General features: G+C 35.8%; 4 protein-coding genes and 1 long non-coding RNA gene across 5 annotated transcripts; 4 read left to right on the forward strand and 1 right to left on the reverse strand.

The window, feature by feature from the left end:
* Positions 1-9,040: 9,040 nt before the first annotated feature.
* On the reverse strand, positions 9,041-9,976 carry LOC145243767 (uncharacterized). The gene has a single exon (XM_080106809.1). It carries the CDS (start codon positions 9,974-9,976, stop codon positions 9,041-9,043), a length of 936 nt encoding a protein of 311 aa, XP_079962935.1.
* Positions 9,977-15,338: 5,362 nt separating this feature from the next.
* On the forward strand, positions 15,339-16,265 carry LOC145243768 (male abnormal protein mab-31-like). Its single transcript, XM_080106810.1, has one exon. It carries the CDS (start codon positions 15,339-15,341, stop codon positions 16,263-16,265), a length of 927 nt encoding a protein of 308 aa, XP_079962936.1.
* A 556-nt stretch (positions 16,266-16,821) lies between these two features.
* Positions 16,822-26,345, forward strand: LOC145243662 (uncharacterized). The gene is made up of 2 exons (XR_013862928.1): positions 16,822-23,472; positions 25,302-26,345. It is a non-coding gene; the product is annotated as an uncharacterized LOC145243662 (long non-coding RNA).
* A 5,750-nt stretch (positions 26,346-32,095) lies between these two features.
* On the forward strand, positions 32,096-33,010 carry LOC145243769 (uncharacterized). Its single transcript, XM_080106811.1, has one exon. It carries the CDS (start codon positions 32,096-32,098, stop codon positions 33,008-33,010), a length of 915 nt encoding a protein of 304 aa, XP_079962937.1.
* A 2,946-nt stretch (positions 33,011-35,956) lies between these two features.
* On the forward strand, positions 35,957-37,309 carry LOC145243770 (uncharacterized). Its single transcript, XM_080106812.1, has one exon. It carries the CDS (start codon positions 35,957-35,959, stop codon positions 37,307-37,309), a length of 1,353 nt encoding a protein of 450 aa, XP_079962938.1.
* Positions 37,310-60,948: the final 23,639 nt, after the last annotated feature.

Consider the following 60,948-nt stretch of genomic DNA (forward strand, 5'->3'; position numbering starts at 1 on the left):
TGAGTTCCATGGCGACTAGCATAAAAAACATGCGTCGCTCCCTTCCTGACGCAAGCGCACATAATATTTTTTATTTACTGACGTTGTCATAGTAACTAAACGATTATTTGTCACATTATTTATTTTGAAAAAAGTTTTACTCTTTATGAATATTAAAAGAAAAAAGTTACTAAACATTTATTAATGTCTCACTTTTACAGACATTTGTTTTTAAATTTCTTTTTAAATGACGACTTTTATCAACGTTTTCTTTTTAAATAGCATTCGCCGATGGATATGCTGACATTTGTTTTTTTTTAATTTCTTTTTAAATGACGACTTTTTATCGACTTTTTTTTAATAGCATTTGCGGATGAGTAAAAAACGAAAAAATAACTAAACCATTTACTGACAATTTCTCGGTATCTTGACTTTGATAACATTTATTTGTTAAAAATATTTGTAAAAGTGAGAAATTATCAGTAAATGGTTTAGTTATTTTTCGTTTTTTACCAATCCGCAAATGCTATTAAGAAAAAGAAAGTTGATAAAAAGTCGTCATTTAAAAAGAAATTAAAACAAATGTCATGTGCAAGCCTTTTCTAGTCTCACACAAAAACATGCGTTCACATTTCAAGCTATATTACTTGTCATATACATACGCGCACACGTCCACACGCGTACATATATTCACGTTCGCGTACATACACTCACATTTATGTGTATACACAGACATGCTAACACACACAGATGGACGACGTCACTTCCCCTTTCAAAGGAAATCCACACATGCGCAAAAGACACACCGGAAATACCTATAAAAGGAAGAGACAAGCTGTTTCCAGCCCTTTTCAGACCAGCCTCCTAGCTGGACGGTCTACGGACCGACATTGTGCCTTTCGGCATGCGCGCGCACATGCGTGCCTCACACCACTTGCTACTATGTGGGACAAAAAGCTAACAGACCGTACGTACACTTCATACGCTTTCTATCTCCATAACCTGGATTGACTTTCTCACTCTATCTCCCCTTCGTCTTGGTCCATCAACACAGACATGTGCGCGACTCTCTACTGAGCTTAACCCTCTCTTTCTACAGGCCGGCTTGCCACTTCGCGTTTCTCTATTGCATTCCCCTTTCCTTCCACATGCATCCACATTCAGTCAACGGCTGAATGAACACGTGTACACCCAAGACTTTCATTTCTCAACAGAAAATAAACGACATGTTTATTTTATTCCAGCATTTGAGTTCTTTGTTTCCTTCATTCAATTCGTTTCATTATTTTTTCTTGTAGCGAGTTAGGATATTTCTATCCTAGTCTTCTACAGTCAGCATACCCATCCGCAAATGCTATTAAAAAAAAAAAAAAATTCGATAAAAGTCGTCATTTAAAAAGAAATTTAAAAACAAATGTCTGTAAAAGTGAGACATTATTAATAAATGTTTAATAATTTTTCTTTTAATATTCATAAAGAATCAAACTTTTTTTCAAAATAAATAAATAATGTGACAGATAATCGTTTAGTTTCTACAACAAAATCAGTAAATAAAAAAGTGTTACATGCGCTTGCGTCAAGAAGGGAGCGACGCATATTTTTTATGCTGCCAGCCATGGAACTCAACACCCAAGGAATACCAAATATTATTTTAAATATATATTAATTGTCGCTGAAGTTAATGTTTTAAAGAATAATTAAATAAATATTGAATTGTCTTAAAAACGCACACAGAAAAAAAAAACCCAAAAAACACAGTACATAAAAAATCAATCTTCGTTGAAAAAATCCGAAACAGAAAGACACCCATTTATTTAAATATCTTTTATTTAAATACGTTCGTTTTGTTACTTACTTAAAAAAAAAAATTTTTGTATATATATATATATATATTTTTTAAATCTTCAAAAGTTTTGTAAATATATTTTAAAAAAAAAATTGTTGGCGAATATTCGAGCATGTTTGCTATTTGACGTGTTTACAAACAACCGACGCCATGTGCTTGTGCCAATGTCAAGGTCGAATCACCGGTGTTAGTTGAAATGTGCGCTTGTCACCGCCAGGCGGCGGCGTCTGCTACAGGATATCTATTCTTTACTTGGTCCAAATTACCACACATTCCCATAGAAAAAAAAAAACAGAAAAAGTCTTTTACAGGATGTGAGATAGGAGAAAAGAGAAGGGAATTCATAATTTTTTAGTCACAGTTTTTAAGGTTTTGTCTGAGAACTTCACGAGAAATTTTTGGTTCCTTTTAGACCCCTAGTAAACTGGGTCTACCTGGACGCCTTGACCTGCAAATTCATCTTCAGGATCTACTAGATACACACAATCAAAGTTGAACCAGTCATTACACTGATCACAGGCCACCATTGGTCTTAAATCCTCAGACTTATTACATGCAGGGCAAATCCAGATTCTGACACTCATCAGGTTGGGAAGATCGAGTTTGGTCCGGTACATCCTCTGGTTCATCAAGAAGATGCACCTTCCGAAAGTGAATTAATCTTGAGAGGAAGCAAATGATTGATTGAATAGATCAATATAGATCCATTTCCTTTTCTCACCCCCGCACCAATTCATCTTTTCCTTTAATTAATTCAAGGAGTTCGCATATAGACCAAAAAGGTCTAGTTTAACTATATCACCCCTTTTGATGGTGTTATGAAATCAAGGGTCCGATAAGTTCTTTCTCTAAGGCTCAACAGGTAATCTTCATGCCACATCTTTTTAAACTTTTCTAAATTTTCTTTATGAAGATGTAGTGTCCTCTTTAAATCGATCCGTTAGTCTCAGATCTTCATTTTCCAACCTTATTATTATACCTTGATCCAGATTTGGATTCATTAAAGAGATGAGAGTAAGACAATGTATATCATTAGAGCTTCTATAAGTCACGGGCGACTATTAATGGCATGCTGGATATCAGATATTGTGGTTAATAGACCAAAATAGTCAACCTTTCCCTTTCCTATAGTCTTATCTAGACAGAATTTAATTGTCTTAATTGTTCTTTCCCAAGTACCTTCATATTAAGCTGAATAAAGCGGAATGGTACAATGTTTATGGTGATAAGAACCAAACTTCTTGAACTCATCAGTGATCAGCCTCTTATCCATTATTTTGGCTGCAGAAACGAAGGTCCAGAGTAAAGGTGAAAGGAGATTCCATTCACATTTGTAAAACGAATAAAAGTCTGTATGAACGAAGACACACTCATATCAGGGATTAGTTCTATGTGAACAGCTCTGATAGCCATGCAGGTAAAGATGAGGATATACATTTTATAGTCCTTCATTTCTCCCTTAACCCATATGTGACTGGTGTATTCCACACAGGTATGAAGATACCGCCTCACCAAATTCACCCAAGGGCTAGGAAGATCTGGCTTGTAGTATCCAATATCCTGCTAGCTGTATTTCATTTCAGGTTGTGGCCAAGTTTAAATGTTGGTTTCTTTGATAGTTATCTTTTATGATTAAATTTGTTCTATGGTGATTTTACCCAAAAGAATCAGATTCTGAACCTCATATGGCATTTTGATCCACCTATTCTTCCTCCCGAATGAATAATATTGGAAGGATCTAAGAAAAGGTTTAAGTTTTTCACCAGGTTTGGTTGACTCGTCTTCAGGATCCAACAAGAAATCTAATTCCAATACAAAGGATTCCATTTACATTAATTTTATCAAATAAATTTTTACCAGAATTGTCCTCATTCCTCTTCAACATTTTGTTGGCAAACTTAAAAACCAAAGTCGTAACTTTAATTAATCTGCCGAAGGTGGAGAATCTTACCACAGAGACAACAGGGGGACTTCCATCTTCATTTCTCATAAATTTACTAAGGGATGAATGCATTCTTTCTGTTCTTTTGAGAGGCAACCCAATTCGACCCTGTTCCACTGAATCTCTTCTCACTTTATCCGTGTAGGGTCTTCATATCAATAAGACAGGTTATCATTAAATTTTTTAAAGGTTAGTCCTCTTGTGATGTAGTCGACTGGGTTCTCCTTAGTTGGCACATATTGGAAACTGAACTCCAACCTCAACTCCAACCTGCTCATTACAGACATTTGAGTTATATCTCACAGCTTGTTGCATGCAAAGATGTTTTTTGTACTTATCAATTTGGCCAGTATCCAAGCCAGTTCCCCTTGAGCGTCTGTAAGTACATATACTTTTTCTATCGGGAAGTTCCTTAAGGTTTTCCTTATAGAGGGAAAACATTTCAACGCCAGGAATACGTATAAAAGCTCCAAAGTGGGGAGGGATTTACCCTGTAAAAGCACTACTTTGGCTTTAGCAAACACAAGCGCAGACTACCTATCTTGCATGCCATATGAAAAGCCGTATGCAATTTTGGAGCAACTTTCAGTATAGGTCCATGAAAAATCCAGATGTAATTTTTAAAGTTTTATGGAGTTACTGTTATTTCCTCTATAATTCCTTTATCTTTTTGTTGTCTAAAGATGTCCAAGTATTGATCATAGAGACCTTTCTTTTCCAGATCCTTAACTCTTTCTAGGATTCTATGAGTGGCATTGTGGTTAGAAGGCACAGACTCCACTTTGTCTTCATACCATGGCAGTTGTACATGGTATCGGCCATTTCTGAACTTCTTTATTTTTTTCCATACTAAACATTCTTTCTAATCCTCTCTGGACATTTCCTTCCTCAAACCAAGCTTTCAAGAGGTCTGGGTATCTCTCTTCCGGATACAGTACAATACTAATTTTGTACTCTGAAAGTGGAGGCGTTTTCGTCAACAAGAAAGTATAATTAATCTTCGCACTTCCCTTTCCTTTGTGTATTGTTTTCAGCTGATTTTCATACATGAAATTTTTGTGAAATATTAAACAGCTCTTCTGTTTGGTTAATGTCGGCATGTTACTTACCTTAAAACGGTTAATTAAACTGCAGAAACACCTGTTAAAAAACTATACAAGTTCTATAATTGAATATCCCCCTCAAATAAAAGAACGAAAAACATAAACCGGCAGCCCCCCCTCCCCACATCCTAAAAAAAAAAAGGTAGCTATAAAGTGGGTGCATTTCTTCATATCTTAGAAACTGTTTCCTGGAATTTTAAACGTTAATGGTAATTTTAAAGGATTTTCTCCCTCCAAAATGGTGGCCACAAAGTGGGTGCCCATTTGACGTTAAGTTATTATAGAAAATTGATCACCCACTTTGATGAAACTAACATTTCTTCACATCTTGGAAACTACTCGTTTGCCGTAATTTTAAATGTTATTTCTGTTTTCACCGCCCCCAAAAACCTTAAAGTGGTAATTTTAAAGGAATTTTCCAGGGTGGAGTGATTCTTCATATTTACCATGACTTTAGGAAAACTCGTTCATTTTTGCTAGGTAGGAAAACAGGTCCATTATTGAATAAATATCGATTAGAAATACATTTTATGACCGTTATTGAAGGAGATATGGTTTTTAAAAGAGAATACACATCCCATAATACAAAAAAAGAAAATTTTTTTACTTGTTTACTTGTTTTAAAGAAATAAAATTGATTTTTCTAAGTGTCTGTTTTCTACCTAGCTTTGTAAGTTTTTAGTCGTTCAACTTATTTTAAAGAGTTTATTTAGTTAAAAAAAAAAAAAAATAATGCCAAAAAAATGTCTTAAACAAAAAAATGTCTGACATGAGTGGATCACGTTTTAGGAGTCTCGATAATCACTCAAAAATAGAAAATTAAAGAAAATACTCAGATAGATATGGTTTTAAAACACCCCCTTCTCTAAAAGAAAATAAATTTGTATATTTTTAGGTAATGTCCAAAATCACTGCTTGAAAAAAAAAACTCAAGCTACCGGAAGTGGATACGGTTGATTATGTAACAAAACTGAACAGAAGACATGAAAAATGAAGCCATATATTTACTTTTAAAAATTAGTTTAGTTTTTAACATTTCTTGTGTTATTACGAAACAAACAAACAAAAAAGAAAACACTTCTAATATTTTATTTAGAAAAATTTATTTTGTTTTAACACTTTCTGTGTTTATGAAACAACAAAAGGCACCTCTGCAGTATGCGAACGGCGACCATCTTTTCTTGGTGCGTTGCCGTTTCATTAAACTGTCATCAGGTGGCGCTTCTCGGTCAAAAAACATTTAAATTATTAATTTGTTGTCAACCCTTTAAAGTTGCTGTAATTAAAAAAAATGTTTCGTTTAAATTATTTATTTGTTCGAAAAAAAAAAAGAAAAAAAAAAGGAAGCTATAAAAATTCAATGTTGCTTTCATCACAAAATTGTTTTATTAAAATTATATTTTCTTACGCAGACTTTTAAATTATTATTAAATAAATGTTTTTACAATTATATATTGATACATTTTTATACAATAAATGCTTTGCTTTTCAAATATTTTTCTGTTCGGAAAAAAATCGTTTGTTACTTATTTGCTGCGTTATTTGACCAAGAAGAAATTGGAGTTATCGCCCTCTGACAATAGTCGCCGTCTGCATATTGCAGAAGTGCCCCCAAATGACTTTTAAACAAACAACAAAAAAAAATCTTATATTATCAAATAATACAAGAAGTGTTTTCAGTGGTTATGTACCGCGCTATTTTTTAATAGTTTTTTTCAGGTTAAATTAAAGTTTCACGATATCTTTTTTTTTTTTTTTTAATTATAAGGTGGAAGCTACAAGATACCCTCTCCTCCCAATACTAAGAATGGCTTTCGAAATAATATTATTTTAGCGCAGTACAAAAAATTCATACTGTTTTCTTTTTTGTTTCCTAATAACACAAGAATTGTTTAAACTAAATTCTGACTAAAATATTTGCTTTCTTTGATAATACATAAGTGTTTTCTTTCTTTTTTTTTGGTTCCGTAATAAGACAAAAAGTGTTAAAACTAAAAAGTATATTTTTAAATAAATGGGTTTGTTTTACTGCACACATAGATTAAAAAAAGTTGTCACAAACGGTACTAGTGCAGAGTCAGAGAGTGATCCGGACGTAAATAATAACGTTATTATTTAAAAAGCCATTCTTAACATGGGGAGGAGATGGTGTTTTGTACCTATTCTATACTTCAACCTTACAATTGAATAAAAAAACATATCATGAAACTTTAATTAAACTTGGAAATACGATTTAAAAAATAGCGCGGATCACTCTCTGCACTAGCACCCACAAAACAAATATAGAACAAATAAATGTTATCAAAGGTAAGATAAGTTACTTTTCTACCCAACTGGATATGTTTTTAGTATTTATATTTAATGTAACATGTTTATTCAGCTCGAAAAACATGCAGTGTTTACCGATGTATTGGAAAATTCAAAATGGTAGCCGACTCTTTCCCTCGGAGATGGTAAGTTTGGGAAAAGGAGTTAGAAATAAAAAAGAAACAGTCAAAATACTGTTAAAAACCCATCGAATATATGTCAGCCTATGTCACGGTAACATATATTGAGCGAGTTTCTAACAGTATTTTGTCTGTTTTTTTTATATTCATAACTCATTTTCCCAAACTTACCGCCCCAAAGAGAGAGTCGGTAGGTGTGTCAGAAATTTTGTGAAAAATAGTGAATAATTCCACTCCGTCTTTCCAAGCTTACAACTCCTCGAAAAATGTAATTCAAGCCCTAATTATTTTTTCAATTAAAGGAGCAAGGACCAAGGTTTCATTTAAAAAAAAAACAAAAAAACAAACAACGTGGATCTTTTTTAAAAAAGGTTTTAAACTTCGGACTTTACAGGTAAATTTCTAAAAAAACACTACTTTTTTTTGTTTTAAATTTGAATATATTATTTATTGATCTTTTCTCTTCAATTTGCGATACATAACACTTTGGTGAGTAAATTAATTATTTACTTTTTAATAGACATTTCAAAATGGGAGGCGTGAATTATTCGACCCCCTGTCTTTCCAAGCTTATAACTACTCGAAAAATGTAATTCAAGCCCTAATTTTTTTTCAATTAAAGGAGCAAGGACCAAGGTTTCATTAAAAACAAAAAAAGAAACAAAAGAAAAAACAAACAACGTGGTTTAAAAAAAAAAAAAGTTTTAAACTTCGAACTTTACAGGTAAATTTCTAAAAAACACTACTTTTTTTTGTTTTAAATTTGAATATATTATTTATTGACCTTTTCTCTTCAATTTGTGATATATAAAACTTTGGTGAGTAAATTAATTATTTACTTTTTAATAGACACTTGAAAATGGGGGGGGGCGTGAATTAAAAAAAAAACGCTTGTCTAAAATATTATATTCGGTTTACTGGAAAGAGCATAAAATTTCACATTGACCCTGAAAATATTGTAAAAATAGAATCAATAGAAAATTTTGATAGATTTTTAAAGTTTAAAAATTGAAAAATATTGAGTTCGTAAAATTCATTAGTTTTTTTTTTAGATAAAAAAAATATTTCTATTACTTTTAAAACAACTTTAATAGTTTATTTTGGAAGTATAACCCATAAAGAAAATAAACAACAAACTTTTAAAAGAGAAATTACGAGTTTTTTTTATATTTTATTCGCAGTTTCGTGTTAGGGGTGTCAAAAATTCCTACAAAAATTCTGATACACCTAGAGAGTCGGCTGCCATTTTAAATTTTCCAATACATCGGTAAACACTGTATGCTTTTCGAGCTGAATAAACATGTTACATTTAATAAAAACACTAAAACATATCCAGTTAGGTAGAAAAGTAACTTATCTTGCCTTTGATAACATTTGTTATATATATATTTTTTTTTACAACTTTTTCGAATCTATGTGTACAGTAATACAAACCCAAATAAATGGTTTCATTTTTCAAGTCTTGACTACGTGATCAGGTTTATTTTTTTAAAAAAAAGTAAACAAGTAAAAGTAATTTTTTAAAAATATTGTGGGGTTACGTAGTCACATTTAAAAACTATCTCCTTTATTCAATAATGGACGAGTTTTCCGGGGACCATTTAACACTTTTTCGTACCAATTATAAAACAAACAAGTGCTCTCTGCTCTGCTTCTGCTGAGCTGCTCCGATTATAGTTTTGTAATTTAGTAAGAAACAAATAATAAAGTCAAACACTTTTTATTAAAAATCGAATTTCACTAGATTAAAAACATCATAATAATGGCGTATCCAATATAAAATGTTGCCGAAAAAATTATCTTTTATACGACGGCGCCAAAGGAATTCTTGAAGGTGACTATTGAAATTGAGATCTTTATTTCCTCTCATAGCAGTGAATTTTGCCTTCCAAAGATCCCAGCTATCTTTCACGCTGTTTGCGGAGTCTTCGGAAGCAACAAAAGTATATTCGCGATTTGTCAGTTCTTGTCGCGGTAAAGCACTATAATCCGTCCACCTATCCGTCATAATACGGGTGCCTGCACGCACGTATTGAGCAATAACAGGTAAAATAGTCGCTGCATCTGTGTTGTCCACGGGCACCATCATTGCCACATTTGTTTTACGCTCGATCATGCCAAGAACCCATTGGCCAGGTTTATATTCTCCGCGGCGATTAGTCCGTTCCATGAATTTAGTTTCATTAATTTCCACGGTTCGATCAGAACCACCCATCTCCAAAGGGTTGTCAGTTAAATATCGCGCGCAAATGTCGCGAATGAAATTGTACCAATCCCGTAAACAGCGGATCGATACGCCAGTCTGTTTGGATGCTTCGACTTGAGTCCGTTCTAACGACCACAAATATATGATTTCTAATATTTGGATTAAACTGAGATGTGAACGGTCGAAGAAAGAACCGAACCGTATGCTTTTGTTACCGTTACATTTTGAACAAGCCCAGATATAACCATCTACGACTTTTTTTCCTTTTCTCGCTTGCAAAAGCATTGGATGTCGGCATTTCTTGCAAACAAGCTTATTGGCGATTAAGCCATGCTGAGCCAACCATCTGATAGTAGTAATATTATCGCAAGTTTGTAGAGCTAAGTCTTTCATAGAAATATTTAGAATACAAAGTTCTAAGGCTGGGACGACATTTTCGGAAATATATCTCATGATGTTAACACATAAGTCCACACACAAAAGTCCGTTAAGACACCGGTTACCGGTGACAATTCAAATTTGTTCCGGATTTACTTTTTACCGCGACTAAAAAGCTTGAAATTAAACTACTCTCCCTCGAATCTCTTTTAGGGTTTAGTTTAAAGTTAAATATTTCTACATTATATCTATGCGCCCCCGGGGTTGTTTTACAATTTACAGAGGTACGACAAAGTGGTCAAAAATTCAAATAGCAAAGCGAAAGCAAACTTTAGCGCTTTTACACTATTGGGACGAAATTTCAGAAATCGTAATACTGAATTTAACATGAAAACAATGTTATCTACGTATTCCTCGTATTTTTAATATGATTATATAAAAAATTACGAAAATCGATAAGTTAAAAAATCATTTATTAAAGAAAATAGGCAATAGAATGTGATGAAAACGATCGTAAAGACATAGGAAAGTTCAAAAAGGAGGTAATTTTCCGTTTTGATTTAAACAAGATGGCAATTTTTTATGACTACGAGTTGACGGTAGCCATGTTTGAATTTGTTGTACTTGTGCAGTTTAGTCAAGACATTAAAAAATGAAAATACCCCAAAAAGTTTAAATTGTATGTAGCCGTTATGGAACGAAGTTCTCCGAAAAAAAAATTTAACTTAATTTCATCAAGTAGTTTGTTTTTTTTGTTTTTTTTTGCAGCGAAAAAACAATTTGCTATGATACCGAGCAAAAGGTTCGATGTTTAGGAAGAAAAGCTAGTAATAAAGATGAGGAGGGGGGTGTCGGCGCTTTAACTGGAGTTATCTCCCGTGGTGTTTCTACAATTCAAACAATTTTTTTTTTAAATCCAAGATGTCTGCCTTCAACGCGCTCTCATAAAAAAGGTGTTTTTTCCGCTGTAAAAAAAAAAACCTACTTGATGAAATTAAAAGTGAAATTTTTTCCCGGATAACTTCGTTCCATAACGAATACATACAATTTAAACTTTTTTCGATATTTTCATTTTTTAATGTCTTGGTTAAACTGTACAAGTACCGAATTTTTAAACTACAAGGAAGGCAAGGGGGCGCCATGTTAAATAATAGCTTCTCTTTCTTCTGTTTTCAAACATGGCTACCTTCAGCTCGCTATCATAAAAATTGTTTTTTCGCTGTAAAAAAAAAACAACTTGATCAAATTAAGTGAAATTTTTTTCCAGAGAACTTCATTTCATAACGGATGTATACAATATAACTTTTTTTCTCAATATTTTCATCAAACTCCAACTTCTGTCCCATCGCTGAAATGTTGTGTCCCTGTGCCTGTTTTACAAGTATTTTAATGGAATGTGCTCCGACAAACTCAAGGCACTTGTATCCTCCTCAACGTATTTTTGATACTGGTGTTGAGTCATAGTAATAAGGGCTCATGGTTGGTGTGTGCCCACTACAGAAAAGCACGTGTACTCGAACTTGAAACCCTTCCGATACAAAATATTTATGCAAATTTCAGGAGTTCAAGGTGGCAGCATAAAAAGAGAGATTTTGTGTGCCAGGCGTCTTTTGTATTTTTTGGACGTTGTCTCATTTGCATGAGTTTGTTGTTAGTTGAAAGAGGATGAAGAAAAGTACTAGTGCTGCTTAGGTGAATAAATGAGTGAGCCATGGAAGAGAAAAGTACAATTGTGAGAATGGTGTCGCGAATTAACAATTAGTTGTGAATTGAGAATTAAGATGAGTAAGGAGTTCCAACCTTTTTTTCCTGCTTTCATTATTATGGTGAAGATTTGAATCAGCAGTCATATGGTGAAGCCATTTACTGGCAATGGAGATGTGATGGCATGGTTGAAGAAACTGAGGTTGGTAGTGAGACTTCAGAAGGTGGATGATGTGACAAGCCTGCTCTCATTGTATCTGAAGAGGAGTGCATTGGGTCTCTACTTGGAGACATACTTAAGTGACCGATTGGATGTTAAGAATTGATAGAGATTCTGTTAAAAAGGCATTCATGACCTATAAGAAGTTGACCATGCTTAGATAGGCTGGCAAGCATGTCGATGTTTATGCAAACAACATCATACAGTTGGTCTGCTTTGCTGGCTTTGAGGAAGTTGGTCTGGAAGGTTTACCAAACTGATTTTTGTTACAGGGTTCCCTGATGCATCTCCATCAAACTCCATTAAGCATCAAAAATTGAGACTCTGATCCTTGCAGACCTAATAGTGAGAGGAAGGGTACTAAAGTCAACTAAGGACTAAAGCCACATATAGTCGCAACCGTGAGTCCACCCAAGGATAAAGCTGCAATTCCTACGAGGAGCAACCTTAGCATTGATGTAAACTGTATTAATGATGGAGTCCCTCAGGGGTCCATCCTGGGCCCAACTCTCTTCCTGATCTACATCAATGATCTCCCAGAACACATACTTAAATCATTCGTTGACATCTATGCTGATGACACGACCATCTATCACAACACATCAAAGGCCAGAAATGACAAAGTTCCCTCTGATTCTCTCCTCTGATCTTGAGCACGTGGTGCAATGGGGGAAGAGGTGGCTGGTCACTTTTAATGCATCCAAAACCAAGCTTCTATCTTTACATCAACAACGCTCTGATCCCCATCTGGCATCAATTGAAATGGATGGCCCTCTCTTGGGGAGGCTCCACGTTTTGACAAGCTTCTGGGTTTGACCTTTACTCCTGATCTGAAATGGAACACGTACATCAAATCTGTTGCCAGGGACGCTGGGAAAATGGTGGGATCCTTCTACCGCTCCAGAAGATATCTCACTACTGATGCAATTCTCTATCTGTATAAAAGCCAAGTATGTCCAAGGATGGAGTACTGCTGCCACATCTGGGCAGGAGTTGCTAAAAACAGCCTATTCTGCCTTGACAGAGTACAAAATAGACTTTGTGGTTTGGTGGGAGAACCCTTTTTTCTTCCCTGCAGCCTCTCTCCCACAGAAGAGACGTTGCGAGCCTGTCTTTGTTTTATCGTTATTTCCATGGCAAGTGCTCGTCTGAGCTCCAATCTCTCGTCCCCCCTCGCCAATCTTTCACGAGAAACACCTGTCTGGCTGAAACTACTGTCAATAATTTTCCCCACTCTTTATCTGTGCCTAAATCCAAACGTAGATTCCATGAGCAGAGCTTCTTTCTCAGAAGTTCACAATTGTGGAACTCTCTTCTGTGCGCCTGTTTCTCACCTGACTACAACTTGGATGTCTTCAAATCTAACATAAACAAATTCCTGACAAACCGCCCCCTTAAGTAAGACACTCTATCAAATCTCCAATACTAATGATCACTACAATACTATCTCATTGATTACTGTACACGCAATAACCCTTATCTCTGAGTGGCCTCCGGGCCTTGATAAGTGGTGACCCCATGAAAAAAAAAAAAACTGTTACAGATGCAGCCTAGAAAAGAAAGTCATTAAAACATGTATGCATCTAGCGTGTGCATGTGTGTGTTCATCACATATGAAAATAGCAGTTCAAAATAATTTGTTGAAAAGAATTCTCGTTTGATATGATACTTTCCATGTTGAGAATTTAGGTGTATGACACATTAGTGTTTTTACGTCGCACAACGACGGAGTAGGGCAGCATCCTGAACTGGTTTGATTTACATGCGCAAAAGCTTATATAGTTGAGTTCCAGAATATTCCGGACTATTTGTTGTATTACTGCACGTGATGTGTAACATAGTCCTTCTATCGCATGTGTGTGAATAGGCACTTCATACGTGTGCATTTGAAAACGGTGATTGCTATTAGAATGTCTCTTCCGGAGATTTGTTCTGGCCATATATAGTGGTCACTACATCACTCTCCTTCTGGATGAGAAGTTGATATGAGAAGGAATAAAATATTGCAAGTTGATGGCAGTCTGAAAGAAAAGCGACATCATCAATTTTTGAGTCGTGCGGTTGCCTAAGTATGATGAATTGTGTAATTTTGAAAGAAATGAGCTGCATGTGTTTGCAATTCATTTGTATCCATTTAGAGTATATCTTAGGTGAAGGTAGAACATTGCAGGTGATAATTCGTCATTCCTCTGTTTCAGCTGCAATCTGTTGAGATCGACGTTATTGATGGCTTTGCATGCGTGTGGTGAATCAGCATTGCGTCAGAATGCGATGTACTTGTAAGAAGCTTCCTTATGCATGTGTGAAAATGTATTGGGATTGCTTAAGAATCTGACGTATTTGTAATAAGCTCGTTCCAAAGTCATCGAGCGTGGTTGGCCCGGAGGGGGGGGGTACTTTATTAATTTCCACATGTGCGAAAAATGGCGGCATCTCCGTTGTGCTCGGGATGGCTATGGTTTGGCGTGAGAGCATTTGTCTGCATTGTATTGCAAGCTCCATGGTAAAATATTGTGTTAAATAGGCATTGATAATCACTGCTGGCAACAATGTAGGTAAAAAAATCCTGTTTGTTGGTGGATTGTTCGTGTTGGCTACAGGACTGTTAATCCATGGGTGGTCTGTATTTTTGGCGCTAGTTGATTGCCGTCAGAGTTCGATTCATAGAAAATTTGTGTTGTTTAATTTTCGATTTTTGAGCGATTATTTGCAAAAATTGGTAATTTTATTGAAACCAGTGTCGTTATTTCGTAAGGATGTCTATGGATACGTGTGCAACTGATTTACTGACATCGTGTTACATGAATGGAAAAGAAAGATCGGTTTCTTCTTTTTCTTTTCGTTTTTGAGAAGAACCCAAAGTGTAGTGTCGTCTATCCAAAATGGTGGGACTGTAACCAATGCAAGCATAGCTGACTTTGATGACACTGTGGCGTTTTCTATTTTTGTGAGCATGAGTGTTCTGCTCCGTTGCTATTTGCTATCGTTCGGTAATTCCTTGATAGCAGTCCGCATACTGCAGGAGTTATGATTACTTAAGACTCGGTGATCACTTCAAAATTAGAAATAAAACAAAATGGTGGTAGAAACTCACTCAATAAATGTTAACATGAGATTTATTGAGTTTTGTTTTATTTCTTATTTTGAAGTGATTATCGAATCTTCAAAGATATCACGGCCATATTTTCTAGTTCTCCTCCTCCGTTTTTCGAACCGAATAAACATTTTACATTAAATAAAAACAATAAAAACGTATCCAGTTAGATAGAAAAGTAACTTATCTTGCCTTTGGTAACATTTATTTGTTATACATTTGTTTTTGACATGACAACTTTTTCGTACCTTTGTGCAGTGTGCATAGTAACGCAAACCCGGCATTATTAATGACTAGTTTTGTCTGGTTTTCGCAGCGGCCGAAAATAAAATAGGAACAACTTTGAATTGTCACCTCTAACCGGTGTCGTGTGTTTGACGTTTTTTTTTTTTTTGTCTTTTTAAAATGCTCAGAAAATCATGTATTATATTTCGGAAAATGTCGTCCCAGCCTTAGAACTTTGTTGTCTAAATATTTCTATGACAGATTTGATCCTACAAACTTGCGATACTTTTACCACTGTAAAATGGTTGGCACGTCATGGCCTAATTGCCAATAAGCTCGTCTGCCGTACATGTCGACATCCAATGTGTTTGCAAGCGAGAGGCAGTAATCGAGACGGATATTGCTGGGCTTGCTCAAAATGTGGACGTACCAAAGCTTTACGACATGGTTCCTTCTTCGTCCATTCAGGTCTCAAACTAATCCAAATATTAGAAATATTATATTTGTGGTCGTCGGAACGGCCCCAAGTCGAAATTTCCAAACAGACAGGTGTATCACCCCGATGTTTGCTAAATTGGTACAATTGTATTCGTGATGTTTGCGCGCGATATTTAACTGATAATCCCGTGGAGATGGGCGGTCATGATCGAACTGTGGAAATTGACGAAACTAAACTTATAGAGCGGACTAATCGCCGAGGAAAATATAAACCTGGCCAGTGGGTTCTTGGCATGGTCGAACTAGATACAAATATTATAATGATGGTGCCTGTGGACGAAATAGATGCAGCGACTATTTTACCTGTCATTGCTCAATACGTGCGTGCAGGCACCCGTATTGTGACGAATAGATGTCAGGACTACAATGCCCTTCCGCAGCAAGAGCTGACAAATTACGGATACACCTTTGTTGCTCCCGAAGACTCTATAAACAGTATGCACGAGATCTGGGATCTTTGTAAGGCGAAATTCCGTGCTCTGAAAACAAATGATAACAATTTCAGTAGTCACCTTCAAGAATTTCTCTGGCGACGTCGTATAAAAGATAATTTCTTCGGCAACATTTTATATTGGATACGCCATTATTATGATGTTTTTAATCTAGTGACATTTGATTTTTAATAAACATTGTTTGATTTTTATTATTTTTTTCTTACTAAATTACAAAACAAGATAATTGAAACATTTTCATGTATTTTTATGATTTTACGGATTTCGGGTTTGTATTACTGTACACAGATTCGAAAGAGTTGTCAAAAAACAAATATATAACAAATAAATATTATCAAAGGCAAGAGAAGTTACTTTTCTACCTAACTGGATACATTTTTTTTGGTTTTATTCAATGTAACATGTTCATTCAGCTCGAAAAACATGCAGTGTTTACCGATGTATTGGAAAATTCAAAATGGCGCTCGACACTCTCTTTAACATGGTAAGTTTGGGAAAAGGTGTTATAAATAATAAACTAGACAAAATACTATTAAAATAACACCGAATATATGTCAACTTATGTCACGGTAACATATAATGAGCGAATTTCTAACAGTATTTTGTCTAGTTTATTATTTATAACATCTTTTCCTGAACTTACCGTGTTAAAGAGAGTGTCGGACGCCATTTTAAATTTTCCAATACATCGGTAAACACTGTATGCTTTTCGAGCTGAATAAATATGTTACATTGAATAAAAACACGAAAAATATATTCAGTTAGGTAGAAAAGTAACTTATCTTGCCTTTGATAACATTTATTTGTTATATATTTGTTTTTTTTTGACAACTTTTTCGAATCTATGTGTACAGTAATACAAACCCCAGATTTCTTTTTTGGATTATAGTGGCGTTTTTAACGGTTATCCGGCTTATTTCCCAAGACATTTCATTGTTGCCTTACTTCTGCCGTTTTCTAGGCGGTGATAGTTGATTTGGTATCCCCAACGAAACATGTTCCAACAGATTTTAACTGAAGGAATTTATCACATATTTAATTACGGAAACATTCTTAGACAAATTATTAATATTATTATTTGTATTAAGTAGTAATTTTTTGACGTTGGAATGATACTTTAATACCGATGTGGTGCTTCTACACTTTATCGCCGAAACTGGAGACGCCATTTTATTTCGAGCACCTGTCGATTAGAATCCGTGAGAGAAACCAGTACTTCAAACTATTTTAAACAGAAAATGAAATGACATATTCATAATTGGGTGCAAGTCTATAAATAGTCCACAAGTAATCTTTTTTACTATAAAAATCTGAAAAAAATCTTTATAATGTACGTACTTCTTGTCACTGCATGAAAATGTCATATTCCAAAAATCACGTAAATAAATCAAGTAGTTTTTTTTTTTATTTAAGAAAATCAAATATTATGAGACATTTTATCGAAGAAAAACTTCATACCATCTTGTTTTTGAATGATACACTGCTAGCGACACCTATTGGGAATGTTTGGAATATAAGATCAGAAAGGAGCAGACAATCGACTTTCCACTTTCTTGGAAACTAATCGTTTGTTGGAATTTTAAACGTTATTTTCGTTTTCAACACCCTCAAAAACTTATAAATGCCTTAATTTTCCAAGTTTTTTTTTCTATAGTGTGGAAAAAGAAGGGGGGTTGAAGTAGTTTTTATTGCTCTTTATTTGATCTCAAAAGTTCAGTTTTTCCGAGCGGATTTGAAAAGAAAAAAAAAAAAATGTTGGCATCTTTGGAAGAAGCAAGTCTCGTTTTGAATTTTGTTTTTTTAGTATTTTTCATGAGAGTACCAAATGTACTATAAACACCTCAACCACCCCATGTTAAGAACGACTTTCGAGGTTGGGAGTGTTTATTCCTAAAGCTGTTCTTAACATGGGGGGGGGTTATTCCGAAAGCCATTCTTAACATGAGGTGGTTGGTGGTGTTTATTCTGAAAGATGTTCTTAAGGTTGTGGGTGTTTATTTCTAAAGCCGTTCTTAACATGGAAAGTTAGGGTGTTTATACTACGCTGTGTACTCTCGTAATAAAATACCCCAAAAATTAAAAGCATCTGTAAACCTTGAAGACAAAACGAGGCTTACTTCTTCCAAAGAAGAAGATGCCGCCATTTAAAAAAAAAATTTTTTTTTTAATCTACATTTTTCAGATTAAATAAAGAGCAAGAAAAACTACTTGAAAACCAAATCAAATGAACCAGGGAGCTATAAAATTAACTTTTATTGGCTACGGTAACATAACCAGTGTCAAAAATCGCCATTAAAAATGGGTGATAAAAACTTGAATAATTAGACTTGCAATCTTTCGAAGCTTATGACTACTTGAACAATGTAATTTAAACCCTATTTTTTTTTCAATAAAAGGGGCAGAGACCAAATTTTAAAATAACAGGTTTAATAGCAAAATATGCAATATTTGTTTTTTTTAAATCGGTTTTCTTTAAAAAAAGATTTCAAGAAAATCAATGAATTTTAACTTACTTCGAATATAATATATATAAATTCCAAAAAATCACTTACTTATAAAAAAAATACTAATCAGTGGGTACTTCCATTCTTCATTGTTAAGAATTTATCTATATTTATATTATATATTCCATGTACTTTTTAAATAAAATAATTTTTTAAACAAGGATTCAAAAATACCGCGATAGCAGATGGTCACAACTGGAAGAAAGGGGAGATAATCGTCTCCTTTTCTTCGAGTTGAGAACTATGGTGGCCTGTAAGCGCCAGAATTAATCTCCCCCTTTCTTTTTCTGGCATGTGTTTGCTGTAAACAAAAGTTAGTCAAATGGGCCATCGTAATTGAAAAATGATCACATTTCACTTATCAGTTTTTGCTGTTTAAAAAAATTCCACTTGACTAATGTTTCATTTTTTTTATTCTCTTAAAGAAATACATGAGTTTTTACTTTAATATATTTTATTTTTTCTTTATGGAGTGATTTTTTTTTTTTTAATCTAAAAAAAAAATATTGAATGAAGCAGAAAAAATTATTGTAGGTATTCAATCTTTTTAGGACAAAATTTTTAAAATGTGAGGTTTCACTTAAAAAAAAAAATCAACATACTTTTAAAAAAAAAAGTTTTAAACTTTTGACTTTGCAGGTAAATTTACACGAAACTATTCTTTTTTTTTTTGTTTTAAATTAGATTATTTTATTTATTGATCTTTTATCTTCAATTTGTGATATAAAAATCTGAGGTGAGAAAATTAATTATTTTCATTTTAATAGACATTTCAAAATGGGGGGGGGGTGAATTTAAAAAAAAAAACGTTTGTCTAGAATATTATATTCGGTTTATTGGAAAGAGCATAAAATTTCACATTAAACCTGCAAATATTGTAAAAATTGAACTAATAAAAAAAATTTTCATAGATTTTTAAATTGAAAAAATTGAAAAAAGTTTAACTCATAAAATTCTATTCATTTATTATGTAGAAAAAAATGGCTGCATGAGCACGCACAGGCACTTTGTAAACACTGTTTTTTAAAAAAATACAGAATAATATTTCTATTATTTTTCAAAAAACTTTAATAGTTTATTTTGGAAGTATATTCCATAAAGAAATTAAACAATCCACTTTAAAAAGAGAAATTACGAATTTTGTATATTTTATTCGCAGTTTTGTGTTAAGGGTGTCAAAAATTCCCCCAAAATTCTGACACACCTACAGTAACATTTATTTCTTGTGTGTGTGTGTGTGTGTGTGTAGATATATATATATATATTTTTTCATATAGTTGTTTGTTGACTTCTACCCGTAAAACGTTCATTTTTTTATGTATATTTCATATAAAAAAAAACATTTTTTATAAAAATAAGTGGAACAATGCGAACAATTTTTATTTTAATAAATATGGAATATTTATTTCTTGTAATTGTTAAAAGATGTTTATTCCTGGGGTGGGGGGGGTCAGCTTAATTTTAGCACATATTTAAAAAAAAAATGTATGGAGGTTTCTAATTAATAAAATTAATATAAACAATAGCAAAAAAAAACGCTACTTCCCTGCTTCTAGCGGCATCTGTAAAAATTATGCACAAACACAAAATGATGACACGGTTGATAGTGGATAAAATGTTGGTGATTTTACACAATATTTTGGATATCCCTAGAGTATGGCAACAATGAAATGCCTCGAGAAATATGCTGGATACCCTTATCTTTAAGATGGCTGCCATTGAAATATAGTTTTTTCCTAATTATTATGGTATTGTTTGTTAATTAAATTAACAGACTGGAGTAAAACCAACCTTTCGTTGGCATATTCCGGCAGTTTACATAAACTACCGGAAAATGTAGAAACAGCCAATGAAATCGCAGCAGCCGACAACCCAAGCAAAAAAAGGTAGGCAGAAAGAAAAAATAGTGCAGGTACAGTTTACGAACTGTGCTATTTGTTAGATAGGTTTGATTAAATTGTTAGGTGAAAGTACAGAATAGGTGAGAAGACCCCCCTCTCCATATTCAGAATGGCTTTCTAAATAATAACAAATTCCAAAAATTATGAAAAATAATCCAGTAAAAAAATAATTTTTACAAACTAATTATTAATAAAATAAAAAATAAAGTAAAAATAAAATTTATTGATTTATAAAAGTTTCATCATATGTTTTAATGTTGGAGAGTTCTGAAAATTCATGGCAATAACTGCAAGCAATCATTTGGACTAAATAATTCCATCCGTCATTTTTAAAACAGAATGTCAGAACGTAATTGTGGTTTATTTTTTATTTAAATACATCTAGCACATCTACAGGATCATTTTTCAGAATTTATACTAATTTCGACATGACATAATGTTTTCACCTGAAATGCGTTGGTTTAAAAGATCACTATTCTACACAAATAAAAGAGTGTGAGCCACCTGACATTCAGCTGTAAAGTTCTGGTATATGATGCGACACAGCAGCGTGTGTAAATATCTCCACAAAACAATCTGTAAAAAGGTGAATATTGAATGCAGCAGCAAGTCCTGGGAACATGTTTACCAGAAAGAACAGTTGGAAATAAGTCATACACCACCCACTATGACTATGTAGTTATTACAGCTACATACCTAGAAAATGGAGCTGTTAAACCCGACAGTGATATGGGACAAGAAGGAGAAAGAAGCAACCTTAGTAGAAGTTAGTGTTCTCAATGATGCTTTTTTTTTTTTTTACATTTTCACCCCAAACAAGGCAAATTGTCACTTTGGTGTAGGGGGCTACTATCAGGGGCAACAACTACTGGGGTGCTATGTAGGGATTTGGGCAGCAAGATGTCGGTTCACGTTACACTTGAACTTCTGCACGTCAGTACTGTTAGGGAAGCAGGTGTTACGTTGTCTCTATAATAAAGGGTTGAGTGTTTGTTGCGTCATCTCTAATAATGGATTAGAAGAGATGACGTGTTATATTATATATTTATGTTGTATTATAAAGGGAATCATGTGTGAGTGACATGTATTTTCAGAACCTACCTCTGCTTCTTCGATGTTGGACCATCTGGAATTTCTCGTCCTGGAGGGAGACTTGATACCTGTTTTTGGATGAAGATTCAATCACTCCAAGACAAGGAATTAGTTCTATAGTTTATTTCACTTTTCCCAGATGTCCTGCAGAAGGTGGAAAGTGAAATCGGCCTGTGTGGGTTCTTCTTCTACACACGTCAGCGTTCGTCCCCCCCCCCCCCCAGTGAAGAGGAGGAGACAACGGGAAGCCGTCGGTTGTCTTCTGAGTCCAAATCAAATCTCCACGATTCAGCTAACCTGATCACATGACTCGCACGCAATCCAATCAGCTGATCTTAACTTCCGGTCAACGTGTCTACACTATAACTCACCTCTTCCCTTCTCTCTCTCTCTCTCTCTCTCTCTCTCTTTCTCTCCCTCTCTCTATTCCTTAACACAGGGACCTGGAATGGAATTCCAGAGTCTAGCGGTTCTGGGGAAGAAACTATTGGAGTAAAAAGATCTTTTACATCTAGGGATCTCTACAGTGTGGGGGTGGGATTCTGTCGGGTTTGTCGAGGGTGCTCACGTCGTGAGGGCACAGAGGCTGAAGCTTAGATGCCAGTTCAGGGCCTATCAGGTTTGCGACTCTCTTTTGAACCTTGTCAAGGAGCGAGAGACTAGTAGCAGATGCACCAGCCCAGATGTGACAGCAATACTCCATACATGGGCGAATGGTGGCCTTATAGAGGTACAGGATACTTTCGGGTGTTAGTAGTTGTCTAGCACGGTAGAGAGAGCCCACCTTTCTTGCAGCGGCCCTAGCAATGCCTTCAATGTAATTGTTCCAACTCATGTTTCCTGTGAACGTTAGGCCAAGGAGTTTGAAAGATGTACTCTCAGATAAAGAATCGTTGGCCATTGCTATAGGTGGTAGAGAGGGTTTCTTGTAATTATTGAATGAAACTAGTTTAGTCTTGGCAGCATTGAACGCGACCAACCACTTTTGTCCCCATTCCACCACAGATTAGAGGTCTTCCTCTAGTGTTTCTGCCATTTCTTTAGAAATGTGTTCATTCGTCTTCCTGTCGTGCCTGCCATAGAGTGTAGTGTCATCAGCATATATACCCATCTCAGAGGCAATTTTGTCGGGGAGGTCATTTATGAATATCAGGAACAATAGAGGTCCAAGGATAGAACCCTGGGGCACCCCCGCATTTATATCATATTGTTTAGATGTACGACCGTCGAGGACAACCTAGATTTTTCTCTTATCTAAGAAGGATTTAATTATGTTAAGTATTCTACCAGTGAAACAGAGCTGAGAAAGGAAAGATAGCAAAATACCAAGGTCTTATGTACATATGAAAAGAAATTGGAATCTTAGGAAGATCTTGATTCCAGTAATCATAGAAGCAACCAGACTCCTGAAAAAACTTTCAAAAACTCTCTAGCTAATATATTCGGTGAACCAAGTGCAAGAGAGATTCAAACAATTGCACTTAAAAGGACGGTTAGAATCTTTAAAAAATCTCTCGGTTGGGATATATGAGATAGCCAGTAGGATGCCCCATTCCTAGCTTTAACAAGCTGATGAAGAAATTTTAAAAAAAAATTATATTGTAGATATTTGTTGGTTGGTTGCTTGGTTGGTTGGTTGTTTTTGTTTTACGGCATATCAAGCCTTTCCAGGTTATTTAATGCCAAATCCAAAGATTTTGAAGAAAAAATTTTTAATAGAATATATTTGTTGTTTTCAAGTCAGTTTCTATTTAACCCATAGTTGGGACCCTAACAGGTACTACCACTCCAGGTCAAAGTGCACCTGGGAGCAATGGCAAGGGTGGCTCCACACTCCCCAAAGCCCGCAAGCTGGGGCCTCACCACTGGATATAGTTTAAGGTTAGTAGATATTTGTCTTCTGCTTTTTGCTGATTAAATTGTATTTTTAAAGACAATTTCTTAAGCAATATTTTATATTGTGTTTATGATATTTTTAATACATTTTAAATGAATTTGTAATAAATGCTAAATTTATTTTGTTTCTTACAAAACTAAACATACATTTTCACCAACCTTAAGTCCGTGTGACAACATTTTAATAAACATTGATTTTATTTGCAAAATGAAAATGAAAAACAAAGATCTGACGAATTAAAATGGTAGATTATTAATTCTGCCCCTATCTACTTGCCACCCCATGAGGGCAGAATTGGTTATGTTTAATTCATGTACTTCTTCATAGCGGCCAAATGTGACATGCACATTTTCACTGGTCTTAGACCAAAAATAATATATCTTGTTATTTAACCAAAATTACTGTAAAAATATTACTTAAATGAATTTAGGCGATCTTTTACAATATCCAATCAAGTCTGAAGAAAGGTACTTTTTAAATGAGTGAATATGCTAATATTTTTTTATTTCCTACATGACGCTATATTTGCTAAGACAACCTCTTAAGCCTATTGTACTAATTTAAAAAATGTTAAAGTGTTTTTTAAAAAATTATTTTTAATATGTCATACTAACTAGTGGGTGATGATGATGATGTATATTAACTTATTCAAGCCATTGCTTGCTGTGCATGACATGTTAGGAAATAGACGATGTTAAGTTGGGCACGCCCATTGAATTATGTTCCACGATTTTTGTTTTGATTTCAATATTGTCTTTAAATACGAATATATTTATTAACTAAGAATATTCGTAAATTGATTTTTTTTTTACATATTTTTTGAAAAATGTTTATTTACAAACACATTTTCACAGAAACAATAAATATTTAAAAAAGGAAAATTTAAAACATTTATCTAAAAAACCCCCAAATAAACCAGTTTACAAATATCTCTGTGTGTGTGTGTGTGTGTGTGTGTGTGTGTGTGTGTGTTTTTTTTGTTTTTTTTTGTGTGTGTTACACCTATGGACTCCTAAACAGCTGCACTGAGTTTTTTGAAATTTTACACAAATGTATATTATGTGTGTGGCAGTGTTCTAATGTAGGTTTTGTATCATAATTTCTTTGATAAGTATCAATAACCAATAATCGAAAAAATCCAATGAAAGAAGGAACAGGCGATTTTGACCAAAGTTAACACCTTATAGAGCTTAACATCACAAGTTCATTTGAGAAGTTTTATTACCATACAAGCTAAAAGGCCTGGCATATAAAATCAACTGTAGGTTCTTTGATATAACAGTGGTGTGTTTGAAATGAATGTTTCTGTTTAGAGCACAATTGAACTATAATACTTGACTTTTGAATTTTAAACTTTCATTTAAGTCATTATATAAAAATAATTTATAAAATCAACAGTAGGTTCTCTACATTGCAATGTAGGCTACAATGTATTGTGAACTAAATCACTGCAGAGAGGCATGTGAGGCTTCCTCCCAATGCACCATGATGGGTCCCCAACTAGAGCAGGTAATAAATCGATTGGATTCAAAATTGGGTGATTTCACTGATTTTGATGATAATAAAAATTTGGGAGGATGAAACATTCGTTGATCATCATTCAATCCTGAGCAACATTGGGTGTCCCTGCTAGTTATATTTAAAAGCAATATCTTTTATCAAAAAATTGTGCAAAAATGAAATGAAACAAACAAGAAATTGTGGAACATAATTGTGTGTGGTCACCAACTTTACTAACATCTATTTCTTATCGCATACACAACAGGCAATATTGTAAGTGTGATTGCCAATTTGTTTTTTTCCAAAATTCCAGGTTGTGACTTGTGATGAAAACTGGCTTCTTTATAACAACCGGTGACACTCAGCTTAGTGGTAAGGTGCCTGCGAAGCTCCATGACATCTCCTGAAGCCAGAGTTACACCAAAAGGAGATCATGTTGACTGTTTGGTGGTCTGCATTTTTTGGATGCAAGTGAAGCCATTATGACGGAAAAGTACTGTCAACAAATGAATGAAATGCATAAAAAAACTTCGACAACAACACTGAGCATTAGTCAACAGAAAAAAATCCAATTCTCCTCCATAACAATGCCAGACTGCACATTACTAAATCGACCCTGCAGAAGTTGAACAAACTGAACTATGAAACTCTACCTCATCCGCAATATTCTCCAGACGTCTCACCTACTGACTACCACTTTTTCAAGCATTTCAATAACTTTCTGCATGAGAAATGCTTAAAAAAAACTAAGCATTATAAAAAACGTCTTCAGTGACTTCATTTCAACTAGAACGCAAGATTTTTATGTTATTGACACTTGTTTTGCATTGGCAAAAATGTGTGTTGATTCTGATGGTGCTTATTTCAATCAATAAATTTTCATTTGAGCCGAGATATACTCATCTGAATTTAAAAGTTTAAATCCGCAAGAACTTTCTTGTCAACCTGAATAAAAGAATGCTGATAGCATCAACTCTTAGTTAGTCAGATTAGAAAGTCTCTAGAAAAGCAGGAAATTTGTCAAACAACGATTTATTTTAACAAAGAATAATTTTTACAAAGTTTTTCAAAGACAAATGTTATATTATATTCATAGATACTCAAAATGTCGTTCGTGCACTTCACTGCAGTGTCTTAACCAAGAAAACTAACAAAAGAACCAATCAAAAAATACCAATCATGCATTTTTTTTCAGGATCTAACCTGACCTTCAAATTTCCCGCTTTTCTAGCGACCATCCTGTATATTGAATTAAGAACTTGCTTATCTCCCTTAGATCATTTGCAAATATTTTTGTTTCTTTAATTTTATGTACAATAAATACTTTTTATTTTTCTTTAAATTCTTTTTAAATATATATTTTACTTTAAATTCTTTTTAAATAGATGTTGCATGTTTAATACCTCTAGAATTAAACATGTAACAATTTGTTTGATCTTATTGCTATTAAATTTATTTCAAATTATTTATAATTGACAAAAAAAGAAAAAAAGAAGCAATTTGTTAATTATTTGGTTGTATAAAATGATTTCATTATGTCATGGCATTTCATTAAAAAAATATTATTTTGGTATTTTTTTATGTGGGTGTGCGTGGGAGTATTTTGTTTTCTTATTTTTGCATTAGTAAATCATATATTACAGTTTTTTTTTTCAAATAGAGAAAGGAAGTTTGATTAAAGCATTGCTGGTAAATAGATATGGAGGAGTATGAGAAGGCTATTTTTTTCAAAAGAAAAGCGACAAAAAAAAAAAAATAGATGATATTTTCGAAATATTAAGACCTCCACTATCCCGATTATATCAAATAGTAAGTTCATATTTACTGATTTGTATTGTGATTATCTTGAAAAATAAATTGACATATGATGTTAAATAAAATAAAACAAAACCTTCTTTCATTTGTCCATTTTTGTTCATACGTTACACCAATACAACAGCCAGTTCCCTGCATTGCTATAGCCTTCCTATACTCCTTCATATCTATTTTTTTCCTTTTTCTTCTTGCTTAACACAGGTGGAAATGCGTGATGCCACAATGGCAAAGTGTAGTTATTCAACATAATACTCCAGTGTTAGGCAAGGTCAGGAAAAGGTTAAGAGAAAAGTAAAGTAAATGATAGGCTGCCATCAAGCAACTTAATGTGATATAAAACATGTCTAGACAACAAAAATGGTTTTAAACTTTTTTAATTTTTTATTCTAATCCAAAGTGCCCCATTCTGAGGGGAATAGGATTATCTCTACATTAAAAATTTACCTTAGAAATTTATAAAATAATATAGGTATATGGTAGAGGTTAAGAGAGTAATCCTTGACAAAAAATCCGGTTTGGAGTCTTGATAGTCAGATGGTGGAGCACTGCAACACCTTTCCGATAACTTCTGCAATTACACTGGCTGCCTTTCCGTCAAACTTTGACTGCAATGCCAAGAGGAAGACCTTGGTAACTGGGCAAATCTATGTCTCCTAATCACATAATCAGGTCTGCATCCAGAGAGGCAATACCAGCTTCGACTTTATATCCACAGCAAACACTACAGTGCACCAGACTAGATACAGAACACCATTGTCTCATTTGATTGCCATCATAGTTTTAACTAAAAAAAGTTACAAACTTTGGGTCTCCCCACTTTTTATACAAGGTTGTTTTTGAAAATTACAAATTGACTGACAAAAAGTGAACTAGAGATACTAAAAGTAAAAATGCATACAAAACTATCAAAATGTAAAATAATTATCCTTCTTTAAAAGAAAAATGTATTCAAATTACAATAATTTAAATATAAATCGGATAATCACAGAGAATGAAGTAATTTGAAAACGAGAATTTATTATAAAAACAAAACCGCAATAAAAAATAAATATTTAGCATATACCCCCCCCCCCATTTTTCCCTATATTAAAAGTCGAGCTTATGACGGAAAATAAAAGAACTGAGGTTTCTCAAGTCAAACAAAAGAAACAAATGTACACCTGAACTTGCATCATTCATTTAGCTCATTTACTGGACTTAACTGATCTAATAACTTATACGATTTTGGCTTCTTCCATTTTTGGATATTTTCACTATTTAAATTGGTCATGAAAAGCGTATCATAATATTAAATTAAAATTTAATATTTTAAAAGATTATTTAAAAATATTAATTTATTGTTGCTACAGTTAATGTTTTAAAAAAAATTAATGTGGAATTGTATCAAAAAAGCACATTGAAAATATTTTTTTCAAACCTGTCCTTCACATTTTGGTTAGAAGCAAAGTGTAGTATCTATATATCCAATGAATATTTGATCTACAGACTTGAAACTTGGTATATAAGATATTCAGACATGTGAAAAGTTTTTTATCAGTTTCATCCAGAAAAAAGGAGGGGGTCATCGGATTTTTATCTGTTTGTCAACTGTTTCACAAGATTTGAAAACACTTTTCAAAGATCATAGCAAGCTGGTCTAATGGCTATCATACTTGACTCCATGTCCTTACATTTTAGTTTCGATCTCGAGTATATTTTTTACTTACAAGAAATGAACTGTAATTGTCTGATAAGGTTTAGATTAAAATGTGCAATAAAGAGTAAGAGAGAAATCTTTCTCTGATTGAGGCAGAATGTCATTTTTGCAGAATACTTCTTCCTTTCTTTTTCTTAGGTTAAGGAAAATACAGTTTGTTTTTTTAATCAGTTCCATGAATATATCTGATGCAATACAACGTTATATATTTCCTTTTGGTAATTAATCCAGGGAGATTTACAAGTTCCAGGTGCAAAGCATACAAAATCATGTTAACGGTACCCCCGTAATAATAATAAAGGGTTGGGTTCGAGACTCCTAACAAACGGTTCCCCAGTTCGATACAAAACACCTGATGAAGGCCGGAGGGCAAAACGGCCGAAACGTTGTGACGATAACAACCAAGATGAGGAAGTCAGTCCAACAATCTCAATCAAAGAAATGAACTGTTTAGAAAAAGCATAGTACTTGCATGCACATGTCTAAGTTTCTTTATGTTTTTTTTACTTCAATTTTTTAAAGGAATTTAATGTTAATTTTTAAAGGAATTTAATGTTATGTTAATTTTTAAAGGAATTTAATGGTATGTTAATTTTTAAAGGAATTTAATGTTATGTTAATTTTTAAAGGAATTTAATGTTATGTTAATTTTTAAAGGAATTTAATGTTATGTTAATTTTTTAAAGGAATTTAATGTTATGTTCATTTTTAAAGGAATTTAATGTTATGTTAATTTTTAAAGGAATTTAATGTTATGTTAATTTTTTAAAGGAATTTAATGTTATGTTAATTTTTAAAGGAATTTAATGGTATGTTAATTTTTAAAGGAATTTAATGGTATGTTAATTTTTAAAGGAATTTAATGGTATGTTAATACTGGGGAATGTCGGGTACATCTTCTAGTATGACTATAAAAATGTAAAATAATTAATGGAAAGTGTTAGCATCTGAGATTACCCAGAGATATTTCAAAAATTACTATTCAACAATGGGGCTGACTTGGAAGGTGTTACGCAATGGTGAGTCATCATATAAAACTCAAAATTATTGCAGAGATGTCGCAAATGTGAGATGCTGAGAAAATTAACTTGTGACAAACGTTTATATAATTCCTGGTTCACATGATAACCAGTAAGGATTTATTTCATGATACTGAGAAAGTAAAAGTCATAAAAGATATTCACTGCCCAACAGACATAAAGGAAATGCAATGATTGGATTGAAGGATGTGCGAATTATCTGAGGCCTCCCAAAAACTTTCGACAGACACAATGAACACTGACTAAGTTGGTATCATTAGAAATATCAATCTCTCAGATGACAAATATCAAAAAATTTATCAAAAATATTAATTCTTTAACTGTCAACTGGGCAGTTTTTAGCATCAGCATTTTTTGCAAAGTCATGCGCCTTCAGATCTTGATGTATGTATAAAACATGCTATTTTGAAGGCCGGGACGCCACAAATACGCCGTAAGCCAGATGACTAACATGTTTGTTTTTTTTACCTCCTTTCCCTTTTTTGTGTTACAGGTTTGAGCCTGGTTACTGCAACTAATTTTTTTTTTTTTTGCGCTTGAAAAGATACTCACGGGTATTTATTTTTTTTTATGGATTAGTTATTCAATACTCTTACTATACCACCTCTCCACACCCAGACAACATCAGGTACCCATGCTAATTTATTATATAAAAGGTAAAATTTGTGTTAGTTTGTATGTGTATATGTCTGTCTGTGTGGTTTTGTATGTCTGCCAAAACTTTTGATAAATGCATCAGCTAGTGACAAAATCAGAATCGTTAGAAAGGTCAATCTCTTGGCTAAAAAATATGTAAAAATTGTCCAAAAAGATTCATTCTGTGTTGGTCAACTGGGCTGTTTTTTCCAAGTCAGTTTTTGCATCAACATTTTTGCAAGTCATACACCTACCGATCTCAACGTACGTTTATAAAATGTTATTTCAAAAGCCTGTGAAGTCATAAGTCGGCATGGTCAAGACAGCTAATGCATTAGCTTTTTCACCTCCTTTTCCTCTTTCACGTTACAGGTATGAGCCTGCCTACTGCAGCTAAATTTTTTTTTTTTTTTGCGCTCATACGGGCACTCACTGCTATTTTGGTTGAAACTTTTATATATATATATATATATATATATATATATATATATATATATATATATATATATATATATATATATATATTAAAACAGTCTGATAAGGTTTAGATTAAAATGTGCAATAAAGAGCAAAAGAAAGAAATCTTTCTCTGACTGAGGCAGAATGTCATTTTTGCAGAATACATGTTCCTTTCTTTTTCTTAGGTTAAGGAAAATACAGTTTGTTATTTTAATCAGTTCCATGAATATATCTGATGCAATACAAAGTTATATATTTTCTTTTGGTAATTAATCCAGGGAGATTTCCAAGTTCCAGGCGCAAAGCACGCAAAATCATGTTAACGGTTTTCACATTGGGAGAGGGAGTGAGAGTGTGCTTGTTAACACTTCAAGGAAAATCTGACTCAACTGACTGGGTTTCACACACAGTGCCTTTTTTATAGGTGCAGACCGACTCCAGCAAAAACTGTTAGAAAAATATTTTCAAATTTGCTTTCTCTGAATGCCGACTGGATGAAAAGTCTACATCTTTGTCACATGGAGTGCTTTTTATGCCGTCCAGACAATTACCAAGTTTTACTATATATAATGTAATATTTGCATGGGGGTAGATAACAGATGTACGTGCAACTGGAACGCTCCTTATCCAGACACTTTTAATGTTTGTGGCGAGTTGCTACAAAAGAGATTGACTTAGCGAGATAAAGGACCGTTTGAATAAATTCACAATAATTTAAATTTAAAGTGGGTACATGTATTTTTAGTACCGCGCTAAAATAATAATGTTATTATTTCGAAAGCCATTCTTAACATGGGAAAGAGGACACTGTTTTGTAAAATATCGTGAAACTTGAATTTAACCTGAAAAAACTAAAATAGCGCGGTACCAAAAATGTTTAAGCACCTTAAAGTTTTGTGTAATTATTAAAAAAAAAAAAAAATTATTTTCATTTGCTTATGCACTTATGTCAATGAGCTATTTTTTTAAATAGTACTTTCAAGTTAAATGCAAGTTTTGTGATATGTTTTTTTTTTATTTATTAAATTGTTAAGTGAAAGAACAGAATAGTTACAAAAAAACACTAGCCCGGTAACATAAGTGTATAAGTATTAATAAAGTGATTTTTAATATCGTATTTTCATAACCAGCGGCACTTGAATGAATGGTTTATTTTATTCACACTACATCGTAATCACGTGATCAAAATTTTACAGACGAAAATTTGGGAGGCAACAGTTCAAGGAGAACCTGCTTGCCTTTGGTAACATTTATTTGTTATATATTTATTCATTTATTTTTTTATTTTTTCAATTGTTGTTGTCTGTTTATTTGTTCTTCTGGAAAAATCAACATTTTGTTCGTTTTTCTTAACAGGCAAAAAATAGAACCGGGACAACTTTGGATTGTCACCGCTGAGTAAACCGGTGTCTTACGTTCACTCACTTCTCTTTTTATAGTCAGTTGTTGTCATCATTCATCATGCGTTCTATTTCGGAAGATATCGTTCCCGCTTTAGAACTTTGTACTCTAAATATTTCTGTAACAGATTTAGCCCTACAAACATGTGATAATATTACCACGATCAGATGGTTGGCACGTCATGGCCTCATCGCCAATCAGCGTATTTGCGATAAATGTTTAGTGGCAATGACATTCCAGACGAGAAGAGGGAGACATTACATAGATGGGTATTGTTGGGCTTGCCGAAAATGTAAGCGGAAAAAGAACATACGACTTGGTTCCTTCTTTGAGGGTTCCCTTCTCAGTTTAATCCAAATAGTAGAAATATTATATTCGTGGTCGTTGGAACGATCCCAAGTCGAAGTTTCCAGACAGACTGGCATATCAACCCACACTATGGTAGACTGGTACAATTTCATCCGCGATATTTGCGCGCGATATTTGATCGATAATCCTGTAGAGATGGGCGGTCCTGATCGAACAGTGGAAATTGATGAAAGTAAATTTATGAAACGAACTAATCGCCGCGGAAAATATAAGCCTGACCAGTGGGTTCTTGGTATGGTCGAGCGTGAAACAAATGTGACAATGATGTTGCCTGTGGACAAAAGAGATGCAGCGACTATTTTACCTGTCATTGCTAAATACGTGCGTGCAGGCACCCGTATTGTGACGAATGGATGGCGAAATTACAATGCCCTACCGCGACAAGAACTGGAAAATCACGGATACACCTTTGTTGCTCCTGAAGATCCCATAAACAATGTTGAAGGCAGCTGGGATCTTTGCAAGGTGAAATTCCGTGCTATGAGAGGAACTAATGATGCAAATTTCAATAGTCACCTTCAAGAATTCCTCTGGCGACGTCGTATAAAAGACAATTTTTTCGGCAACATTTTATATTGGATACGTTATTACTATGATGTTTTGTAATATATTTTGATATCATTTTAAATAATAATGTTTGTTTTTATTATTTCTGTCTTACTGTTTAGTTTTTAAACTAAAAGGATTAAAACATTTTTGTATCGAAGGAATAATCTCTTGCATCCATAGAATGATCGACTATAACCCCGCCTCTCGATTTTTGAAACGTGTAAGAAAAAAAATTAAGATATTAATGTAACTTAAAACCCTCTGCTGACCACTCCCCTCCCCCCAATGAGATTATATCTTTTTAGACTATTACGTATGAACATACCCTACAGTCTTGACGAAAAGATAAAAAAAACAATTAATTTAGAATTTAAAGCGGGAAATCAGTTTCGCATATAAATTTAACGTAAAACATTTCCGGCTATTCTAACGTTTTAAAATTACTCTGCGTTTTTTATTTAGGCAATTACGTGTGGTTTTTGCATCCATGCCACCCAGACTTAGGGTTTGTTGTTTAAGAAATTTGGTTAACTGCACTGAAAAGTTAGAACGTTCCAAAGGTGAGGGATCATTTGAAATAAAAACCACGTTAATGAACTAAATAGTTATATATATATATATATATATATATATATATATATATATATATATATATATATATAAATATATATACGATTTGTAGCATCGTATACATTGCAAAGCTTATTTTGAACTCGGTTTTTCGAATTAAATAATCTTCCTTTATTTATTAAATATGATGCTTCATCCTTGCTTCCACATAAAATTTCATTTTTTGTTGGACCTGAAGGTAAAGGAAATAATTACTTACCTCTGGAGAGCTCCGGCAACAAAAAGGTGCTTGCTTCCTTGTGTTTTCTTTTATGAGGGTTTTGGTGCGTGATATCATGTGCACGTGCACGTGATTTTTCCTTTTGTGCGCCAAAACATTTTTCTGTTTAAGGCGACTTGTGACAGAGACAAGTCACTGGTTTTTTTTTTGTGAGTATTGATCAACTAACAAATTTATCAACTAAGTGACCTTGTGGTTGCAACAGACAAATCTGTTGCAACGTCATCAACAATTTTTTAGAGACCGTATCCTGGGAATTCGCCAAACTTTGCAACAGGATTTAATTACTCTCCGTTTTACGGAATGGAGCCTTCTCGGCTGGATACTCTGATAAGGCTAAAAAGAACAACATGCTTGTTGATAGATCAATCTGTGGAATGACGTAATGCTCGAAGCCACTTCGATAAGGATTTCCTGAACCACCACCAAGGGAACATCAAATCAAGAATTGAGGAGCTAGAGAAGTTGGATAAGAACATAATTAACTTGTCTCCCTCTGAGGAAGCAGGGGAACTGGCTGATGACAACTTTTCTTACAGGTCTACAGTTTTCCTATCATTGCGAGAGTTGAGGAATTCCCTTGCCCCAAAGGAAGGTGCTCCTCATTTGGCTCTTGTTGAACCTGCTACAACTTCACCCAACCCTAGTCTGGGGTATGAGTTAGTGAAACCTAAAATCACCTGCCCCACCTTTGACAGCCTTGACTGAGAAAATAAATTTGCGTTAAGGGATTTTTTAGCGAAATTTGAGTTTTGCACTGCAGGACTTCATGATGATCGTGAAAGACTGGTATGTCTGAAGACATATGTTTCTGGTCGGCTATTCCATCTTATGCACCACCTTTCCGATAATGAACTGAATTTCAGAATCGCTGTTGATATCCCCAAGATGGAGTACTAGGACAAGGACGCTATCAGAGAGGAGATATTTAAAAAAAATCATTCAAAGTTATCCTAAGGTGGACAAAAATTACGATGCTCTGAGGGAATACCTGGCACAAGTACAATACAAACTTAGGGAATTGGACTCTTATTATGGCTATGACTTCCTCCAGGAGGGCTCTGGTAGTGGTGCTATCGTAGTACACATATTGTTCGAGAAAATTCCTTCAGAGATCAGTGCTGAACTAATTAGAATGTCACGCTCCCATTATCCTTGCCTGGGATACATGCTGCACCATACTGCAGGTGTGATCAAGGCCCTCCCTTGAGTTGAACACGCTCCTTCTAGTAAAATTGATACTACCACCCGGTTCCGTCCAAGGGCGAGTTCCTCTTGGAATAGGAATACACAGAGAGGAACCAAAGAGGGGTTTCATGTGGATCTCGATATGGGGAGTCCCAATTCTGCAATTTTTTGTGCCCACAATGGATATTCCAGCATGGACTGTAGAATGTTTTCGACTTATCGCGAACGACTTAGATGTTATAAGAAGCTGGGATTATGTGAGCGATGTTCTGAAGCCAGTCACCTTAGGAGTGCATGTCCTGTCGATAAGGATTGGAAGGCTTGATGCAGGGTGTGTCACTTCCAAGGCTATCTGTCGGTATTGTGTCCAGAATTGAAACTAGAAGAGGCAAGAGTTAGTACCAATGTAAGCTCTAACGCTAAAATAACCCATAACATTCTACTCATGATCAAGACTACCATCAGAAGAGGGGAATATTCAGTGTCAGTGACATGTCTCTTGGATTCCGGCAGCCAGAGATCATACTTCTCGAGTGAAGTCCTGGATCGTTTGCATTGTGACCCGGATACATTGGAGGACGTAGATCTGGACATAGTTTCCTTTGTTGGTAGGAAGCATTGTAGATGTAAACAATTGACTGCTGTAGTGGACTTATTTGCTGGAGCGGACCCTCAGGTGCCTATTCTCATTGACAACCAACTAGACCTTACACATAAGGTCCCTGACTTACCGCTGGTTTCGAGATTTAGGGATGGAGCCAACGACAGAAATTACAAGTGGTAGTGTTCGGCTCTGGGGCTTGATGGGAGTATTTGTACCCTATTAAGGTAGTACGTTGCATGAATGGCATCGCTTGGGAGATCCAAGCTGGTATAATACCATTCAGGAACATCCAACATTTTCTTTACGAGGACCAAAGAACTGTGTACACGGAGAGCCTGGATGGTTGAACAGTTTCTTTGCGATGACACTCGTTAATAATGCTATGAATCCTTGCCCTTCATACGTCGATCCTTTCGCGGACGTGTTCAAAGATAGTTTGGTGGACAGGGGCCTGGAGTGGATATTCAGCCTAGAGTCTCTGGGTCTTCCTGAATCCGAATTTAACTCAGACTATGACAAGGATAAATTAAAGGATTTTATGGATAACATCTCCATCAGCGAAGGTCATTATTCGATCAAACTACCCTCGTATAAAGACAAGTTAAGGAAGGTCCAGTCCAATCACCATGTGGCCATCAAAGTCCTGGACAAGATGGTTAAGGACTTAGAGAAAAGGGGATTATACGATGAATATGTGAGAGTTTTTGAAGAACAAGAAGAGGAGGGTATAATAGAACCCTTGGAATGTACACCTGAAGATTATAGGAATTATTTATGGATCCTCCATAGACCCGTCTTCAGGAACAACCCTATCAGCACAACTAGAATTCGTCCGGTATTTAATTGCTCATTTAAAACCGCAAATTCTGCTTCTCTTAATGACGCCGCATACAATGGAGTCAACCTGACCGGTGACATGCTGAATCTCACATTGCGCTTTCGTTCAAACAAATATGTTCTTTTGGCCGACATTAGGAGAGCGTTTCTGATGGTGCGTTTGGCGGAGGAATCAGACAAAAACAAATTCTGCTTCTTTTTGAAGAAGAATAATAGATTAAGGTGTTACTGGTATGCTACTATTATTTTAGGCTTCAGTGCAAGTCCTTTCATTCTAAATTGCATATTAAGGTATCATGCCGGACGATTCCCCATGGATCCATGCTCGGAGCTGTTACTATCCAACTTCTACGTTGACAATTTAATAAAAACGGACAATAATTTGGAGAATTTAATAACTCTCTACTCCAAGGCAGTAGAGCGGCTGCAGGAAGGTGGATTCTCCCTGCAGGCTTGCAATTTGAATAACCCAGCTTTGCAGGAGACAATGAAGGAGGACGGGACGTATATCAAATATGACTGTTCATGGGAGAAGGTAGTAGGATATAGATATCATCCCCTGAATGGCGTAATCTCTGTCACCTCCTATGTTTGTGATCCCAAGGCCAGAACCAAAAGGCAGATTCTTTCAGAGGCCTCTAAGATTTTCGATCCTCTTTCCTTATGCCTCCCCATGACCATTCAGGCTCGCACCTTCATCAGCGAGTTGTGGAAATCAGGAGTGAGTTGGGACGAAATAGTTCTGGAGGAGCAGCAAGTAAGATGGGCAGCCATTTCATTGGAGTTATCGGGGGTCGCCTCCATCAATTTTCCTAGGCGGCATGAAGGATATGTCTGTCTATTCCTTCCTGACAGCATGATGAAGGGGAAGAGGTAAGTCTGGTCTTATTTTGTGATGCCTCTAAAAGGGCATATGGGTTCACCGCTTATGTTGCCGGGGTAATTCATCCCTCATATTTGCCAAGGCTAAGGTGGCCCCTCTGAGAACCAGGACATTTCCCACGATGGAACTGTGGGCAGTTTTCCTGGCAATAAACTGCCTCCCCACTCTGTTGAGATCCTATTCAAAGATTCAATTTAAGGCTGTAACCTGGGCAGTGGATGCTCAAATAGTTCTATCTCTAAAACCACCACCAACAAGAATGTGTTTGCCAAAAACAGACTAAAGGATATTGATCAATGGGAAAGAGAATTAACCACAGAATTTGGAGTACAGTTGCATTATAAATATGTACCCTCAGATCTAAATCCAGCAGACTTTGTTACCAGAGGCTTATCGACTCTAAAATTGAAAGAAAACCTAAGTTATTGGATTAATGGACCTGTGTGGCTGAGGGAGCAGGCAATCCCTTGGCCGAAGAACGCCTTAAATTGTTTGAATCCTGAAAATAAGAAGATGGTTACCTTTGTGTGCTGCTCTGTATCACCTAATCAGGAAGAACCAGTCGTACCATTTGACAAATACTTACGGTGTCGATGTTGATGAATGTTACGGCTTGTGTCTTTGAGTTTATTTATAGGCTGAGAAGGAAGGACCTAGACCCAGTAAGGGCAGCCTGCCTATATTTAATCAGGGTAATGCAATGTCAGGCATTTGCGGAGGAGCTGAAATTTCTACAGAATCTTAACAGAGGAGCCATCCCTCAGAGAGTGGGAAGTTTAGATCTCTTCTTAGATGAGGAGGGGCTAATCCGCTCTAAGGGTAGATTAAAAAAGAACGCTGTCTTTGAATTTGAAATCCATAACCCTGTAATCCTGGCTAAGGACCATCCATTGACCACATTGATTGTGCAGGATTGTCATCACCAATGCAGCCACTTAGGTACCCCCACCACATTGAATAAAGTGAGGCTGGCTGGGTTCTGGATACCTCGAGGGAGACTGGCGGTGAAGGAGGTTTTATCCGGATGTTCATTGTCTCAAAAGTTCAATGCAATACCTTTCTCGTACCCGAGAAGAACTGACTTGCCTAAGCATAAGGTCAATCTAATTAGATCCTTTCTTCAAACCGGTGTGGATTTCACTGGGCATTTGTGGGTACAGAAAGATCTAGAACAGACAAAGATGTACGTATTAGTATTCACGTGTTTGGAGGTGCAAACGGTGCACTTAGTAGTTAGTGAAGGATACGTCTGTCTATTCCTTCCTGACAGCATTTATACGTTTTACTAATACATATGGCACACCTTCCCACATTTATAGCAATAATGCTAAATCGTTTGTTGCGGGGTGCAGTGTGGTTCATCAGGCATTTACATATAGCGAATTTAAGGAGAGATTCGGGACGTGTGAAATAACCCGCCACAGGATTCCATTACATTCTCCATGGTAGGGTAGTGTCTGGGAAAGGCTTATTAGAACGATAAAGTTTTGCCTATACAAGCTGATCGGCCGGGTTACTTACAACTATATTGACCTCTTGACTATACTTTTGAATGTTCAGAATGCGGTGAATGATAGACCACTGACCTACAAAAGTTCCTCCGATCACTTCCTACACCCCATGCTTAATCCCCGACTAATATTTAGGATAAACCAAGGGAATATTAGCCAAGTTGAACCTCCATCCCGGAAGCACCTGGTAGAATCCTTTAGCTACCGAGACGAAGCTTTGAAAAGATTCAGAAGAATCTGGCACCAAGAGTACCTGCTAAGCTTAAGGGAGCGAATCCAACCACAATCTGGAGCAACTTCAAACCTCGTGGATGATGGAGAAGTGGTTTTGATCAGGGTTCCTAACCGGAGTCGACCATTTTGGATCTTCGGAAGGGTTATGCAGTTGTACCCAGGAGAGGATGGCTTGGTGAGATCTGCGCAGGTCAAGCGTGGGGATGGGGCACTGCAGGTGCATTCATTGAAAAACATTTACCCACTGGAGCCGAGAAAGTCCTACATATACAGGGTGACTGTGACCAGAAAGAGCACACCTCCCTTGATACGGCATCTGAGGTTCATCCCGCAGGGGAAGAACGTTGAGAATTACCCAGTGTGCAGTTTACCTGATGATGGGAGACCCATGGTATGCTGCGACAAATGCGATGACTGGTTTCATTTTTCATGCATAGGCCTAAAGTATTTTCCATCGGGGGAGGAAAATTGGTATTGCCCTGTCTGCCTTCAAGAGAGCACTTCCACCACAGAGGATTTGCCTTTCCCCCAGCCTGATTGGCACGATTTAGAATCATCTCTGGTGGGTGAGGAGCCGGATTGCATTTGCCCAGGATGCAGGAATCCGGATGACGGAACGGCAATGATTGGGTGCAATGGTTGTGGTTACTGGTTCCATTTTTATTGTATGGGAATCCAACATCCCCCTCCTGAAGGGGACAGCTGGCATTGTTATAATTGCCAAAACCAAGATTGAAAAAAAAAATATACAGTAAAACTCCTTTAATTTGAACTTCCTCTAAAGTTGGACTTCCTCTAAAGTTGGACTTCCTCTCATTTGGACTTCTTCTAAACCTGCACTTTCTCTAAAGTTGAACTCTCGTCATTGAAATTGTATTAGCATATTTGATGTGGAGTTGCAGTAAAACTGTTTACATGGTTTAGTCAGATATTGCGCAGAAATGTTAATATTGGTACTATGTAATTAATGTACATTAGCTATTGATAATTAATTTACACTAACTATAAATTTTCTTTTTTCAGATTGCTATATTTAAAATAGTGTAAAACAATCCATCACAATAGCTTGCGACTCTAAAAGAAAACAAGTGACACTGACTTTACTCGAAAAACATCAAATTATAGAAAAATTAGATGCTGGAGTTGAAAATAGCGTTATATTGAGAGATTATAAGATTGGAAGAAGTACACTGTTTTACATCAAAAAGAAAAAGGAGGAAATATTGAAGGCTGCTCCTTTCTCTCCAAATAAAAGACATGTCAAAAGAAGGACTCTTTGCAGACTAAAGCAAGTTGAATTCGATCGAATATTGCATGAGTGGTTTGTAGCAAAACGAAATGAAGGTGTAGCAATATCTGGGCCCATGTTAATTGCTTAAGCAAAATCTCTTAAGGGAGAGTTGAATATCGCAGAAGATATGAAATTCAGTGAAGGCTGGCTTAGGAGCTTTAAGAGTAGACATGGTATAAGACAATAAACAATGTCAGGCGAACAACGGTCTGCTGATACACACAGCATCAAATTATTGTGACAAATTCAAGACTATAATTGCCGATTATGGTTTAACACCAGAGGATGTTTACAACGCTGATGAAAGTGGCATAAATTGGAAGTGCTTACCTACAAAAACATTAGCCAGATCCGAGGAGCAGAAAATAAAAGGATTCAAATTAAATAAAGAAAGACTAACAGTGATGGTATGCGCTAATGCTTCTGGAACTCATAAACTAAAGCTTCTTGTCATTGGCAAATCAAAGTGTCCCCGAGCATTGAAAGGAGTTTCGCCTTTGCCAGTATCCTATTATTCTTCACGAGATGGATGGATGAATCAATACTTGTTTAAAAAATGTTTTATGCAAGAATTTGTGCCAGTTGTCCAGAGGCGTTTTCTTGAATTAGGTAAACCTGATTCAAAGTGCTTGCTTCTGTTGGACAATTGTAGAGCATATCCTCCTGAGTCAGAACTAGTGTCATCTTGCGGGAATATTTTTGTGTGCTACTTACCACCTAATGTGACTTCTCTCATCCAACCTATGGACCAAGGGATTATTCGGAACTTAAAATGAGTATAAGCGATTTTCAGTATCATTTTACTATCAAAGATGCCATATTTTCTCTCGCAAGTGCATGGAATCAAGTTTGAGCAAGCACATTAACAAAAGCATGGGATAAATTATGCCCAGCGCCAAAGTCTTCTGAACTGAAAGTTCTTAAATCACTTAATGCAAATGATGTTGAAATGTGGGTGCAACAAGATGAGGAAACTACTAATCAATATCCTGAAGCAGTAATGGTGATGAAAATAGCGACAGCTTCCATTCTCTTGACCCTAATGTAAATAACCAAGAACACTATGATCAATATCATGGGATGATGCAGAAAAGTCTATGGAGACGGTTATAAAATTTCTAGAAAAAAGTCCTTACTTTAGTGACAACTATATTTTGCAAGCAATGCCACTCCGAAGAGATATAATCATAAAGAAGCTACAGAACCAAGAAATTGTAGATTTTCGTGATCACTTACGGAATACAATGGCAGCGCCCGAGAGCTCAATCGATGAAAATAGAAACTGCAATGAGACTCATTCAATGAATAACTAAAAAAACTGTATTTTACATAAATGTATGATTTCTGTAGATGATAACTTAGGTAATAAATACCTAACAAGTAAGAGTAGATTTAATTTATTTTCAATGTTTTTGTTCCTGGTAATAATATTTAACAATTCTTACTTGCAATATATCGTAAACTCAACTTGATATATACTTGAAGTATCATATAGCAATGGATTTCATTTACTATTTCTTAATTCTTAGAAAATTAAAATTAACTGCAGCACATTTTTTTATCACGAAACTTGAACAGCATCCTCTAATTTTAACGAAGCGGATGTTCAAATTATAGGAGTTATACTGTATATATTCTTGTTTGTTTGATTTTTTTTTTTTCTGAAGACGGGAGAGTAAAGGAAATAATTACTTACCTTTGCTTTCTTGTATGAAAGTTTTGGCACGTAATATCATGTGTATGTGTACATGATTTTTCCTTTTGTGCGGCAAAACATTTTTTTATTTAAGGCGACTTGTGACAGAGACAAGTCACTGTTTTTTTTGTAAGTATTGATCAACTAACGAATTTATCAACTAAGTGACCTTGTGGTTGCAACAGACAGATCTGTTGCAACGTTGTCAACAATCTTTCAGGGACCATATCCTGGGAATTCGCCATTTCTATATTTTTCTTATTTTTGTCCTGTTTTCAATTTTTTCAGTGGATCAAAGCGGAGTCAAATGGACACTAGATTACCAGATTATCAAAAAAAAAAAAAAAGAAGAAAAGTAAATATTTAAATATTTGTAGAGGTGCGCAGTTTTTAATGCAACGTTTCAACAAATCGATCACCCTTTTTAGAACCACTTGACATTTTTAGGCTAAATTTCGCAAATTTATCCTTTTTTTTTTAAAGCAGTTTGGCCTTTTTTTTTTTTAATTTCGCTTTCTCCGATTATTTAATATTTATAGTTATTTTAAAATTTCGTCACATGATATTTACAAAGGTTTTGCCTGTACGAATTATTTTTTTTGTATTCTGTTTTTTCTTTTTTTTAATACGCATTCTTCAAGTTTCATCACCTGACATTTACAATCTAAGGGTAATGCAGTGCACTAGAGTACCAACTAAAGACTTACATTTCAAAAGCTGATTTTTAAGGGTATTCAGGTCAGTATTCCATATTATTTTCACTGGTGGCCATGTTTGTTTTCGCATGCACATTCAATTTTTCCCCGAGTAAGTTAAAAAAAAATGGGTTCTTGTCCGGTATTCTCCCCTATATTAAAAAAAGAAAAATTTATATGATGTCCGTACCCATGACAAAACAAAAAAAATCATATTCCAAAAAGTACATTTAAAATAATTTTATTTTTCTGAAGGAAATCATTTATAAGTGATTAATAGTTATGCATAAGCTCTACAGCATAAATCTCACAAGTATTTGAGTTATCTCCCCTTTTTTTATAGATTTTTTTTCAAAATTGCAGAAAAGAATAAAACTACTGGATCAATTTACATGATATTTTTCTTTCGTCATGGTTATGTGCATCATACAGATTTTTATTTATTTATATTTTTTTTCGATACTGGTCTAACTTTTGAACCAGACAAAAACCAGACCACATTATTTTACCCTGACCTACTTTTGTTGCCTTTTGTATTTTTTGTAATAGTTATTTGTCTTTTAACACCCCCCCCCCCACTTTTTTCTCTATAAGAAATTTTTTACAATAATCCATTTACAAGTTAACTTGTCTGCTTTTCTCAGTCTTCTGATTGGATAAGTGCTGCCTGGTTATGTAAACAATCAGAAAAGTTCAATCAAAAATCTGTTTTGTCTGGTTTCAAAAGATGTATCATTACTAGGGCTATGACAACAGAATATTCTTTTCATTGTTTTGACTCTCAAGTATATATTTGATACGACATAGTTAATCAACCGAGAACCACATCACTCTATATAAAAGCATTTAAAATATCAACGGATACACACTCAAGAGTCAAAACAGTGAAAAGAATATGCTGTTGTCATAGCCCTAATCATTACCAACAAATCCATATTTGCAAGCCAACAATCTGGTTTCTGTTGAAAGAAAAATAGCCAGAGAATGGTAAAAGAACCTGAACAACCTCTGACAGTTTTCACTCTTGACCACTCTTGCTTATGTTATATATTCGGTATCATAGAGTTCTTCCTTTAGGGGCGCCATTTAAATCATTGAGGGGCACTTTTTACGTTTGTGTATATAACATCAAAAGGATTCACGTGTGCGTATGATTGTCTCTAATATAAATGGTTGATGGTTGTGTGTTTGATTATCATAAAGGGAATCGTATGTGTGACATGTAATTTCTGAACCTATCTCTGCTTCTTCAAAACGGACCATCTGGAAATTTCTCATCCTGGAGGGAGACTTGATACCTGTTTGACGAAGATTTATCACTCCAAGACGATGAATGTGTTTTATAGTTTTTTATTTCACTTTCCCCAGAGGTCCTGCAGCAGGTGGAAGTGAAATCTGCTTGTTCGGGTTCTTCTTTACACACGTCAGCGTTCGTCTCCCCCCTCCCCAGTTAAGAGGGGGAGACCACGGAAAAACGTCCGTCTTCTTCAAAGCTCAAATCAAATCTCACCGATTTGCTGATCACGTCATACATACGTAATTTGGTCAGCTGACCTTCGGTTCTGGTAAACGTGTCTACCCCCACGTTTACTCTCCTCTCTCTCTCTCTCTCTCTTTCTCTCTCTGTAACATCTCTCTCTTTTTCTCTCTAACACTTATTCATGCTCATGTTGGCCATATTTAAAAAAAAAAAAGAGAGAGACCAAAAGAAGTCATAGCTTCCGTCATCATTATCATTGTATTAGGTTTAATGTCAGCTTTATATGTATATGTGTTGGACGGTTTTTAGAAAATTGATTTCCAAACTATTATTTAAACTACATAACCTGAAATACAACAGATTTTCTTTGGAAGTCATTTCCTTTGTGCAGGCAAGATTTTTATAGACCGAATGCCCTTCTTGATATTAGTTCAGTGAGGTAATGGGAACCAATGGTTTTATCAAGAACATCATCTCTAGGTGATTACCTACCAAGGCTAAAGAGTCTTTCACCTGACCGTAAAGAAGGTGAATAAAAGTTATAGTGATGGACTGTACTTAAGTGTGAACTTTTATATCATCTTTTCATGGTAGATGCTTGACTCAAGTCTAAATTATGGTTCCCTTCTGTAAAATATTTACCATAAAAACTCGTCTAGCTTCAACCACTGCAAATAATTTTCCTTCCTCCCTCTGTGTACCTTAAAACTAAAGTAACTTCTATGAGCAAAATTTTCTTTCTAAGAATTATTCGCCTTATTGAATTAGTTTGAAATTATTTTGGAGATGAGTAAATTGTATAATTGATTTTACTTAATTATTTGGACTATTATCCTCATCTTCTAGTTGTTGTTTTCTACGGCGTTTCGGCCAACTATTTCTCTGGCCTTCGTCAGGTTAACTGCGATGAGATAGGAATGGAGATGAGTAATTTGTATGATTTTTTTATTTAATAATTAAATAAAAAATTGTACAAATTTACTCATCTCCAAAATAATTCCAAACTTATTCAATAATATAACAATCGGTACATACCCGATAATTGGAAGAAAAATTGGATTTTTAAGACCAAATAATCCAACCTTGATTGCATTTCAGGGCCCGTGTTGCAGTGGATAGAGATGCGGAATATCTACAATTCCAGGTAACCATTGTCTTGAGGTAGTGGTTTCGATCCCACCCAAAGCCGGTCAGAAGATTAGTTGACCAAACTGTGGTGAGATGACAACAGCTATTGAAGGCAGCAATTGCCGTGGATGTAGTTGGAGGATTCGACATTCCTACTGCGATGCGGTTAACCTGACGAAGACCAGAGGAATAATTGGTCGAAACATTGTGAAAACAACAACTAGAAGATGAGGATAATAGTCCAAATAATTAAAATATTATTCGCCTGTTGAACATAATACAATCTGGCAAAATGATCTTGCATTCAAATATTAGGTGGCTTAGACTTTCAATGGCTGAATCAAAAAAACTGCAGTGGTCATTTTATATTAGGTTGGGAAGAAAGTTCTTGCAGAATTTCTAATTTGGATTTCAAATGATGTATTTTCGTTATAATACCTTTACTTTATATATCATGTAAAAGTGTTTTTCGCTCTATCTGATCGTTTAGATTACAATCGTTTTAAAACAATTATATCCTGTTTTCAGGACATTGAATACAAGATGGAAAAAAGCAAATTTGCACAATTTTCTTCTTTCAATTAAAGCTTGGCTGAAAAGCTGCTGAAATAGTTTGCAATATCAACAACACATTTGATCCAGGAATCACTATTGAACACACAGCACAATGGTGGTTTAAAAATTTTTGTGGCGGCAACGAGAGTCTTGAAGATGATGAGTGCAATGGTCAGCCATCAGATGTTAGCAATGATCTATTAAGAATTTTAGTCGAAGCCAATCCATGCAAAACTGTTTGAGAAATTGCTTTTGAATTAGACATAATGTATACGATGATTACCAACAACTTGAGAGAGATTGGAAAGACAAAAAAAAACTTGATAAATTGGTGCCTTATGAATTAAACAACAACCAAAAAAAACGCCGTTATGAAATGTTATCATCCCTTTTACGCAACAAGAACAACCCTTTTCTCAACCAGGTTGTGACTTGCAATGAAATGTGGGTTATTTACGACAACCACTGATGCTCAGCTCAATGGTTAGATGCCGATGAAGCTCTACAACACTTCTTGAAGCCAGAGTTACACCAAAAGAAGGTCATGCTGACTGTTTGGTGGTCTGCGACCAGTCTCATCCATTGCAGTTTTTTTAAACTATTACAGTGAAGAAGTACTGTCAACAAATGGCTGAAATGCATCAGAAACTTCGACAACAACACTCCGCATTAGTCAACAAAAAAGGCCCAATTCTCCTTCAAGATAATGCCTGATCGCACGTTGCTAAATCAACCCTGCAAAAGTTGAACGAATTGAGCTACGAAACTTTGCCTCATTTGCCATACTCTCTAGAACTCTCACCTACCAATTACCACTTTTTCAAGAATCTCGACAACTTTCTGCGTGAGAAATGCTTAAAAAACCTAAACGATACCAAAACTGCCTTCACTGACTTCATCACAAGATTTTTATGTTACTGCAATAAAAACACTTGTTTTGCATTGGCAAAAGTGTTGTTGATTCTGAAGTTGCTTATTTTGATCAATAAATTTTTGTATGAGCCGAGATATGTTCATCTGAATTAAAAAGTTCAAAACCGTAAGGAATTTCTTGTCAACCTGATAGTAGTTAGCGATTTTTATAAATTAACTTATGAATGGGTCCTGATATTGCCTGGCTATAATTCTTTCTTCTCCAATCAAAATGTGTCACTCTTGAACCATTATATTGAAGCCTGCTTATCTATGTACCTTTTGAATTCTTTCATGGACATTCTTCTTTAACACCCCTTTTTATGTACTCTTTTCTTTTTTTTTTGTATGATCAAGATTTTTTGGTTGTTATACTTCAGTGTTCTCTAGCTTACCTCCATTAAAGGAGAAAGAACAGTTTTACTGTTGTTAAAGGAAAAACACAACTCCACAACAGTTAAAGGAAGACCCAGGGCAACTCTATAGCTATTAACAGCCATCATTTTAGCAAGAAGAGTTACAATCAAAATATTATAATGCTAAAATATAGCTTTTCTTTCTACTGGTTACAGATCAATGATGAATCTTTAGAAAATTTTAAAATAAAACAGCTTAACAAAATCACAATTATTTTTTTTCACTTTTTTTTATCCATCATGGTTCAATGAATTGAATTAAATTATAGGGATTTTATGCTTTAAAAAAGAACAGATATTGAAACGATCCTGTAAACCATTTTTGCTGTTTGCTTTTTGGATGTTTTAAAGACTAATTCTTGTGTTGAACAATTTAAAAATGAATAAAAACAAAACAAAAAAAAACTGGTTTTCTTTTTTGTATTGAAATAATACATTCATCTTCAAATTCTTTTGCTTTTTTTGAAAGAAATTATTATTTTTTTTTTTTTCCAAATTTTTTTTTCTCTTTATCAAGCTCTGAGAAGTTGTTTTCCAGTTTGTACAGAATAATTTTGTTGGATTTAAGAGTAAGGTAAGTATATTAGAAACATCTGTTAGGATTAGGTACCAAAAACTAGCTTTGGTTTCACACACAGGCAAATATAATGAAATTCCCTTCAATTTTAATTTGCGATATTATGTTTATTTTGGTGGGTTACTTTGATAAGATTTAGACATAAATAAAATTAACCTTTTCATTTTATAAATGTACAATCTTATCTCTTTTGTCAACAGTTTTTTCTTTTTTTTCAGTTTACTTCAAGTTAGATTACGCTTTTCGAGCTATTTATTTTTTAAGTGAAAAACTGTTAGTGTTTATCAAATTTATGTGTGTCACTATGCATATGTATATAGCCCTATCTTAAAGAAAAATTATTATTGTAGGCTTAATATAGCGTTTTAAGTTATCTTTCAAAAAATCAAACTTGAAATCTGTTGTGGTCTGGTTTAAGGGGTTCACAATTATGAGGTGAGAGAGTCCTGGGATTCACTACAAGTGGTTAAACTACAAGTGTATTCTCTGCTTAAAGGTTTTTCTACAAATTATATAAGCCAGATGAATCCATATTGTCCATGGATATAGGGGTGTTGACTATCCAAGAACCCCCTCCCCTCCAAAAATTTATTTCCACGAAATATTCCTATAGTTTTTTTTTCTCGGGTTGACCTTTTTTTTCTGGAACAACGTATTTCGATACTTTTGAGAGGGTTCCAGATCAAACAGTAGGTCCAACGTTTCTTCTGGCAGAGTTTCAATTGATTCGTCCAAAGTGCATTTGTGTATCTGGCTCAAGTTTTTCTTATTCATGACATGTGGTCCTTTCACCATGTAGACCCTTCTGTTCTTGATCGTTTCCTGTTCCCAGAAAGTTTTATATTTGTGCATCTGGAAGAATATTTTTTCTCCCAGCATGTATTTCTTCGTTTCTTTATTTTGGCAATAATTTGTCAAAGACTGGCTGTATTTTTCTAGTGAACATCACTTCCTCTATAGACATGTGGGATGGTGTATTCTCATTAGGAGTTATGAAGAAATTGTTGCAACGCTTTTTCAGATAGAGTATCCTTTGCCTTTTTCAAAGTGTCCATGAACCTTTCAGCTTGCTGTTTGACCTAGGGTTGTATGTCGGATTTGTGATGTGATCCACTTGGAAGTCCTCCATGAACTCTTTGAAGCCCCTAGATGTAAACTTAGTGTCAATATCTGAAACTAAGCAGTCGACCACTCTGAACCATGCAAATAACTTATGAAGTTTTTATAATGAAGTCAGTAGTCAGGCTTTTACACCTAAAGACCTCTGACCACTTGGAGAAACTGTCTACTACTATGAGGTCGTACTGTCCATCAAGTGGTCCTGTGTAGTCTACGTGTATCACTACGCTTTGGACCATGGGCTAAATTCAATTGGTGGAGCGTTAGCGGCTAGTGCACATCCTCTGCATGCTTTCACCTTTTCTTCAATATCCTTGCTTATGTTTCTCTAATACACATATGAACACATTAAACTTTTCATTTTGATGGCACCTGGGTGTCCTGTGTGAAAATCCTTTAAGATTTTCTTTTAGAAGGTCGCTGGAACAACTACTCTCTCCCAATATATTAATACCTGGTCGCATGTTAAGAAAACCTCTGCTACTTGTTCATCAGTTTTTCCTTGGTTTCTCTTATGGAGTCATTGCTTTTGGCTTCTTTCCTTGTATCATTCAGGGTAACAGGAAGTTCTTTCACAGTGTTGAATGGGATCGAACGGTAATTTCTCTCTGATCATAGTGATGCGATCACCAAGCCTTCTACTGTTTCACCAGTTCTTGGTATTCACTGGTACAGGCTGTCTACGTGTCCTAACTCCTTTGATGGAAGGAACGCAATATCAAAGTCGTAATTCAATAGGATTGTTCCTTATCTTTGGAGCCTATTTGCCATATGTGTAGGCAACCCTTTCTTTGAGCCAAAGAGAGATCAGCAGCTTGTGATCCATTTGTAATTAGAAGTGTCATCCATTCAGGTATCTGTGTAATCTTGTTACTATGAAAATGATACTTAAGGATGCTTTCTCTATCTGGAAATAATTCCTTTCTGCAGGTAGTAGGGTTTTCAACACATATGCTATAGGTTTCGTAGATCTATCCGGCATTTTATGCAGGATACACACACTGATTCCATATGCGCCTGCGTCACTTGCGATGATAATGTCTAAATCTGGGTTGTGGTGAGTCAGGAATAGTTCCAATGTCAGCACCCCTTTCAGCTTTTCGAATGCCATCTTGCATTCCGTGGTCCAGTTCCAAATCTTGTCCTTCCTAAGTAGTTCATTTAAAGGTGTGCACAATGTATGCATATTGAGAATGAAAGATTGGTAATAGTTAACTAAACCTAAAAAAACTTTGCAATGTTGTTATATTCTGTGGCGCCAACATATTTTTTTATTGCTATGGACCTTTCTGGATTGGTCAGTCTACCGTTTTTGTCTATTATCTGCCCTAAGTACTTTATTTTGTTGAGGAAAAATTCACATTTAGCGTCTTTAAGTGTGAAGCCGTACTCATTTATCCTTTCGAATACATGAAAAACGGGTTTTCTATGTTTCTCTATAGTTTCACTTTTCATTAGAATATCGTCCAAGTATCTGATAGAACAATTAAGGTCGCTCAGCATCGTATCGATTATCTGTGGAAAGATAGCTGGTGTGATTTTGATTCCGAAAGCTAACCTATTGAATTTAAATAGTCCCTTGTGAGTGAAAATACACAAAAGTTTCAAACTTTCTTCTTCAATGGGAATTTGTAAGTATGCTTCACTCAGATCTATTTTTGAGAATATTTTTCCTTCAACTTCCTCGGGGCTGGGTAGTGGGTAATGATGATGCATTAGTGCTGCATTATACCCAGTCGAGAAGTCTGCGCAGACTCTGATATCCTTCAATTTTTTCTTTACACACACGATGGAGGTGGCCCACTAGCTGTAGTCAAAATTCTTGTTTTGAGGAAGCTGTCCAGTTCTTCGTCAATCTTTTGCATAGAGACAAATGGTATGCTCCATTTCTTTTTGAAGACTGGGGTGACGTTATCTTATAATTTGAACTTCATCTCCATAAAAAAAAAACACTGGGGAACAACTCTTTCAAGTCTTTCTTTCGTTTTTCAGCTTCAGCTTTTTGACACTTTTTGACAAAAATCACTTATGGGTGAGTTCCAGAGTTCAAACTTTTGGATCCAGTTTGTATCAAAAAGGTTATTAGTGTTTGTTAATACAAACATCTTGAGTTTCAGTGTCTTTCCTTTCAACGTTATGTTAGTAGTAACCTCACCTTTGAATTTTATTCTTTCTCCAGTTACTTGCTAAGTTCTCATCATCCTCTATTTTCCAATTTTGCATCAAGTATGCTGGTTTATGATAGACAAATCTGAATCATTATAAAGTTGAAGTCTAACATCCTTGTTCCCGATTTTTACCATAACGTACTTCCATACATTTTCGTCTTCTGTTTGAATCCCTGTTGCTTTTATGCAGCTACTGCAGGGTCATTTTATTCTGCAATGTGAGGCTTTGTGTCTGTTGCATCTGCACAGATCATATTTCCGGAACCGGTATGGACAATCGTTCTGCCAGTGAAGTTCTCCATATCTTTTGCATGGTTAACTGAGCAAATCTGGCTTCTTTTGAGATTTTTCCAGAAAGTTATGTTTGGCTTTCGCTTGACTGTTGAGAAAGTAAGAGTTTTTGTTACCCTTCTAATGTTTGCTACTCCTATATTTTTAGAGTCTGGATTCTCATTCCTCTGCCAATTGTTGGATTTAGGTAAGCCTGTTCTACAGTAGATATCTTAACTGTAATCTCTTAACATATATACTATACACTGGAAAAAGCAAAGGAGGGTAGAGCGGTAGCCCTTGATATATCTAAGGCTTTTGACAGGGTATGGCACGATGATCTTTTCAAGAAAATTAGATTATACGGTATCACTGGACGAATACTTAACATAATTAAATCCTTATATATATATATATATATATATATATATATATAAAAGACAAAAGTGGCGTGTGCGTTTTTATATGACCAGCAAATACTTTTTTCGGGGGGGGGGGGGTCTTGAGAGGGTTACTATTTTTTACAACTTTTTATATACTCCCTAGATCATAATATCTACGATTTGCAAAGGGACGTCGTGTCTACATTTATTTTGATCGACTTTTATAAAATTCACGCTATTCCATCTTTCTGTGTGTTTGTTGGTCTTTTTCATATAAATAAAGCGAAACTCACCAATGTAAAGGCATCAGCGACCTTTCATGCTGGGATGTTTTGAAAGCAATTAGCTTTGATCAATCTGGGGAAAACCCTTCATATCAGACAATTGCTATTCATTTGAGAGTTCCCCCTTTTTCCGGGGAGTTTGGTTTCTCCAACATCGTAGGGGAAACAAATAAATGAAACAATGGAAAACTGAACTGGCCTTCAGCCAAAGTTCGTTTCTGCACCTGTTAGCAATCAACAGGTTCGAGCCACACCCCTAACACTTTTTTTATTTTTCTTTTATACCTCCAAGCACCTGGGCAATGCTGGGTACTCCCGCTAGTCTTAAATAAGAGAAGAATCCAGGTTGTCCTTGATGGTTGTACATCTAAACAATATGATATAAATGTGGGTGTACCTTGGTGGTCTACCTTTGGACCTTTATTATTGCTAATATTCATAAATGATCTCCCTGATAAAATTGTCTCTGAGATGGGTATATTTGCTGATGACACCATGCTCTATAACAGGCGCGAGGGGAAAACAAATAAACACATATATAAAGAAATGGCAGAAACACTAGAGGATGACCTCCAATCTGTAGTGGAATGGAGACAAAAATGGATGGTCACATTCAATGCTGCCAAGACTAAGCTTGTTTCCTTCAATAATTACAAGAAACATTCTCAACCACCAATAGCTATGACTAAAGATATATTACCTGAAAGTACTTCTTTCAAACTCCTTGGCTTAATGGTCACAGAGAACATGAGTTGGAACAAATACATTGAAAGCAGTGCCAGGATCGCTGCGAGGAAGGTAGGCTCTCTCTATCATGCTGAAAGTATCCTGTACCTCTACAAAACCACCATTCGCCCATGTATGGAGTATTGTTGTCACATTTGGACTGGGGCATTTGCTACTAGTCTCTTGCTCCTAGACAGAGTTCAGAAGAGAGTCACCAACCTGATAGGTGTTGAACTTTCATCTAGGCTTTGGCCTCTATTTCATTGAAGAAATGTTGCATCTGTATTTTAATGTTGGATGCTCTTGTACCCCCTTGACTTAAATACTCCCAACAAAGCCGACAAGCAGCAAGATCCCACCACTACACCGTAGAGATCTCTAGATGTAAGAAAGCCTTCTACTTCATACTTCAATAGTTTCTTCCATCGAAATGATACACTTTGGAACTCCCTTCTGGGATTTTGCTTTCCCAACTGTACTGACACACAGAAGTTCAAGTTCAATGTCCCTGATAGTAGCCCCCTACATCAAAATCGCACTGTGCCTTGTTTGGAGTGAAAATGGAATTAAAAAAAAAAAAAATCTGGAGAGTATAGGGAGATATGTGTTAAACAGGAGACTTCACTGGTCTGGTCACATTGAAAGAATGGATGATAGTACATAGATTAGTAGATGTAGAGTGGTTAAAGTAGCAGATCCAGTTTACAGAGGAAGGCCAAGGAAAACATGTGGAGAAGTGATAAAAATTGAGGGAAAGAGAGATAAATAAGTTAATTTAGAAATCAGTTCCTTTAAGCCATAGACTCTCAACCTGGGGGCCATGGCCCCTAAGGGGGCCATGGCAATAATTTAGGGGGGCCATGGTGGAATTTTCTTTTTTAATTGATTAAGTTGACAATAAAATTTTGTTACCTACATAATATTGTTACGAATGTGTGTGTACGTGTGTATGTATGTATGTGTGTATGTATGTGGGAGAGAGGTGATCGAATTATCTCAGTGTGGCCTTGGATATCAGCACGTAAACATGTGGGTATAATTGATTCTGAACCATACTGTATACTGTTTTACTTATTTTGTTCGACAATTATAAATGCGGTCGCTGTTTTTGTGTGTGAAATATTTGTGCACTTCCTTTATTATTTTCTTATTTTTTGGTATCATTGTATTCATGCTCATTCCCTACTCAGGTATTCCTGCTTTTTTTTTTTTTAGTGCTAATATTGATGTGACTCGCTATTCTTCTCATAATTTCAATTGGGGCAGTGCTTGTCAAAGGAGGTGTGTTCTTGCTGTAGAAAGTACATTTCAGCTTGCTAGGTTGAGTGTGAATGTTTATCATCTTTACTCTCTCTGTGTATGTTTGTGTATGACTGTGTGTGTGCTTAATGTGTGAGTCCATGGATGTATTATGTATGTGGATATTTGTGTGTTTGTCATTTTATCACTTGTCCTATTTATCTGTCCTTCATTATCATTCTTTTGTCTTATCACTTAATGTTTGTTCTGATGGTCTGTCTTCTTTATTTTCCCTAGATTTGCGATGGCTACTAGTGTTACTAAGAAGCGGAAGTACAGTGAAGAGTACATTAGCTACGGATTTACATCAATTCTCGCTGATGGCATCGAGAAACCTCAGTGTGTACTGTGCTTCAAAGTGTTGGGGAACGATTCTATGAGGCCTAGTAAGTTGAAGCATCATTTGCAGACCATCCATCCACAGTATGCTGAAAAAGACCCCGATTTCTTCAGGCGCCATGAAAGTAGTTTCGGAAAACAGAAACTGGATGCAACTGGTGCTTTCCAACAACAGACCTCAAGTGTAGTTGAGGCATCATACGAGGTTGCCCTTGAAATAGCGAAGCAAAAGAAGCCCCACACAATTGGTGAAACCTTAATTAAGCCATGTACTTTAAAGATGGTCAAGCGTGTTCTTGGAGATGCAAATGAACGTAAAATTCAACAAATTTCCTTGTCAAACGACACAGTGAAGCGGAGAATTAATGAAATGTCAGATGACATAAAGGAAAAAGTGATACAGGAGATCAAATCGTCTCCAGCTGGTATGTTTGCAATACAACTGGATGAGTCAACGGATGTGAGTTCGTGTGCACAGCTACTCGTGTTTGTTAGGTATATTTTCTTGTGTGATATCAAGGAAGAATATCTGTTATGTACACAGCTTGAGACCACCACAACAGCTGAAGATGTGATGGAAAAGCTATCTTCTTTCTTCAAAGCTAACAGGATCCCATGGGAAAATTGTTGTGGAGTCTGTACAGACGGGGCTCCAGCGATGCTGGGATCAAAATCAGGGTTCCAGAAGCGTGTCAAGGAAGTAGCTCCGAATGCCAAGGGGGTTCATTGTATGATCCATCGTTTTGCACTGGCGTCGAAAACCCTCCCTGATGAACTTTGCAAGATCCTGGAGGCAGTGGTCAAATGCGTCAACTTTGTAAAAGCTGGAGCTCTGAACTCTCGCCTTTTCCAGAACCTCTGTAGAGACATGGATTCGGAGCATGAAGCTCTCCTCTTTTACTCCAAAGTGCGCTGGCTTTCCAAGGGCAATGTTGTGAATCGAGTGTTTGAACTTCGGGGGGAGCTAAAATTGTTCCTGGAAATGCAAGGGAAAGATGATCTGTTGAGTCACTTCAATGAGGTTTTGTGGGAGCCACGTCTTGCATATTTAGCAGATATATTTGAGCAGCTAAATAGGTTGAATCTGAAACTACAGGGCAAGGAAAGAAATGTTTCACCTGATGGACTGTCTTCGTGGATTTCTTGCCAAGCTCCAGAATTGGCAAAGGAAAGTCGGTGCCGGGAATGTTGCCATGTTTGAAAACCTTTCAGCTGTCCTTGACGAGAATGAAGAAGATAGTCTGCTTGACCCATTACTTAAAACTGAAATCACCCAGCATCTGAGATCCTTGGAAAGTGAACTTAATATGTACTTCCCAGAATTCGAGGAGGAAGAAGGGAAGTTGGTAAGGAATCCATTCTCTGGCACTCTTGATATTACTACCATTCCCAGTGATGTTCAGGACGAGTTCCTTGATCTCAAACATGATTCTGCTGCCAAAGATCTCTATGAAGAAAAATCTCTGAATGTATTCTGGTGTTCGATGCATCAGTCATATCCAAAAGTCAGTGAGATTGCACTTCGACTACTCTTGCCTTTTTCAACTACCTATTTATGTGAGTCTGGTTTCTCCACCCTTCTACAAATCAAGAATAAGAGCCGCAACCGATTGGATGTGGACCCCGACATGAGATGTGCATTGTCAGTGACACAACCTCGGATTCGTCAACTGACTGAAAAGAAACAATATCAGCCTTCCCACTGATGTATGATAAAGTATGCAGAGGTTAATTGAACTTTCTCCCATCCAAATCAAATTTGCTATTGTCTGCTAGTCTTTTGTAGTCTAGTGATGTAAGTTAAGCATATCACAGAAATCTATCAAGATAAGATAATTATGACTGTAAACTTTGTAATAAAGCAAGGGTGTTCTCTTCATCAACATTTTATTTATTCTTTTTTTTCTGCGCCTTTTTTGGCAGGGTGGGATTTGGGAGAAAAATGAAGGGGGGCCACACGAATGTTGAGAATTCATGAAGGGGGGAATGGAGTGAAAAAGGTTGAGAACCACTGCTTTAAGCCATCCAATACATGCCAAATGAGGATGGCAATGATGATAATGATGATGATGATGTTAATAATAATGACAATGCTTCAAGCAGACTACATTAACTAATTAGGTTATATTGAAGTGGTTAACTTTTAAAATGGTTGCCAAATTTTAACAATTAGTTTAAAACGGTAAAAGGGTAGATCAGTATACCGCATTAATTTGTTTGATATTTGCATATTTTTTAATTTATTTCTATTTTGTGAATATTAATGATAAAAAAAGTTACAGACTTTAGTGGTTTCCGGAAACTGAAGGCAGCCATTTTTAATTTTGACTTCGGATGGACGCTAAAAATGCAAATTGTTTGATTTCTTTTTTTTCTTTTTTTTTTTTTTTTTTACAAGGTAGTCACCACTTATCAAGGCCCAGAAGCCACTCGGGGATAAGGGTTATTGTGTGTACAGTACGTTAGTGTTGGAGATTTGATAAAGTGTCTTACTTAAGAGGGCGGTTCATCAGGAATTTGTTCACATTGGACTTGAGGATATCCAGGTTGTAGTCAGGTGGGAAACAGGCAACCGGAACAGAGTTCCACAGGCGTGCACTTCTAAGAAAGAAGCTTTGTTCATGGAATCTACGTTTTGATTTTGGCACAGATAAGGAGTGGGGAAAATTTTTAACAGTGATTTCAGCTAGGCGGGTGTTTATTGTGAAAGACTGGCGAGGGGGAGACCAAAGATTGGAGTTCTGACGAGCACCTGCCATGGTAGTATCGATAAAACAAAGACAGGCTCGCAACGTCTCTCCTGTGGGAAGCCTATTTTGTACTCTGTCAAGGCAGGATAGGGTGTTTTTAGCAGCTCCTGCCCAGATGTGGCAGCAGTACTCCATTCTTGGATGTACTTGGCTTTTATACAGATAGAGAATTGCATCAGGGGTGAGATATCTTCTGGAACGGTAGAAGGATCCCACCATTTTTCCAGCGATCTTGGCAACTGATTTGATATGCGTATTCCATTTTAAGTCAGGGGTAAAGGTCAAGCCCAGAAGCTTATCAAAACATGGGGCCTCCCCTAGACGAGAGCCACCCATATCAATTGATGCCAGATGGGGATCAGAGCGTTGATGATGTAAAGAAAGGAGCTTGGTTTTAGATGCATTAAAAGTAACCAGCCACCTCCTCCCCCACTGTACCACGCGCTCAAGATCAGAGGAGAGAGAATCTGAGAGAACTTTGTCATTTACGGCCTTTGATGTGTTGCCATAGATGGTCGTATCATCAGCATAGATGTCAATGAATGATTTAAGTATGTCGTCAAGGGAAGCGGTCGGCCTAATGCCAGTTTCACTTAGAAAGAATATGTCTGGTTTCGTTTCCTGTAATTGGGTTTCACCCTCTGGAAGGTTGGAACGGAGACCCCTGATGTTGGAGAAGGAGACATGGTAGTAGGGGTCTACATTGGAGGATGGGGTTCTAGGTTTACACGTGTTATTTTTCTGGAGGTATTTCATGTTGAGGATTGGATTTAAAAATTTTTTTTTTTTTATTACATTTTCACCCCAAACAAGGCACATTGCCATTTTGATGTGGGGGGCTACTATCAGGGATAACATCTACTGGAGATTTGGGCAGCAAGATGTCTGTTCACGTTACACTTGAACTTCTGCATGTCAGTACAGTTGGGGAAGCAGGGACCTTGAATGGAATTCCAAAGTCTAGCAGTTCTGGGGAAGAAACTACTGGAGTAGAAAGATCTTTTACATCTAGGGATCTCTACTGTGTGGGGGTGAGATTTAGCTGCCTGTCGGGTTTGTCGAGGGTGTTTACGTCATGGGGGCACAAGTGCTTGCAGTTCATCAGAGCATTCTCCATTAAAATACTTGTAGAACAGGCAGAGGGATGCAACATTTCGTCGATGTGACAGAGGCTGAAGCTTAGATGCCAGTTCAGGGCCTATCAGATTGGCGATTCTCTTTTGAACCTTGTCTAGGAGCGAGAGACTAGTAGCAGATGCACCAGCCTAAATATGACAGCAATATTCCATACATGGGCGAATGGTGGCCTTATAGAGGTATAGGATACTTTCAGGTGTTAGTAATTTTCTAGCACGGTAGAGAGAACCTACCTTCTTTGCAGCGGCCCTGACTACGCTTTCAATGTATTGCAACTAAATTACACAGACAGTTCAGTCATCACAGTAGTAAGAAATTATGTGATTTAGTTAGTAATGCAGGAATAAGAAATTCAGAATTTATTAAAATTTTACAAACACTTCCTAATTCTTGTGAAGTGTGTATCCGCTATAAAAAAAAAATGAACCTAGACCTATTGTTGGATTCCCATTAGGATCTTATTTTAATGAAACTGTTGCTATGGATATTAAAGAGATTTATGGTAACAAAATACTGCACCTGATTGACCATGCTACCAGATACAGTGTCGGCGTTAGGATTCCTAGTAAAGAAAGATCAGACATTATCAGTGCTATATTTAAACACTGGATAGCGTATTTTGGGACTCCTGGATCTATCCTAACCGATAATGGCAGGGAATTTGATAATGAATCATTTCGTGACATGGCACAGGATTTGAATATCGTTGTGCGTACCACCGCTGCTGAAAGCCCATGGAGTAATGGCTTAAATGAACGATACAATGGAATATTGGGAGAGATGGTAAAAAAGACTTTAGAGGACACAAATTGCAGTTTTGAGATAGCACTAGCATGGGCTATAAGTGCAAAGAACGCGCTTCACAGTGCTCATGGATTCAGCCCCAATCAGCTGGTTTTTGGTAGGAACCCCAATCTGCTCTCCTTTTTGAATGATAAACTCCCTGCATTAGAAGGTGTCTCCACCAGTGAGATTGTTGCTAGTAATCTCAATGCCATACATGCAGCTAGAAAACAATTTTTGATGTGTGAGTCTTGGAAAAATTAAGACGTGCACTTCGGCATCAAGTTAGGACGAGTACAACACAATCCTACAAAAATGGTGATGTTGTTTTCTATAAGAGAAATTTCTGTGATAGATGGCTTTGTCCAGGAACTGTCATAGGGTGGGAACACAAGCAGGTACTTGTTAAACATGGAGGTACATACATAAGAATGCATCCATGTCGTCTCGTGTCTCATCCAGTAACATATCAAAGTTCTTCTGGAAATGAGGCTATAACTGAATTCACCACTTCACAAAATGAGCCTGAATAATCTTCAAACTTATCAATATCTGACGAGAATGATATTACTGAAGAACCAGGAACCCTGAACGATCATGTTGCATAGCATCAGACTGTGAGAGAGACACATGTACTACCAAGAGAAAACCCCATTCACAAAACAATCACCCTTCTCAAACCAGGACAATCCATTAAATGCAAACTTGCCAATGATGATGATTCGGAATGGCGAACATTGAAGGTCATAAGTAGAGCAGGCAAAGCTGCAGGCAAAAATAAGCATTTAATGAATGTGGCTATGGGACAAGGTGAACCCTTTTGGCTCGACTTTAATCATGGAGTATTGGATTAGAAAGAAAATGAGGTCGGACCAATAAATAAGGATGAAGCTACCATTGGTGATGAGGAAAATATAATGATTTCCTCTTCTAATCACGACCTGGAAATGGCAAGAGAAAATGAACTCCAAAGCTGGGTTGAAAATAAAGTGTATACCCAAGTGCCTGACCAGGGCCAACCCAAAATATCCACAAGATGGGTTTACACAAATAAAAATGTCAATGGCAAACAGGTCTATAAAGCTAGGCTTGTGGCGAGAGGCTTTCATGAAAGGGATGCAAGCAACATAAGAAATGATTCTCCAACCTGCTCTAAAGAAAGTTTACACATAGCTTTGGCTATAATGTCATCTAACCATTGGGTGTTTAAGTCAATGGGCATAAAAACAGCATTTTTACAGGGTAAAGAGTTAGACCGATTGATCTATTTGCATCCTCCCAAAGAAGCCAATGTACCTCCAGGATATGTTTGGAAACTCTCCAAATGTGTTGATATGGATTGACTGATGCATCAAGGTCCTGGTACCTGACACTCAAAGAAGAATTATTGAAATCAGGAGCAGTGGTTTCAAAATATGATCAAGCCATATTCACATGGAACTTTGGAAACAAACTGCATGGTATTATGGCTACTCATGTTGATGATTTTTGCTTTGCAGGCTCAGAAATTTTTCAGAGCAGAGTTATAGACCGGATTCGTCACTTGTTTAAGATCAAATCTGAGGAAGTTGCTGAGTTCCAGTATATAGGATTAAGTATAAAGAAAAACGGGAATGCTGTTAAACTTGGACAGGATGAATATGTCAAAAAGCTAAAGTGTATCCCACTAGAAGCAAGCAGAAATTTTAAAGATTCAATATCGTCAACAGAGGTTACTGAAACCAGGCAATTGATTGGTCAACTTAATTGGTTAGCCACCCAAACCAGACCTGATGATATGATATGATGTTAGCGAGTTAAGTTCAATGCTAAAACAAAAAGATGTAGAATGCTAACAGGGTGGTAAAAAAAGCAAAAAAAGAGAAATGTCATATAGATAT

Source organism: Euprymna scolopes, chromosome 22 (genome assembly GCF_053919585.1).
Source record: "Euprymna scolopes isolate OS-2025 chromosome 22, ASM5391958v1, whole genome shotgun sequence".
NCBI lineage: Eukaryota > Metazoa > Mollusca > Cephalopoda > Sepiida > Sepiolidae > Euprymna > Euprymna scolopes.

What these genes read in the sequence shown, in the direction of transcription:
- LOC145243767 (XM_080106809.1), bottom strand. Translation starts at nt 9,976, where the DNA reads ATGAGATATATTTCCGAAAATGTCGTCCCAGCCTTAGAACTTTGTATT.
- LOC145243770 (XM_080106812.1), top strand. Translation starts at nt 35,957, where the DNA reads ATGACACTCGTTAATAATGCTATGAATCCTTGCCCTTCATACGTCGAT.
- LOC145243768 (XM_080106810.1), top strand. Translation starts at nt 15,339, where the DNA reads ATGTATTATATTTCGGAAAATGTCGTCCCAGCCTTAGAACTTTGTTGT.
- LOC145243769 (XM_080106811.1), top strand. Translation starts at nt 32,096, where the DNA reads ATGCGTTCTATTTCGGAAGATATCGTTCCCGCTTTAGAACTTTGTACT.